The sequence below is a fragment of the Quercus lobata genome, chromosome 5 (assembly GCF_001633185.2).
Source record: "Quercus lobata isolate SW786 chromosome 5, ValleyOak3.0 Primary Assembly, whole genome shotgun sequence".
NCBI classification, from domain to species: domain Eukaryota; kingdom Viridiplantae; phylum Streptophyta; class Magnoliopsida; order Fagales; family Fagaceae; genus Quercus; species Quercus lobata.
This window is the reverse complement of record NC_044908.1, coordinates 68,847,932-68,920,020: the sequence shown is the minus strand read 5'-3', so window position 1 is coordinate 68,920,020 and position 72,089 is coordinate 68,847,932. Positions and strand designations below refer to the sequence as shown.

The window sequence follows — 72,089 nt, the reverse complement described above, 5'->3', positions numbered from 1 at the left end:
TGTGGTCGAGTATCTAGTACTTCTCCCTAAGCGTTTTGAAGTGTAACTCTTTAATGGAAGAAATGAAGTTGTTTACTGTCCACAAGGAAAGTATTATAAACTCCCTAAGTCCATCAGGGCCTATGACAGATTGGGTTGGGGGTTCAACACCAATTAGGCCATAAGCACCCTCTGACCTATCCATGTCCAAATCCTTATCCCTTGTGGAAGGTGAGGTGGCTGACGAGTTCCTTTCTTCACTTGAGGTGTCAGAGTCGTTTTGACCTGACGGGAATACCTCATCGTAGCCCGCCCCCTCACGGACAAACGATTGGTTACTTGACGCACTAGACATCTGTCACCTACACATGACGGATAAACCTTAAGACACTGATGGATCTACATATACGACAGGTGTGCAAAGTCCAAAGAAATGACAATAGAACTCAACAGAAGGTAAAAAATAATAATAAAGAATACTTACTAGTTGAAGATGAGCAACGGGAAAGAGAAAGCAGGTTTATATAGAGGGAATGGCATGGAAGACGAAGGGACGCTTCGTTCCAAGAGATTGGCCACTGAGAGAATGACAAGTACCCCTACAGCATTAATAATCCTAGGCTAGCCTGTCAATTTGCACACATTTCTCAATAAACCGTCACTCCACCGATCCGTCCAAGAGAGGTGACGAACCCATGGAGTGAGGGGGCAATTGAAGAGTATTAAATCAGGAATGACGGATCCATTTAAGTAGACTTAACGGTACTAGACTATGTGGATGGTAAGTCTCCATACATGGATGGAAACAACTTGTGTCTCACGCTTAACCCTAATCAGTAGAATTCTAACAAGAAAGGGATCCCGTAATATATACACATTTATGATGATCTTCCCCGTAAGGAAATACCTTCATACGCAAGAAACGGAGGTCGGTATTACACTACTATAAGAACCCAAGGCCCTCAAGAAAAAGATACGCATAATTTACCCCAACTCTGGCACTCTAGAATTGTGAAAAGATTTCTAACTTAACATTCGGAGGGTTTTTGGCCGATACCACATTGGTACTTTCCTAAGGTTTCATTGTTTTAGTTTCGCAGGTATTATCTCGAGCACATGAGTACTGTATGGCTTACTAACGATTTTCAGCATCATCAAGTTTGTATTACGAAAACTTGAAATTTAAATATTTGATTAATGACATGACTATTGATTTTTAATCTTTTAGAAATTTTTAAAGAATAAAGAATATAAGAAGAAAACGTAATTCAATGGAGAATGTGTCAAAATTCATGTCCAATAAAAAGAGATTGAGTAGACTCCTTATGGTAACAATTAATGTTAAAATCATCTTACACCTTATCCATCACACTACATATTTATATCGCATATATTTTATGGTATTACAACTTGAGTGTATGCCTTGGTTACTTCGAGAGTCACTATATAACATGATTTGGAAATTCAGTGTTACAGTGATCCTTAGCTTATAAGATACATGTTCATGGCCTTTTTAGTTCTTTACTAGTACCTTTCTATGCAAGTTCAACGGTAATTATTCTACTTTATAGTATTGATATAGAGAATTGATTTTGTAATATGTAGGTTCCAACTATATCTGCTAGACTAAGGTTATGAAGCAATGGATGAGAATTACAAATTGCTTTGGCCTCTGTAGCCAGAGAGTTGATTTATGATAGGTAAAAAGAGGGGTATTTTCACATGTGCAATATTAAAGATTCAATTCAAATAACAATCACAAATATTTTCTCCAATAATTGACTTTCTGTGGTCTAAACTATTTAGACCTCGCAGCATTTGCTTACATTGTGAATTGTCCTATATATTTTCTTCTGGTTTCTCTTGTTATCAGAGCCAACTGATGAACTTAACTTTTATGTCATGCTTTTTTTTTCTCTCCTAGATGTATGGCTTCTTGGCACTCCCTCGACTTATCATGCAACAACGGAAAATCCTTCATATGATGAGGAGTGTTCATTCTACTTGACCTGGATTTGTCGTTCCCTCTTCAAGATCACTGCCAGGAGAACCACTGGAACGAGCTTCTTACGAAGCTTCTAAAAGTTCTCACTGTAAGTGGAACGAGCTTCTTACGAAGCTTCTAAAAGTTCTCACTGTAACAAGCTTCGTACGAAGCTTCGCACGGAATTGAATGAACACTAAGGCGAACCGTGTTATGACAAGAAAGAAATCTAGTACCACAAACAACAATAAACTTCAAGCATTTGTTTTTTTGAAACAGTTAAACCTCAATTTTTAATTCTCACAAACAGCTTTCATTTTATATATGATAGATTTTCTACTTGCATTAGTACGAGTATGTCTATCTATCTATTATGCAAAGTTCTTTTCCTTTTATTCCTAATTAATTAACTGTTATTTTGTGTATCTATTAATTAGTTAATTGCTCTTGTTAGTGCAGAAAGTTGTGTTTTGAGAAGCCGAAATTTTAACAAGCTCCGGCCTTGACCTTGAGTCTCAGCAAACTGTGTTGCTAACGCCCAGAAATCCTCCAAGAGAGCGTTGGCGCCGTGCAGTTTTTTTGAGCTTGCATGAGCGAAATCTCATACATAGAGCTGATGACAGAGGTTCTCTTGCTTTCCTCAGATCTCTTTCATCTTGCACTTCCTACTACAGTGCCTTTACCAGCTTCGACGATGATACAAGAGAAGCAGTAAGCTCTTCTTCTATTTTCTCTCCTATGGATATCTATAAGTTGTATAACGAATAGCGAAGAGACATATGGCAGACAGTTTAATTAGGTTCTAACCATGTTTCATAGTTCATACAACGTGTAGTTTAAAACATATAAATATTGGGTAATTGTTAGTGACACACAAATACACAAAATTCTGTTTTTTGAATTGAAATTGTGACTTCAAGATAAGATTTTAATCCAAAATTTGAATTGTGTGTACACTTTGTGTAACAAGATGTGTGTGAGAGAGATATCCCTAAACATATATCAGATCTGATCAAGTGATGTCAACTTGTTGTGCACGGTTATACATCAACTAGTGTGAATGTGCAACGGCTAACTACCCTTCTGTTATTGCTTTTATGTGTGTATAAATACAGTGCACCCACCATGTACATGATCATTCTCTGCAATACTATCATTTTAATTTCCTCTTCCTCTCTTCATGATCTCATTTTTGCCTTGAGTTTAACAAATAGCACTCTTGTCGGTCCAGATGGGATTACTCTGCTTTAGAACTAAAACTGAATTCAAGTTTAATAGAATGGCCAAAATACTAATTTATTTCTATTTGATATAGCAGGATATTGTGGAAATTTTAACTGAATCACCTGAAAGTGTAAATTTGGATGGTGAGAATGACAACTGTATCAGAGATGCAGAAGTACGACTCCAGCAAGCAAACATTGCCAAGATGGTAAAGGAGAAAGATTTGGATTCCATACACAAGTTTGGAGGCATCCAAGGAATTGCAGAGGCTTTGGGTACTGATTTAAAGATGGGAATCAGCCTTGCTAATGTGCAAGATGTGCGCTCTCGAGGCATAACTTGCACACTGTCCACAACACATACTAGTGCATTAGGCTTCCTTCAATTTCTCCCAAAATCATGCAATAATTACACCATTTTGCTTCTCTTCGCGTGTGCGGTGCTGTCACGTGGCTTTGGTGTCAAGGAGGAAGGCCTGAGAACTGGTTGGTATGAAGGGGTCATCATAATTCTTGCCATCATCATACTTGTGGTCATTGATTCACTGCGTAATCAGTGTCGACTTAAACATTCCCAAAGGATGTCAGGGAAGCATAAACCGTTTGAATTGCAGAGAATGATGGTTGATGTTTAGAGGGGGACGTTTACACAAAGTAATCATTGGCGATGTTTTGATTGGTGACCTAGTACGCCTAGAGAGGGACCATATCTTCCCTGCCGATGGTTTGTTCACTGGTGAATCCTTAAAACTGGATGATGGTTTAGACTCCACCATTAATGAGGAGAACCCTTTTTTGTTCTATGGTGCAAAGGTGATTGATGGAAAGGGTTGCATGCTAGTTGCATCAGTGGGCATGAACACTAGATTGGGTGATTTGATGAAGCAGGTTACCCCTGTCCCCGAAAAGACCCCATTACCAGCGCAAATTGACAAGGTGAACAAAGGCACACAAATTTTTGGTTTTCAATATCTATCCTCATCCTTGTAGTGTTAGTCCTCCGTTTTATGCTTCTGAAGGAAGATATTAAGTCTAGCCTCCCAGACCTCAAGGAGAAACCAAAGGCAATCAAAGAGATAATGGATGCGATTGATAAAATTGTGATGAAACCAAATGGAAAGATTAGTACCTTAACGACTTCACTTGCTACATTGCTGGTTGGAGTAATGGAAGGGATACCTTTTGTAATCACGCTTGCCATCTCTTATTGGAATAAGAAGATGATGTCTGAAGACTCTGAACAGGCATCTGCTAAAGAACCTTTTGCTTGCCTCACCATGAGTTCAGTCACACAGGTTTGTGTATGCCAACACTAAACTCGGTGCCGGTTGGAAGGGAATAGGAGCTTTGAAAAATGCTGGATTTAACATCACTCTGGTTTCAGAAGATAATGTGTCAGTGTTGGAAACCATAGCTCTCAAGTGTGGACTACTTCCCTGCTCATATGCAATGGTGCTTGAAGGTGAAGAATTTCGGAAATTCAGCAATGAAGAGAGGATGAATAAAGTTGATCAAATCATCTTGATAGGAAGTTCAATCCCATCTGACCAGCTCACTTTAGTGCAATGTTTGAAGAAAAAAGGCCATATAGTAGCAATGGTGGGAGTAAAAACAAATGCGATTCCAGCACTAAAAGAAGCTGATGTGGGGATTACTACGAGGATTTGTAGCACTGAAATGGCTAGAGCAAGTTCCGGCATCATCATTGGTGATGAAAATCTCAGTTTCTTGGTCACCATTTTAAGGTTTGGAAGATGTACTTTCGAGAATATTCAGAAGTACATCCAACTGGAGCTCACCATGAATATAGCAGGGCTGTTGATAACCACTATCACAACAATGTTTTGTGGATATTCTCCAATTACGTCTATCCAATTGCTATGGGCAAACTTTGTTGTGTCACTTCTTGGTGGCATTGGATTATTGACCGAGCCACCAACAGAGGAACTGATGGAAAAGCTGCCATTGAAACAAACTAAACCACTTATCACCAAGGCCATGTGGAGAAACATTGTGTCTCAAGCTCTCTATCAAGTTACCATCTCAGTGGCATTCCAATTCAAAGGGCAAACTATCCCGGGTATTAGCAATAAGGTTAGTAAAACCATTATCTTTAATAGTTTTGTTCTCTGCCAAGTATTTAACCAAGTAAATGCAAGGGAATTGGAGAAGAAGAATGTGTTTAAGAGCATTCATCGGAACCCATTGCCTTGGGTTTCTGTGGGTGTCATTCTCATACTGCAGGTGGCTTTTATTGAGATTGCACATATTATCGTAGGCAATGCAAGATTGAATTGGATGCAGTGGTTTAGTTGTCTTCTTGCTGGGATGGTTTCATGGGCTAGTGATTGGGTTACAAAGAGCACGGCTGAGTTATGGAATTGCTTGACTAGACTACTTGGCTCACATCTAAGAACTATTAATATCCCTCGTAATTCCACTTCTAACCTTCAGCTGCCACTCACCCATCCTTAGCTTATACTAATTTCCATTTTTAGTATAAGCAAAATGAACAACAAAGAATGAGAGCAGAAATTTGTTTCTTAACTTGGTGAAGTGTTTTGTTACATAATTGTCTGTCTGATTAGAGGAAACCATTTCATGTTTTTTAGCATTATCTTCCCTAATTGTACAGATAGTATACTTTTGTCTTTTATAAAATCTTTTGGCAGTTTTACTATGTTTTTTGTTTATTTATTTTGTTAAAGTAGAACATATAGCAATTCCTTTTGGCAGTTTTACCATGAGTTTTTTTTTTTTAAAGCAGTAGAAGATGCAGCAATTCCAATAGTTTGTCTATATGTCATGGCTCACAACACACCTCTCCCCTCCCCCTCCTCCTCCCCCACCCCATATATGTTTCCTATGTTTTGGTTGTTCGACTTGTATAAATTTCTATATGGCTAGTTTTGTTTTTCTATCCTCAAACCAAGAATAATACGCACAAATCTATAATTTAACTTCCCTTTTAAGCACCATAAAAATTGTAAAAATTCATTAAATAATGATTAAAACAGTGAAATAAACCAAGTTATGATTTCACACTGACACTAGTCAATTAAATGACTAGAACTAAAGACCCACTAAAGAAATTAGAGACAATTTTTTTTTTTTTTTGGAGAAGAAATTTTTAGAGACACAAATAAAACCTGCATTTTTGCAACATTATATGTCAAGGGATTTCAATAGACAGCTTACAGTTAAAAGGGTGTCAAGTGTCAACCAAACTTAGTGCATATTTATTCTAATTTAATTATAGACAGAACAAAATAAATTTTTGAGATGCCAATAATAAGAAATAAAGAATAACTTAGAGTCAAGCAATACCAGCAAAAGGCCAATGTGTGGAAAACTTTGTGCCAATTACAAAGCATTGAACTAAAATATCAAACTTGGAGAATCAATTAAATATCTTGAATATAACAGCAAATGCAAAGCTAAAGCTATCAAAATTCAAAATTTACATCCCCAACACACACGCACACGCAAAGTGGAAGTCCCTATTTTAGAAAACAACAAATTTAGGAACATAAAATTCACATCTGAGAAAGCACGTTGTAAGTAATGAAAATAAAATTGGTGTCTTGTGTGCCCATATAAAAGTCATATTAGTCTAATCACAACTTATTATGTCAACAATTACAAGAAAGATGTTCCTAACATTACTAGTCTAGTATAAAGATAATTGTTGTCATCATCTTTCCTAACAGATTTGTTAATTGTTAGGAAAAGCTAGCGGCTGTTAAGACCATGTTTCAAGTTATAAAGTCAATAATGTTCATAATTTCTCAAAAGCGTTTACATACCGGGACCTATTGAACCGACAACTTTTGATGTTATATAGTCGCCTTGAAGAATACTCTGCCTCAACACAATGTCACGAAATATAATTGTAAGGTTGAATTTATTCAACCATCTAATTGGCTTTATTCCGTGCCAAATTTGCTTGTAATTCAGCATTTAGTAACCCTGTATTTAGGTGGGTTTGATGTAAGGGTAGTGAGTGAGATAGAGTGAAGATTGCTCAAGAGTGTGCAAGAAAACAGAGACTCGCGGCTGGGCCTCGCGGGTGACTCGCGGCTACAAGCCGCCAGACGCAGCACACGTGCCAAGCATGCTGGAAGGTGAACAGTCATGCAAGCTGGAGCACTACAGGACAAAACAGGACAACTGGCCATACGGTTATCTCGCGACTGGATCTCGCGATTTAGTCAAGCCACGAGGTCAAGCCGCGAGCCACCCCTGTTTTGTAAAACCTGACATTTCACATTCCTCTCCCACTCCAGTATAAATACCCCTTTTACCCACGATTGTAAGAGAGCTTCCAGAGAGAATTTTGAGAGAGAAACCCTAAAGAAAAACAAGATTGATTCACCCACAATCTATACATTAGAGTCTCTTCAAATTCCTCAACTCTCTTCCTCTCCATTGTCAAATCCTTGAGAGGCATTATATCAAACCTGATTCTCACCATTATCATTATTGTGAGAGAGCTGTTTGGATTTTTGGGAAGCAGTTAGGAAGGAACCAATCTTCATTGGTTGATGCTATAGTCTAATAGCGGAATCCGGGAAGCTAGAAAAGAAAAAGGTTCGGCGCAACCTCGTTGGAGCAAGAAGCTTTGAGGGCTTAGGTGCACTGGGTAGATTAGGCTTGGAGGGTCTATTGCTGTCCATGTATCCCAACTGTATTTTCTAGTGGATTGTTTACCGCTTGGAGGGCGGCGGAGAGGTTTTACGCCGAGGGCTTCGGTTTCCTCTTCTATAACACATCGCGTGTTGTCTTTGTGTTTGCATCTTCCTTCCTCTCTATCTTTGCCTTTTTATTATCTGCTGTGGATTGTGTTTTGTTTTGGCTTAGATAGTTTTTTTAACCAATTCCATATTATAGCTTATGTTAAGTTTCCGCACACTTGTTGTTTGACATATTGCTCGAATTGGTTAAATTGTAATTTGGGGGTCTAAACGTTCAAGTGTGTTTATACACGTTTTTGAACTTTCAATAATTGTAAAGGTATAATTTACATTTGTAAGGTTAATAGATGTAGTCTAATAACTCTTAACATTCAACCTAATTTGAAAGGCCCCTACAGTTATGTAACCTAATTTGAAAGTCCCTAGCATTAAAGTTTGTACTTTTTTATTTTTATAAAAATTATAGTTTGTACTTGATTGCCCATAATAGTGATTTACTTTTAAGAGTTTCAATATATTCTTAAGATCTACGAGCAAAAGCATTGACATTATATATCTGAAAGTACATCAATATAACATAAACAAAGAACATACGATCTTGCCAAGATTGACAAAGGATAATGTTTAAATATTTACTATAATGAAAACAAAATCTATATAATATGCTTTTATCTTGTTGACCTTTAAGAATATCATGCATACTGGTCTAAGTTAATCATATTTTAGCGGATATGATCATATACATATATAATTGAATCATTAACCATGGTATGAGGCCAATAATATCAATTCAAGAGGATTTTAGTCCGATTGCACTCATTGCCTTATCCCATTTTGACAACTGGTCATATCTATACTTTCGAAGTTTTTTTTTTTGGGTAAGTACTTCCATTATAGTGTTATTTGTTGACAATGATTAGGGCTCTAATCTGGCCAAACCAAGCCAAACATTGAGTTATCAAACTTGACTTGACAAGATTAACGAGATATTCAAACTCTGCCTGAGCTTGATGCAAGATTGCTCATATATGTTGAATAAAAACCTTCTAGTGTAGCTTGCTAAAATTTAATCATAAAGCTTGAACCATACTCGGCTTGGCTTGCTCTATCAATCAATTCAAAAACTTAAGCTCAAATCAAGTCAATACCCAAAAAAAAAAATCAAGCTTTGTCCATCTAAGTAACACCATTTCTTGATTCAACGACAAAGGAAGCATACAAATTAAAACAGTTCCAGACCATCACCAACCACCTGGACACTAACTTACAAACTAAAACCCAATTCAAAAGTGCAAATAACCAAATAACAATAACGATAAATCTTTATTAAAGTACAAGCACAAGCCTACATCTCATACCTCCATTAAATCCCCACCATTCCCATATTTCCAACAATTTGGTTCAAAAAAAAAAGGGATAATTACACTTTACCCACCTGTGGTTTGCCTCTAATTCTAAGTGCCTACCCGTGGTTTCAATTTTGACACTTTGTCCACTTGTGATTCTCACCGTTACTGTGCCGTAACCCACCTCTCTACTTTCTGTTACTCTAACACAGAAAATGTAAAAAACAAAACCCCAAACAGATCAAAACACTCTCACTCAAACCTTGAACATGAACATACCCAAAACTCAAAGACAAAGCCAAAGTCATTTTTCTTTCCCTCAGACTTTACTCTTTTCTCTTGTCCCACAACTTCTTTTTCAGATTTCCTTCTCTCTACAACCTGACCCACTCTCTGGTGCTCATCAGTCGAATTGTTAGATACCAAACCAAATTTCAAAGATATACATCCCACCAATCACGACGTGAACAATATATATAACTTTCATCATTTGTTCAATCCAAAATCTGCATGAAATGCGGGGCATACAATAATTGGAATGTGTAAATTACATTTGAAAGGAATTAATGAAAACAGAACTGATAATTAATTTTCTAAAGTTGACTAAGCCTAAAATCAATGGAAAAATCTGAACAGATATGAAAAAACGTGCGGCATTTTCCCTTCAATTTGGTGTGTACCACTGAATCATTGTGACTCAAAGACAAAGCCAAAGTCATTTTTCTTTCCCTCAGACTTTACTCTTTTCTCTTGTCCCATAATTTCTTTCTCAGATTTCCCTTCTCTCTACAACCCGACCCACTCTCTCTCAGGGGTGTTCATCAAATCGTTAGGTACCACTGAATCATTGTGGGACAATTTTCCTTTGACTGGCATCGAGCAAGATCACCTGAGTTCGTTTTTTCGGTATATACGGCGGTGGTTTTCAACTGGGTTTTCAACTGGTTTTCGGCGGTGGTTTTCAACTGGGTTTTCAACTGGTTTTCGGCGGTGGTTTTCAGCTGGGTTTTCAACTGGTTTTCGGCGGTGGTTTTCATCTGGGTTTTCATCTAGTTTTCGGCGGTGGTTTTTTGGTGCTCCGATCAGATACACGAACCAAATCTAGGTTAAAAATCGTTAGATCTGGGTTTGTACTTAAGCCAACTTGAATCAAATCTAGGAAGATCTTGGTGCGAAAGCTTTTAAATCTGGGTTTGAATCAACCGAATCGGCCAGAGTCACTTTTGATATGGATTGATTTGCAGTGGGGGGTGGTTGTGGCTTCTGATGTGGTGATTGGTTTGCTATGATTTTTTTGGATTTGAGTTTTGTTGTAAGATTTGGGTTTTGTTGTGGGTTTGGCTGGGATTTTTTTTTTAAAATTTTTGGATTTAAGTTTTGATGTAAGATTTGAGTTTTGTTGTTGTGGTTTGGGCCTGTGTTGGATATTGTTTTTGGGTTCAACTTCCTGTAATTTTTCAGATTTTTGGGTATGTTCTTCATGTTCAAGATTTGAGAGTGTTTTGATCCGTTTGGTGTTTTGTTTTTTACATTTTCTTTGTCAGAGTAACGGAAAGTAGAGAGGTGGGTTACGGCACAGTAACGGTGAGAATCACAGGTGGGCAAAGTGTCAAAATTGAAACGAAGGGTAGGCACATAGAATTAGAGGCAAACCACAGGTGGGTAAAGTGTAATTATCCCCAAAAAAAAATGATAACAAAAAATAATTACATGCATGAGGGAAAAAGCACTTGTGGCTTAAGAAATGACAGTGACCGAGATCGGTGAGCATACTCCACTGATGTGACCTACCGGCCTGAGTGATAAGGTCAAAGAGCTTGGCTGGGCAAGAGAAACAGTGTGCGTGTGTACTTTGAATTGCTTGATAAGGTCTCTTAAAAGCCAAGGATGAATATGGACCATAATTTGATCACTCAATGAAGCAATAGGGGCCTCACGTTTAGATATTTTGGTGGTTTTCCATGAGGTCCATATCAATTATCAAAGCAATGCCAACCTCTAGTTAGCTTACATCAAGCTAGTTCTTGGATTGTTTAAAATTTTCAACTCTATATTCATCATCTGCAAGGAAAATAAAATAATTTGATTGAGCTCTACTTATATTATTCTTTTAAAAACTCAAATTAAAGCTTGAACTCAACACATTCTTTTAAGTGAATGAATATATGGCTCTTTTATGGTATCTCTTATATTTTTGGGGCATCGTAGACACCCATGCGTGGGGCAAGAGAGAGGGGAGAGGGGAGTGGGGGAATTGTGTCCCTTGACTTTTCAAAAAATCACAAGTATTATTAGTATATGTAATCAATATAATAAGATCCCTTCCAATTGAATCTTACAATTTTTTCTTATATATTTTTAATTGGATGTCAGATGTACAACACGTTACATAAATAAATGTCACATGTTACATATCCAAGTAAATATGAAATGGAGTTAAAGGATTAATAGACAATAATGTTAGATTAGTTCCCTCCTAAAAAGCTATGGGGGTTAAAATAACTAGTCACAGACCCGCGCATTGTGCGTGATTATTTTTTATGGTGATCTCATTATTATTATTATTATTTTGTAATTTGAACTAATTTAATGAAAAGTAATGCATTTCATAATCATATTTATCACAAAATAATTTTTTATTATTGTAGAATTGTTTTATTTAAAATTTGAAACCTTAATTCTACCATAGTTGGTTGACTAACTTTTACATCTCTAAGTCAATTAAACGCGTTTTGCATGCTATATGTAAACCTTCTCTTCCATAAGGGTTGAAATAATGTGCGTAATAGTTTTTTTTCTATGGAAGTTAAAAAGAATAAAATTCACCTTGTCTTGATGTTTTCTAAAAATTAAATTTGGAGATTCTCTTTCAATAATTGTGAAAATTCCAAGCAATAATTCAAAAGGTAATACATGTTACATGTTCATGCTTTGATTGTGTAATTGTATGATTGATTTGGGTTGTAATTTATAAGTTGAATATGGTGGTGTATATCCAAAAGGGCCTAACTATATTGTTTAGGATATTGAATATAGTGTTGTGTGTGATTTATAGAGTAGCACAGTTGTAGTAATTAAAAGTTGGTTTTTCATTGTCTTTTAAGTTAATAAAAACCTTACATCTACTTCTTTTTTTTTTCAAAAAACCTTTACATATTTTTTTAACGTGAATCTTTACATATACCTTAATAAGTAAATCCTATACATTTCATTTTCTTATATGCATAAAAAAAAAGACATCTATTCCATAATAATAGTGGCTAATTAGTTTTTTCATGTTCTCATTTATAACGTTTCTTACTATTATCATATTTTACTGGCTATTGATTTTCATAATAGAGGCATTAAATGAGAGTTAAATTCTTCAAACCTTTCATTAGATTTTAAAAGTCATGGTGTGTGAAGAATATAAGCATTTAAGGACTTTTTTATATATTTTATTATTTATAAATAATGTTAAATGAAATGTAAAAAAAAAAACAGATTTTGAAAATTTTCATCTTTATTTCTTATATATTTCTATTATTACTGAAGAACATTTTCCTTTTAGTTTTGATAATAAATATGATTTTCTAGATTAGAGTTTGATTAGTTTCCAGTTTAAATTTTGTATGATTTTATTTAATTGTTGATTATATGATTTAATTAAGTGAATTTAACGATTTATTTATTTGCATTGTAAAGTTTATAATAACATACGTAGGGTCATCTTTAATTAATTTTTTACTCCTTTAGCCGTCGGTCTCTTTGTTTTCCAATTAACGGTTACTAATTAATTTATTTAATTAATTGACGTTTGATTTCTTTTACTAATCTCTTTCTCTCCCTCTTTGTTAACATCCTATTGTTTTCCCAAATTTGATGATAATTCTAATGTACTAAATATGCATATTGTAATGTTTATTTTATTTTTTTTTTTTTACTTCATTTTACTGCCATGAAATTAGTACATCCATAACTATTTTTTATGATATGTTTGGTTTGATATTATTATTATTATTATTATTATTATTATTATTATTATTATTATTATTATTATTATTATTATAAATTTAGTGTTTCTAAAATAGCATGTATAGTTGCACGATTTTCCTGGCCCAAATTCGATTGATCAGGCCCTGGCCCAAAGCGCAACCCACAATAAATATTTGTAGAGGATGGGTCAAAGAACTTGGCCTCAGCGAGTCTATTCAGTCTGATGCATGGGCAATATGGTTGCAGAAAATAAAGACACAAAATTGGATCTCTCACGTATAAGTTTATTTCTTCAGTTCTCATACAGAATTTTCGTCCTCCTCTCTAAGGGACTTCACTACATTATATAGTTCCCTTCTCTCATCTCAACCCTACACTTGTTGACTATCTAAGCACCTACTTGAGTGGCTGTCCCATCAGACGCCTTCATCTCTCCCCATGTGAGTTGCAAAGGCCAAGGCGGTACTGTTCAGGGGTCATTTCCTCATTAATGCGGCCAAGAGGGTGGTTGGGGCGCAATTAATGTGGTGGTAGCTCTCCATGGGATATTTTGGATTTTATTCATTTTATATGTTGAGAGGGTGAACTGAAGTGGCTGGGGAGAGTTCTTCGTCTGAGCTTCGTGATGTCCGAGGAGGAGTTTCTCCTCGGACAGGTTTCCTTGGCGTTTATTGGGATTGAGTAATGCTTCGTACGTGGTTTCTCTTCGGACAGGACGCTCCTCGGACGGGCCTGAATTTGGAATAGCCCATTATTTCTGGGCCGGGCCCCACAATAGCCCCTCAAAACTCCGGTTTCTATCTCTGTCCGAGGATAAAAACGGGGTTTTGACGTTTGGGAGAGGGTGGAAATAAGGAGAGCGTGTGGCGCGCGTGCGGACCGTTACTTTTGACGCGCTGCAATTTACGAGGTGCGGCCATTAACTTCTGGAGGCGTTATGTTCCCTCATCCAACGGTGTGGCGTAGATCGAACGGCTATCGTTTTTTCTCGTATTTTCAGGTAGGAGTGATCTTTTCTCTCTCCTCTTGGCTATATAAGACGTCATAGGGGTTCAGTTTCTTCTTTTATCTGCATTTCATAAACTTTAGAGGCTTCCAGAGAACTCCATCGAACCCCAGAGATATACGAACACTTGCGTCCGTTACGCCATCGTAGTCGTTTTTGTGAAGCGTTTCGTCCACGAGAGATTCCCAGGCATCTCATTGAACGTTTTGTTCAGGTACCAATACATTTTGTTCATCTTGCTGTTTCAATTTCCTCCTCGGACTCTACTTTTTTTTTCTGAGTCTTTACTTTTGTTCCCCGGTTAAGTCCAGATGGGTAGATTTGAGAAGTTAGTAAACACTCCAGCCGCTATGGAGGCCTTTAGGGCTAAATATCACATTCCCCCAGGGGTTGGGCTACGGTACTGTCCTCTTGAAGGAATATTGACAGATAGGCGTGAGGGAGAAGTCGTTATCCCCATGATTGCTTTCATAGAGGGAGGGATGACACTTCCCATGCGTAGGATCACAAGAGAATACTTGTTCAACCATAGGTTGACGCCGTATCAATGTGCCCCGAATATGTTCAAGATACTAGGCTATGTAGATGTCTTAGACGAGCGGATGAATCTAGGCCTTACTTGGCATGATGTGGCCTATCTGTACGAATGTCACCGCCTCGGGGATGAGGGGTATTATCTTAAATCCCGGAACGAGGATGTTAGGTTGATCTCTTGTCTCCCAATATCCAATAAGACCGTGAAGAATGACTTCCTGATTGCCTCTGGGGAGTGGTTCGACGGTATTCATTGTCCAACTCGGGCAGGAAACCCAGGTGCGGCGTTTTTAGGATCGATCCTTTTTTGGGAAAGGATTTAGTATTGAGGGTTTATTTTTCTTACTTTCTTTGTAATCGGAAAACTCTATGAACTAACCCCGCTTTCCTTGATTGCTTGCAGATAAAGTTCATGTCACTCCTCGGCTAAACTTTGTGAACGTGCCAGCGTTGAACTATCTTCTTAGATCGGAGATTTACGTTTCCAAGGACGGACAGTTGCGTGCGGCCCATCTGGTTCTGGGCTATCAACCTCTGAGCAGCTCTTTCCAGGCTATCGGTCACGCTATAAGGGCGGGCAGTCCGAGGTTGGCTAGGATCAACGTGTCCAGGGACGGGTTCCTAGCTGAACACGATCTGCCACCAGTTGTGCTGCCCGGTGTTAGGAATCCTTACTTAGCAGAGCAGTTACCTCCGCCAAACGAGCCTGGTGCTGCTGCTCAGGCCGAAGAGGGAGCTGAATCATCTCGTCTTTCCCTTGAGGCAGAGATAGACGAGTTTTATTTTGAGGAGGAAGTTCAACAGACCCCCCTGGTGGAATTTTCTGATCCCGAAGGAGAGCGGGACCGACATTCTGCAGTTGGTGTTCCTTCTATCGTTATCTGCTCGGACGATACTTCGGACGAGGAGATAGAGCCCATGGCAGAAAAAGGAAAAACTCTAAAGGAGCTGATGGCCTCCCGAGGGAAAGGCCGGTTGTCGAAAGGACAGTCCTCGAAGGCGCCAACTCCACCACATGGCAAGACCCTCCCTCCTGTGGCTCCTACGGACACCTCAGACCTTGGCCTTAAGGTCAATCCAGACTTAAAGAAGAAAAGGCCGGCCGACACTCCTGAGGAGGGCGAGGTGGTTGCCCAGCCGACCAAGCAGCAAAAAACCACTCGCGCGCCAAGGAACAGAAGGGGCAACTCCTCGGAGAGTCGGGATGAGGAGACTCTGGCGGATGTACGTGCTATCCCGCGTGTATGGGGCCCCAGATTGGAGCTGGATGGGGTGGCCATTCCCTACAATGCTTCGATCCGAGAGTACAATCGGGGCCGGGCGGGCTACGTGGCCGAGGCCTTAGAGCAGCCCCTACTCCTTCCTCGGGATATGGAGGCTTATAGGCGGTTCTCTCAGCCCGAGATCTTCCTATCCCTTAAAAGGGATCTCGCGATGGTAAGTAATCCTTTTACTATTTCATTAATTTATTTGACCTTAGATTACAGCAATCTTGTTTCGTTTGTAGATTACCCAGCAGGTATTCGTGGCTGAGGAATTTTGCCGTGGTAACAGTAGTCGGGCTGAGGTCGAGAACCAGGCGCGAGCGGAGGTGGAGAAAACCTTGGGGTCCCTCCAGCACGATTACACTGAACTCATGGACAAGTTCAAGGAGTCGGAGAACCGGCGCAAGTCTGTAGAGGCTGGTTTGAAGAGTGCTGAGGTCCAGGCGGAGGACCAGCGCAAGGAACTGTTCTCGACCCAGATTAACCTTGCCACCGAGAAACAGGCAGTGCAGGATCTCAAGACCGCTCTGCAAAGGGTCGAGGATGAGCTGCGACGGGCCAAAGAGGAGGCCCAACTGATCCGAGAGGCCACAGAGGCTGAGAAGAGTGCCGCACGCCAGCTCGGGGCCGAAGAGACGGAGGCCAGGCTATCCGAGGAGATCCCCGAGGTATGCCGGGAGTATTGCGATATCTCATGGTCTCGTGCCCTCGACGCTGCAGGAGTTCCTGCTGACACGGCGCTGAGACTGCCCGAGAGCATTTTCTATCCTAAAGAGATCCGAGCGCATCCTGATGGTGTCCAAGCTGCCTCTGAGCAGGATCTGGCGACGCCTGATGCTGTACTTGTACCCGATATGGCGAATGATCCCGTCGTAGACTCTACCATCGAGGTTCCGCCTCCTCAGCCCGAGCAGAAAGGAGATCCTCCTGCTGAGGCTTAGCCTTCTAGGCTTTTGATCTTTGTACTCTTTCCTTTTTTGACCGAGAGTCGTCCTATTTTCCCGCTCTTTTGTAAGGACCTCTCCTTCTAATGTACTCGGAATATTAATATAAAATTTCGTTTTGCTTACTATGGATGCACGTCAGTAGCGTTCTTCTTTGAACATTTGCAACTGTGTAGATACAGATAAACGGTCAAGTTAAAATGGGTTTTTGGGCTGCGCATCTGAGGGTTGCGATGGTGCCAGACTGCGCGCACGTATTAAAATGGTTTCCTTTAAGTAATGATCTCCCAATTTACCATAAGCAATAATTTCCCCCAAGTCTGTGACCCGAGGAGCCATGCAGGACTTAGGTTCTGTTTAAAGCCATGAATAGTTGTCTTAAGTATTAATTTCCCCTTAGTCTGTGGTCCGTGGAGCCATGTAGGACTAGGTTCTGTTTAAAACTTATGTGAGTAATAATTTCCCCCAAGTCTGTGGTCCGAGGAGCCATGCAGGACTTGGGTTCTGTTTAAAACTACGAATAGTTGCCTTAAGTATTAATTTCCCCTTAGCCTGTGGTCCGTGGAGCCATGCAGGACTAGGTTCTATTTAAAACTTATGTGAGTAATAATTTCCCCCAAGTCTGTGGTCCGAAGAGCCATGCAGGACTTGGGTTCTGTTTAAAACTACGAATAGTTGCCTTAAGTATTAATTTCCCCTTAGCCTGTGGTCCGTGGAGCCATGCAGGACTAGGTTCTGTTTAAAACTTATATGAGTAATAATTTCCCCCAAGTCTGTGGTCCGAGGAGCCATGCAGGACTTGGGTTCTGTTTAAAACTACGAATAGTTGCCTTAAGTATTAATTTCCCCTTAGCCTGTGGTCCGTGGAGCCATGCAGGACTAGGTTCTGTTTAAAACTTATGTGAGTAATAATTTCCCCCAAGTCTGTGGTCCGAGGAGCCATGCAGGACTTGGGTTCTGTTTAAAACTACGAATAGTTGCCTTAAGTATTAATTTCCCCTTAGCCTGTGGTCCGTGGAGCCATGCAGGACTAGGTTCTGTTTAAAACTTATGTGAGTAATAATTTCCCCCAAGTCTGTGGTCCGAGGAGCCATGCAGGACTTGGGTTCTGTTTAAAACTACGAATAGTTGCCTTAAGTATTAATTTCCCCTTAGTCTGTGGTCCGTGGAGCCATGCAGGACTAGGTTCTGTTTAAAACTTATGTGAGTAATAATTTCCCCCAAGTCTGTGGTCCGAGGAGCCATGCAGGACTTGGGTTCTGTTTAAAACTACGAATAGTTGCCTTAAGTATTAATTTCCCCTTAGTCTGTGGTCCGTGGAGCCATGCAGGACTAGGTTCTGTTTAAAACTTATGTGAGTAATAATTTCCCCCAAGTCTGTGGTCCGAGGAGCCATGCAGGACTTGGGTTCTATTTAAAACTGTGAATAGTTGTCAGTAGCCCAGCAAGCAGCGGATAATCATGAAAGAAAAACGTGTGCTAAGCCATTCTCATTAATAATAATATCTTCTGAGGTTATTTACATTCCATGGTCGAGGTACAGCTTTTTCATCTAAATCTTCTAGGTAGTAGGCGCCTATTCCGGCCACGGATGTGACACGGTATGGTCCCTCCCAATTGGGCCCCAACTTACCCCAAGAGGGGTTCTTTGCGCTGCCAAGAATCTTCCTCATTACGAGATCACCTGGCCCCAGAGGCCGTGGTTTGACGTTAGCATCATACCCTTGTCTCAGCTTCTGGTGATAATAGGCCACGTGAATCATCGCTTTTTCCCTTCTTTCTTCGGCTAGGTCCAGACTCCGTTCCAATAACTCGTCGTTATCGCTTGGGGTAAACAATCTAGACCTCAGTGTGGGAAAGTTGTTCTCAATCGGGAGCACGGCCTCAACCCCGTAAGTCATCGAGAAGGGGGTTTCACCGGTCGATCGTCGCGGCGTCGTCCGATAAGTCCATAAGACATGGGGGAGTTCTTCTACCCATCTCCCCTTTGCCTCGTCCAACCTCTTCTTCAGTCCGTTCACTATGACCTTGTTCACGGCTTCGACCTGTCCATTTTCCTGAGGGTAGGCGGGGGTGGAATATCGGTTGATGATTCCAAACTCGCGGCAATACTCCCTAAAGTTCTTACTGTCGAACTGCAGACCATTGTCGGAAATGAGTGTACGCGGGGTCCCGAAGCGGGTGATGATGTTCTTCCAGATGAATTTTTGGGCGTCCACGTCCCTAATGTTGGCCAATGGTTCAGCCTCCACCCATTTAGTGAAGTAGTCCGTTCCGACTATTATGTATCGCTTGTTCCCTGCGGCCTTGGGGAAGGGTCCAACTAGATCAAGGCCCCATTGTGCGAACGGCCATGGACTCGAGAGGGGGTTGAGAACTCCTCCGGGTTGGTGGATATTCGGGGCGAATCTTTGGCACTGATCGCATTTCTTAGCGTATTCTTGGGCCTCTCTCTGCATGTTCGGCCACCAGTACCCCTGGGTAAGTGCCCTGTGCGCCAACGATCTCCCTCCGGTATGACTTCCACAAATCGCCTCGTGTAACTCCTCAAGCAGAGATTCGGATTCTTCTGGATGTACGCAGAGTAGGTACGGTTCAGAATAGGAGCGCCGATATAGTTTGTGGTCCTCTGACAGCCAAAACCGAGGAGCATTCCTTCGTATCTTTTCGGCTTCCAACTTTTCTTCCGGCAAGACGTTGTTTTGCAGGAAGTTCTTTATGGGATCCATCCAGCTGTGACTCAATCTGATCTGGTGGACTCTGGCAGGGCCTCTACTGATGGGACTTGCCTGGGCTAGATCTACAACCAGGATCACTCGCGGCAGATTATGTGCCGAGGACGTGGCGAGAGTGGCCAGTGAGTCCGCATGGGTGTTGCCACTCCTGGAAATGTGTGTCAGATTGAAGGATTCAAAATTCGTCTGCAGCCGCTTGACTTGTCCCAGATACTCTTGCATCCTAGTATCTCGGGCTTCCAGCTCACCCATCACCTGTCCGACTACCAGTCTGGAGTCCGAGAACGCTTCTATTATTCTTCCGCCCAACCTCTGAACCATCGTCATCCCTTGAAGTAAGGCTTCGTATTCGGCTTCATTGTTCGTAGCCGAGAATCCGAGCCTTAATGATTTTTCAATGGCAGCACCGTCCGGGGATATTAAAACTATCCCAACTCCTGACCCTCTCTGGTTGGCTGCGCCGTCTACGTAGACCTTCCAATGCGTGTTCCTCCCTGTTGAAATCGCACCAACCGACTTCCCATCCATGTCCCTCTTCTCGGTTATTGTTTCTATGGAGGGCTCAGCAAACTCCGCTACCAAGTCTGCGAGGACCTGCCCTTTGATGGAGGATCTGGGCATATATTTTATATCAAAGGCTCCCAAGAGCACACTCCACATGGCGATCCTTCCTGTATAGTCAGCGCTTCGAAGCACTGCTCGGAGGGGAAGCTGAGTCAGAACGATGACCATGTGCGCCTGAAAGTAATGAGGAAGTTTTCGGGTTGCATGCACTATTGCCAGAATTGCCTTTTCTAAAGGTAGGTATCGCACCTCGGCCTCATGTAGTGATTTGCTCACATAGTACACCGGTCGCTGCACCCCATTATCATCCCATATCAGTACCAGGCTTACAGCGTGGGGAGCTACGGCGATGTAGGCAAACAGCACCTCATCCGCCTCAGGGCTGGACATGATGGGTGGTCGGGACAGGTAGTCTTTAAGTTACTGGAAAGCCTGAACGCAATCCTCCGACCATGCAAACTCTTTCCACTTGTTTATCAGGAGGTAGAAAGGCCGACATCGATCCGCCGATCTCGATATGAACCGGTTCAATGCCGCAATCATACCAGTGAGCTTCTGTACTTCCTTCGGATTCCGAGGAGCCTGTAGGCTGTTAATGGCTTTGATTTGATCAGGACTTACTTCTATTCCCCTGTGGGTGACCATATACCCTAGGAATTTCCCAGACCCGACTCCGAATGAACATTTGGAGGCATTCAGCCGCAACCGGTGCTCCCTTAATATGGTGAAGATTGTTCCGAGGTCCTTCACGTGCTCGGAAGCCCTTCTACTCTTGACGACCATATCATCTATATAAACCTCAATGATTTTGCCCAGTTGTGGTTCAAACATTCGAGTTATCATTCTTTGGTAGGTTGAGCCTGCATTCTTTAGCCCAAACGACATCACCTTGTAATGATAGTTTCCGATGGGCGTCATGAAAGCCGTTTTCTCTTGGTCCTCTAGCGCAAGGGGTATCTGATGATAGCCTTGGAAGGCGTCCAGGAAGCTCATTCGAGGGTGCCCCACGGTTGCATCCACCAATCGATCAATTCGGGGTAGGGGGAATGGGTCCTTTGGGCACGCCTTGTTCAGGTCCGTGAAGTCTACGCAGACCCTCCATTTCCCTGTCTTCTTCTTTACCACCACAGTGTTTGCCAGCCACTCTGGGTAAAAGACCTCTTTGATAGCCCCCGCTCTTTTTAGCTTTGCCACTTCGTCTTTTACGGCACTAGCATGTTCCTTTGAAGGGCATCGGGGTGGCTGCTTCTTCGGAGTGGAAGAGGGGTTGACGTTCAGGTGGTGACAAATAAGGCTAGGATCGACGCCCGAGGCGTCGTAGGCTTCCCATGCGAACACGTCGACATTTTCTCTAAGAAATCCGACCAGCTCCTCCTTTTCTTGAGAGGGCAATTCCGAGCCAACCAGGAAGAACTTCTCCGGGTCGTCGTTAACAGCGATTTTATCTAAACTTTCACACCCTATCTCCTCGGCCAGTCCGTCGTTTTGCTCTGCCGAGGCGGCTGATTGCTATAAACTTTCAGGGGCTGAGGACTCGGCATGGGGCCGTTGTAAGATGGCGGCCACCATACACTGCCTGGATACGGACTGATTTCCTCGGATCTCTTCCACCTGTCCTTTGGATGGGTATTTCACCTTCTGATGAAGTGTGGAGGTTACGGCTTCCAGGGCGTGGATCCATGGCCTGGCGACTATCGCGGTGTAGGGTGAGTAAGCGTCGACGACGATAAAATTCACTTCCACCACCTCCGCCCCAGTCTGTACGGGTAGTCGGATTTGTCCTTTTGGCGTAACCATTCTTCCCTCGAAGCTAAGAAGGGGGGAGTCATAAACTGCCAAATCTTCTGGCTTCAGGTTCAGCCCCTTGTATAGATCAAGGTACATTATCTCTACTGCACTTCCCGAATCCACCAACACCCTTTTCACGTCAAAGCCCCCAATCCTCAGAGTGACCACCAAGGCATCATCGTGAGGTTGAATAGTTCCTCTCTTATCCTCATCCGAGAACCCCAGTATCAAAGAGCTTCCCTTTTTTGACCTTTTGTGTTCCCTCTGCCTGCTCCCGGAGGGGAGCCGATCAACAGCTAACACCCTGGGGATGGGTGGTCCCGTTCTTCCTGGTGTAGCGAAGATGACATGTATCGTTCCGGTGGGTGGTCTTAAGGTCACGTCCTTTCGAGGCTCTTGTGTTGCTTGGCCGGTGTGGCCACTCGACGGGTGCAGCAGGTGACGTAACTTTCCTTCTCGGACCAACTGATCCAGATGATTCCACAGATTCCTGCAGTCCTCAGTAGTGTGCCCATGGTCTTGATGATAGTGGCAGTACAGGTTCTGGTTACGTTTGGAAGGTTCTCCAGCCATCTTTCCCGGCCACCTGAAATAGGGTTCATCTCTTACTTTCTCCAGTACCTGTTGTACGGGCTCTCTGAATATGGCATTCACTGTTTGCGGGTTACTCTGCCCAGCCTGTCGCGAAAAATCTCTCCTCGGCTGACCATGATTGTGCCGTTCCGACCTGAAATCATTTGCTTTGGGGTGGATAACCTTCTCCTTCCCCCTCCCTTGCAGCTGATCTTCCTCCACTCTTTTGTACTTGTCTATCCTATCCCTCAACTGATCAACGTTGGCAACCGGTTTACCAGTGAGGGATTTCCTTAAGCCATGGTCGGTGGGGAGGCCGCTTTTGAATGTGCTGATAGCGACAGCATCGTGGTTATCATCCAGGTCATTATATACTTCCCAGTATCTATCGGAGTATGCTTTCAGAGTCTCTCCCTCGTGCATGGACAAGGACAATAGCGAACCGAGGGGCTTGGGGACTCTGGTGTTGGTGATAAAGCGAGAGCAGAAATCCCGAGTGAGCTGCTTGTAAGAGCTTATGGAATTTGTCTTCAGGCCGTTGAACCACCTCATCGCCATTGATCCCAAGCTGGACGGGAAGATTTTACACATAAGGGCCTCATTTTGCGAGTAGATCGCCATCTTTTGGTTAAATTGACTCACATGCTCTACCGGGTCTGATCGACCGCTGTAGATGGCGAATGCTGGTTGGTTGAACCATCGAGGCAGCTCAGCCCCTTCAATTCTATACGTGAAGGGGGACCTTGAAACCTGATCCAACGCCTTCTTCATGGCGTCGTTTCCCGAACCCTTACTAGATGTGCTCTCATACTTCCGCACAGGGCGTGGTTCCTTTTCGTAGGTAAAGGTTTCACTTGGGGGGGTCCTTGACCTCCGTCGGTAACTCACATCCTCCGCATTAGAGGACTTGTCTGAGTCTGAAGGAGATCGCCTTCGCTGTGCTCGTCGTAGCTTCCTCTTCAGATCATCTATCTCTCGCTGCATGGCCTGGTGACTATTTCGCTTCTGGGACACGTGACTACCTATCTGAGTGTGACTCTGGCTTGTCCGGATAGTATGCACACTTCCCTCACGATTTCCCCTGTGGCCTGGGTTGACGGGGTTATTTTGCCTCTGGGACTCGGCGGGTTGTGTTTGTTGGGAGTCAGCCTGGTGAGGATTCTCCTGGTGCGGACCTAGTTCTGCCATGCTTGACCGTTGTGCTAGCTGATGCTCTAGTTCTTCCCACAGACGGCGCCAATTGTAGTTGCACGATTTTCCTGGCCCAAATTCGATTGATCAGGCCCTGGCCCAAAGCGCAACCCACAATAAATATTTGTAGAGGATGGGTCAAAGAACTTGGCCTCAGCGAGTCTATTCAGTCTGATGCATGGGCAATATGGTTGCAGAAAATAAAGACACAAAATTGGATCTCTCACGTATAAGTTTATTTCTTCAGTTCTCATACAGAATTTTCGTCCTCCTCTCTAAGGGACTTCACTACATTATATAGTTCCCTTTTTTCATCTCAACCCTACACTTGTTGACTATCTAAGCACCTACTTGAGTGGCTGTCCCATCAGACGCCTTCATCTCTCCCCATGTGAGTTGCAGAGGCCAAGGCGGTACTGTTCAGGGGTCATTTCCTCATTAATGCGACCAAGAGGGTGGTTGGGGCGCAATTAATGTGGTGGTAGCTCTCCATGGGATATTTTGGATTTTATTCATTTTATATGTTGAGAGGGTGAACTGAAGTGGCTGGGGAGAGTTCTTCGTCTGGGCTTCGTGATGTCCGAGGAGGAGTTTCTCCTCGGACAGGTTTCCTTGGCGTTTATTGGGATTGAGTAATGCTTCATACGTGGTTTCTCTTCGGACAGGACGCTCCTCAGACGGGCCTGAATTTGGAATAGCCCATTATTTCTGGGCCAGGCCCCACAGCATGTGTTTTGTATTCTCTTTTTCTATTAATGCATTGTAACGTTTTATGGGAATACTTTATAAGAAAATTGTTTATTCTTTTTTTTTATTTTTAAATTGAGTGTTTCTAAATTGATATTTGTTTTGTATTTCATTTTTCCATTGATGCATTGTAACAATTCATGGGAAGACTTTATAAGAACAATTTTTATTTATTGAATAAAATATTATATGTTTAATTTTAAAAAAAAATGAGACAAAATATAAATAATTATGATATGGAGGATGTTGCTAAATTTAAATGTTGAATAAAATAAGATGAGAATAAAATAATAAAAATGAAATGTATAGCAATAAACACCATATTATTTTAGTTATTCTATGTAATAAAATAATATTATATTTTTATATACTATCTTTATAATGCAATAATATAACATTTAACAACCAATGAGAATAAAAAAGATAACAACATAAAATATAAAACTAAATTGTATCAAGTTGGATTACCTGTCAATTCCAATTTTAACAAAATAACTGACTTCTAGTAGTCCAAAACTGATTTCTGCGATGCATTTGGTGGAGCTTTCAATACTGCATCAGTATGTTTTGATGGTCAACCTGTTACGCTAAAATTAAAAATATATATATATATATATATATACCAAAAATTGAAGGAATATATATATATATATATAGAGAGAGAGAGAGAGAGAGAGAGAGAGAGAGAGAGAGAGAGAGAGAGAGAGAGAGGGCTTTTGTGTGTGGAAAAATAGAAATTATGCATGGAATAAGAGGGAGAATGACAATTTTATAGCATGAGGATAGGAATAAGAAGAGTAAAAAATAAAGGAAGATAAAAAGATAGAATAATATTAATTTTGAGAGTAGTGGGGATATGAAAAATTGAAATGGAATGAGAAAGGTTGAAGAAAGTTAAGGTAAAGAGTAGTGGGGATATGAAAAGTTAAAATGGAATTGAAAATTTAATAATAAATAAGAATAATTAAAAATAAGATAAATTAAATATGATATTTTGATTGTAATATAATAGAGTTTTTAATTCACTTTAAATTTTAAAAAATTGTATAAAAAATTAGAAAAAAATTGATAATGACATGGCTGCTGACGTGGCTCAATGGAAGCGTAGCAACATTAAATGCTACGCTTTAGCTTTTAGTAATATATTGATAAGCACAGAGAAATAAAAACAAGATTTTTTTTCCTTGAAACTTATCTCATAATCATTATTGCCATTCACAATAATTGAAATTCAATTTTCCAGTTCATTCAACATTTTATAAATTCAAATCAAATTCATCTTTCTCATAGAATTACTTAAAATAATATTTATGTTTTGGAAAATGCTAAAGTTACAAACTTTTTTTTTTTTTAAGGGAAAACATGTCAAAACAATTATTAAAATAAACCCAAGAAGTTGGTTTGTAATAGAAAAAGAAATTGTGATGGAACATCCTCCATCCAAACTTGGAAATCTGGAATGCTAATTGTATATCTAGCCAGACTATGCGCTAAACCGTTGCCTTCCCTCTTTGTATTAGAGTAACGCATCTCATCAAATTGTTGAGACAAAATCTTTGCATCCTCCAACAATAGTCCGCATGGTACCAATAGACTTTCATCCTCCCTTAAACCTATGATCACTGCCATGGAATCACCTTCTAGCATAGCACGTTTCACCTCCACATCTGATGCGAAGGATAAAGCCCACACCACAACCATGGCTTCGATGTCGAAACTGCCTAGCACTTGATGCATCGTGTAACACTCCATAATTTTGATACCAATTTAATTATTATGCGTAAATTATAAAGGAGGCCTACAATTAAATGGATTAAATTGATTTGGGCCTAAGATATTAAAAATAAGATAAATACTATGGGACATGAAGTTCAAATGAGGTGGCATAAGTAAATATATGGGCCTTGATAACCCTAGCCTTTTACCTTTTAAGTTACACGTGTATGTACATTAGAAGGTCCTTTTTGTTTTCAGCCGTAACATACGAGTGAGTTGTTTCTTTTCTTCTCTATGGCTGTGCACAAGTATTTCAGGTATGGTTTGTCTTACTGTAATTTTAGAAGTTGAAAGATTTAGAGAGTTAGAATTATTCTATGGCTAGAAAATCGTCCCACGTTTTCAGGAAGGAGTTGTTCTTGAAATCACTTTAGTGGCTAATAGGACAATAGGCATGACTTCATAAAATCTAACCTATCAATATATTAAAAGAAAAAGGAAATTCGAAGCATATGTTCTAAGAGCATCCGTAGCAGCTGGTGTATAAATTATGCCATTTTACAACACCAAATGCTTACTTTATTATTTTACCACATCATTTTACAACACCGCATTTATCAGATGTTTTATAATTTAACTCTATACATTAAAATAATATTTCCTATACATTAAAATAATATATTATTCCTCTCCCCATTACCCTCAACAACAGCAACAGCAACATCAACAACCAACAACGGCAACATCAACAACCCACATGGCAGATCAACCGCCACAGCCCACAACCACCGGCCACCCCACACCACCTTATAAAAAAAAAAAAAAAAAAAAAAAAAAAAAAAAAAAAAAAAAAAAACCACAACCAGAAAAATTGTTGCGGCCACAACCACCCACAACCACCAGAAAAACAACAGAACCCACAACCCACCCACCCACAACACCAGAAAAACACCAGAAAAATTGTTGCGGCCACAACCCATTCACCGATTTACTGATTCGCACCACCGATTTCGCCGATTCGGAACCCATTCACCGATTTCGCACCACCGATTCACCGATTCGGAACCCATTCACCGATTTCGCACCACCGATTTCGCATAACAGAACCCACCACCACCGATTCGCCCATCACCAGCCGACCCACCCACCATCTCAACCCACCCACTGCCGAACCGGGTATCAAATCACTGCAAAAAAAAAAAAAAAAAAAAACACAGCAACAGAGATCGGAGTGAAAGAAGAAAAGGGTGAGAAGAAAAAACTAAGGATGATGTCTGAGAGAAAGAGAGAAAAACAAAGAGATTGAGAAGAAAAAATGAGTGAAAGAAGAAAATAATGGAGAGGCGGAGGCGTGAGCGTGAGTCTGAGTCTGAGGAAGAAAAGTGAAGTGAGAGGGGAGAGAAAAAGAATAAAAAAAGAATAAAACTTATACCACACCATTCCGTACCGTTGCAAATTTGCAACGGTACTGTTCACATGTTGTAAAAATAATGGGATTTAGCATATCTGATATTTGGTGTTTTTTGAGTTTGGTGTGGTAAATGTGCCAAATATTTAGCATTTGGCACATTTACCACACCTACTGTGGGTGCTCTAATCTCAACAACCCCCCACTTATCCGTGTTTTGTGGGAAAGGATGTCCTATGGTTATTATTATATTAGACTAGGGTGATAGGTATAGCTACATGACAAGAAAGGATGTGAATTTCAGATTGATGAGATTTCCCTTATTAGGCCATTTTGAAGTTCTTGAATCTATTCCATACATGTGACCCTGCCATTAGATTCGGCCTATATTGAAGTTTATTGAAATATATTAATTTCTTGCTTATAAAATAAAAATAAAAATAAAATAAAATAAAAAAGAATGACCAGATGTGAATAATGGATTGATCAATCAAGATTATATTATGTGTATTCTAAGAATTGTAGTAGTCTATATGATGGCTAGACACGTAATAAAATCCTAGAGTTCCATAGAGTTGTAGTACAAACATGCCAATTAATAGATAATGAGAATATGTGAAATAGAACAAGCTTATCAAAGACTAAAAGTGAATTGGATAGTTAAGTGAATAAATGAAAATTTTTGGATATATCAGTATTGTCTAGGATAAAATTGTTTAAGCGTGAACACATATTTTTAAGTAGGAAATTGTGTATTGATGGACCTATCTTTGGTATTGCTAGGCTGTTATTCTACTGATTTGTTGTGATTCAAGGGAGGTTGATTTCTTTTATTTTTGCAACTAAGAGGTAAGTGGTGTTTACTAATTTTGGTGGTTTTCCCAAAACAGTGTTGATTATTAAACTATTTTATATCAAATAAATATGTTGATATTCTATATAGAAATTGATATTTTATAAATGCTTGATGTGCACATTAACTATTCATTTTATGAAAAACTTGTGGGACAACCTAAATTTATTTAAACTTGAATGTGTGAATATATCTTTATATTTTTGAGAATTATGAATGGATTGTTTTGTGAGCATATTGAATATGTTTTGAAAACCTATGGCAAGTCGTGATTAAAAGCTCAGTATTGTATTTAGTCCTTAGCAAGGGACAATCATACTCAGATAGTTCTTAGCAAGGGACGGTTCCAGAAAAGGGGACAGTGCACAATTAATAGCTCCTTAGCAAGGGAGTATACTATTGAGGATCCAAAAAGGAAGCTCCTTAGCAAGGGAGTGCAATTTTAGGTTCCAAAGGAACCATCCTTAAGAAAGGGGATGAAAAGAAGGTTCCAGTTCCAAAAAGGAGACAGCACAACCCTGTCAATGGGGCGTAAACATTAACCACGAAATTGGCCTAGGAAATTGTTTATATGATGGTATTGATATATATATTATGATGGCTCACAATATAAAGATATTTTCTTTTTATATATGAAATATTTGATAATAAAATATTGATGAGTTACAAATTATGAAATTGTTGTAAGAATTATTTATTTGAAAGGCTTGTTCCCACACCCCATTGTTAGGGCATTCCACTTATTGAGTTATCTCAATGCATGACCCCCCCTCCCCCACTTTATTTCCCCTTATAGATACATTGAGGGATTATTGGAGTAGAGATTCCTGGAAGACAACAGTTACGAATTATTTTGTAGAACTGAGGATTTTATTATGATTTTTATGGCATTAAACATTGTACTAGAGAATTATTTTGAGGATGTTTTGTTTTCAGTGGATTAGAGCTTTAACATTTGATTGATGAGATTTTAGGTTGCTAATTTCTTTTATTTAATATTTTTATGGATTATTCAGATTAAATAGACTTTTATTGTTTATAATTTTGGGGCATTACAATTGTGGTATCAGAGCTTAGGACATGATTCTATAGACACTTGAAAACTAGGTTATGATCTTGATTTTTTTTGTTAAAGCATTTGGTATCTAGGTTATGTTTGATGAGATATTTTAAACAATCTTGTCAATGTTACTTCTTATGTTTAGTAGTAATAATTGTTGCACCACCTATATTTCTTGATTTCCTTGTTAACTAGGTATCATGCCACCCAAAAAGAAGAGAGTAGCTAATTCCAATAGCGAGGAACCTATTGTTAATTTGCAAAGGTCAACCAAAGCAAGGGTTGATACTGAGGTTGAAGTCACTCAAAACGTGAGAGGTAATGAACGTCCTAGGGTGACACGCATTGCTCCTTTGGATGAAGCTGTTGTCCGACTGTTGGACAAGTTAACCCTTGTTGCTAGTAGAGGTGCATGTAGAGTAGAGGCAAGGGCTGGTTGCTCTTTTGAGACTTTTATGAAGCAAAATTCCCCTTCCTTTGATGGGAAGCCAAATCCTATAGAAGCTGAGAACTAGTTCTTGCAAATGGAGAAATTGTTAGAAGCTTTAGATTACACTGACTCTTAAAAGGTGTGGTTTGCAACTTTCAAGTTGATTGGAGAAGCTGAGCGTTGGTGGAGATCCACTAAAGCCATTTTGGAGGGAATGGACACTGAGAGAAACCCCATCACTTGGGAGAAATTTAAAGGGATTTTCTATGATAATTACTTCCTTGAGGTGGTTCAGGAATGAAAAGAGAGGGAATTTGCTAATTTGGTGCAAGGAAGTATGACTATTGAGCAATATGTAGTTAAATTCATCGAGTTATCTTACTTTGGACCCCACTTAATCCTTACTGAGGCGAAGAAAGCAAATAGATTTCAAAAGGGGTTGAATGAGAGACTTCGACACCATCTGATTGCATCAGGGGTTGACAATTATGCAGAGTCATATAAGAGAGCTATGAGATTGGAGGAAGATTTCAAGAACAATGTTAAGAATGAGAATCCACCTAGAAACACTGGACAGACAAGCTTTTAACAAGGCAATGCTCAAGGTTATTGGAACAAGAAATGATCTTTTGGGAGTTCTGGGAGTAATTCATCATCAAATAAGCCAGAAAATAAGAATCCACCCCAGAATGCTCAAGGTAGAAGTTCGAATGCTTGCCCTACATGTGGAAGGTTTCATGGAGATAAGCTGTGTTTCTTTGAAGGAAAGGCTTGTTATAATTGTGGGAAGACAGAACACTTAGCTAGAAGCTGTACATCTCCTCAACAAAACTCAATGGCACAACCCGGAAAGAATGATCAAGGAGGAAAGCACAAGGGAGAGTGTTTGCACTCACACCATAAGACGTTCAAGCTTCAGATACTGTGGTTACAGGTATCCTCCTATTATTCTCATACTTTGCTAAAACTCTATTTGATTTTGGATCTACACACTCTTTTATCTCCTTTTGATATGCTAAGTTATGTGATAAGAAACCTAGACTTATGGATTATGACTTGTCTGTGGCCACACCTATGGGTGATTCTTTGGTGTATAATTCTATGCTTAAGTCTCGTGTCATCCAAATTGAGGATAAGAAAATGTTAGCAAACTTGATTTTGATGGACACGTATTACTATGATGTAATTTTGGGAATGGACTGGTTGGCGGCTTATTATGCTAGTGTAGATTGTTTTAGAAAAGAAGTGGTGTTTTGGCCTCTAGGAGAACCTGAATTTCGGTTTAAGGGCTCTAGGATGTATGCTTTACCTAGGGTGATATCAGCCCTTCGAGCTAAGCATCTGTGAGAGTGCCTTTTTCGTGACACTCAAGCCCAAGGATCCCGGGCCTGAATGAAAAATGGAGGATTTGGTGGACCGGGCCTTGACTCACTGCAGCTAACGAGCTATTTAAGAATCAAGTGAATGCAGAGAATACTCCTGACAATATAAAGAAAAATGACAAACAAGGATATCGAAGAGTGCCAAAAATTAACAACGTAAGTTCAGAAGGAAAGAAAGCAGGATTAGCAAAACGATAAAAAGAAATAATGTTGTGGGGATCCTGGGAATTATGAAGCAGTGTTTCATTAATACATTATCTGTTTGATTACAGAAAGCTCACTAGGACGTGATACAAGGTCCAATCAAGCTCAAAAATTGCAGTCTTGAATGGCTATTTCAGCCTTCAAAACTTGCAAAGTTTGATTCTCGTTGAATCCGAGTATGTGCAATAGTGGCCTTTACAGGATACTGGGAAGCAATATTTGTTTTTCCCTTAGTATTTTTCTTTCTGCACAGATTTTTCTGATAGTTTTTCCTAGAGAATTTCTTCTTTCTTATGTTTCTTTCTTTTTTTCTCGCTGCCTTCTTCACAACCCATCCCCTCCTTTTATAATGGAGTTTTCTCGGCTTCCCGGGGAACCGTTGGTTCCCCTGTTTTGTTCTTTTGCAAACAGAGCATGTCCTATCCCCATCATCTCGGTAAGTCCCTTTTCCGTTTTCTCTCATTCTTTCCTTCTCTTGGTTCTGATTCTTTCGAAAGCTTCTGGTTAGCCATCCTCTTCGGGACGTGCTGAGGTATGCCCTTCTCGGCATCCCCATTTCTGGCGTCTTCCTCTTTTCCCTTTCTTTCCTCTTTGGGCGGAATCCTATTCTGCCATTTTTTGAAAGTCGTTTGTTATCATTCTTCTTCCCTGTCCTGGTTCCCTGAGGCCTTTTCTGTCTGTGCCATGAGAGGTCGCTCGCGTTTTTTGCTTTTATTTCTTGTTTTCTTCTTCTGTCTTCTTTCCATCGATCTGTCCCAGTCTTCCTTTTTCTTTGTGCCTGAAGGGATCCATGCCTATTGATTGTTCCTAAGGATCCTTGCTTCTTTATACTTTGCCGTGGTCTCTTTTTTGGATGCTTCTTTCTTTTCTGGGCTTCAGGATCCTCTGGGCCTTTCTTTTATTTCCCCATGGGTCTTCCGTATCTATTGCTTTGGGCTTAGCCTGAATTTTTCCTTTTGGGCTTGACTTGTTCTTCTATTTTGGGCTTATTTTATTATGACCTTTTTTTTAGACCTCAACAGCATCTATTACGGAAAGGATGCCAAGGGTACCTAGCTTATGTGGTGGACACTAGGAAAGAGGTATTGAAATTGGATGATATCCTTGTTGTGAGGGAGTTTCCTAATGTCTTTCCTGAAGACCTACCAGGGATACCTATAGATAGGGAGATTGAATTCTCCATTGATTTGCTCCCTGGAACTTCTCCTATATCGAAAGCACCATATCGGATGGCACCAACTAAACTTAAGGAACTCAAGGAATAGTTACAAGAACTCCTTGACAAAGGGTTCGTCAGACCAAGTGCATCTCCTTGGGGTGCACCAATTTTATTTGTGAAAAAGAAGGATGGGACTATGAGGTTGTGTATTGACTACCGTGAGTTAAACCAGGTTACTGTGAAAAACAAATACCCTCTCCTTCATATTGATGACCTATTTGATCAATTGCAAGGGGCACAAATCTTCTCTAAGATTGACCTTCTTTCTAGGTATCATCAGTTGAAAATCAAGGGTGAAGACATACCTAAGATAGCTTTCAAGACTAGGTATGGGCACTATTAATTCTTGGTAATGCCTTTTGGATTGACTAATGCTCCTGCTGCATTTATAGACCTAATGAATAGGGTGTTTCATGAGTACTTAGACCGCTTTGTTATTGTCTTTATTGATGACATTCTAATCTTCTCCAAAAGCATGGAAGAACATGAAGAGCACTTGAGAATTGTTTTTCAAATTTTTGAGGGAGAAGAAGCTCTATGCAAAGTTTAAGAAGTGTGAATTTTAACTTGATCAAGTGGTGTTCCTAGGGCATGTGATATCTGGGGCAGGGATTTCTATAGACCCTAATAAGGTTGAAGCTGTGGTTGATTGGGCAAGACCAACAAATGTGAGTGAGATTAGAAACTTTTTGGGCCTTGCTGGCTATTATAGGAGGTTTGTGGAGGGATTTTCCCATATTGCAACCCTAATGACTCAACTAACTCGTAAGAATGCCAAGTTTGTGTGAACAGAAGAATGTGTAAAGAGTTTTCAAGAACTTAAGCAAAAGTTGGTCACTACACCAGTACTAACCATCCCTAGCAACTTGGGAGGTTTTGTTATTTATAGTGATGCTTCAAGAAAAGGGCTTGGTTGTGTGTTGATGCAGCATAGTAAAGTCATAGCTTATGCTTCCTGCCAATTAAAGAGTTATGAAAAAAATTATCCCACTCATGATTTGGAGTTGGCTGCAGTGGTGTTTGCAGTGAAGATTTTGGAGACATTATTTGTATGGTGAAAGGTGTGAGATTTATACAGATCATAAGAGTTTGAAGTACTTCTTTACTCAGAAAGAATTAAATATGAGACAACGAAGGTGGCTTGAGTTGATTAAAGATTATGATTGCTCAATCAATTACCATCTAGGCAAGACTAATGTAGTGGCTGATGCACTTAGTCTGAAGTCTTCTAGTTTTTCAGCTGCCTTGTTAACTACTCAAAAGGAGATTATTAATGACTTGGAAAGGATGGGAATTGAAATTTTCATGGGTGATTCCTAAGTCTTTATGGCCAATTTGACAATACAACCCACTTTGATTGAGAAGATTAAGAGTTCATAGGTTGATGATGCACAAATTGTAAAGATCATAGGAGAAGTACAAGAAGGGAAGACACTAGAATTTAATGTGTCTAATGATGGTGTTTTGAGGTTTGTAAATAGACTTTGTGTGCCAAATGATTTTGCATTAAAGAAAGAGATTATGGAAGAAACCCATCGTACTCCATACTTAGTGCACCCTTGTAGCACTAAAATGTATCATGACATTTGAGAAACTTATTGGTGGAATAACATGAAGAAGCTCAATTTGTGGAGCAATGCTTGACTTGTCAACAAATTAAGGCAGTACACTAGAAACCTTCAGGATTACTGCAACCACTTCCTATTCTTAAGTGGAAATGGGAGCGTATATGTATGGATTTTGTGACTAGTTTGTCAAGATCTCCTAAGAGACATGAGGCTATTTAGGTAATTGTGGATAGGATGACGAAAACAGCACATTTTATTTCGGTTAAGATGAATTACTCACTTGATCAGCTAGCATAGATATATATTGATGCGATTGTAAGTCCTCATGGAGTTCCAACATCAATTGTGTCTGATCGAGACCCAAGATTCACCTCAAAGTTTTGGGAAAGCCTACATAAAGCTTTGGGTACTAATCTTAGCTTTAGTACAGCCTTCCACCCATAAACAGATGGACTATCAGAAAGGACTATTTGTACTTTGGAGGATATGTTAAGATCTTGTGTATTGGATTTCAAAGGAAGTTGGGAAAAATACTTGTCTTTAGTGGAATTTGCCTATAATAATAGCTACCACTCTAGTATTGAGATGGCTGCCTATGAGGCTTTATATGGAAGAAAATGCAGGTCCCCATTGTGTTGGGAAAAGGTTGGTGAGAGAAAATTGTTAGGACCAGAAATCATTTAGATGACATCTAAGAAGATTAATCTGATTTGTAAGAGATTGCAAACAGCACAAAGTCGACAGAAGAGTTATTATGATAACTTGAGAAGGAAGGTTGAATTTGAAGTAGGAGATATGGTATTCTTGAAAGTCGTCCCAATGAAGGGTGTGATGAGATTTGAGAAGAAGGGGAAGTTGAGTCCCAGATTTGTTAGTCCATTTGAGATTCTAAAATGCATTGGTAAAGTTGCCTACAAGTTGGTCTTACCGCCTACACTTACACTAGTGCATAATGTGTTTCATGCTTCCATGTTGAGGAAGTACATTCCGGATCCTTCACATGTTTTGAACTATGAGCCACTCAAGATTAAAGAAAACTTGACTTATGAGGAAGTTCCAATCCAAATTCTTGACCGCAAGGATAAGTGCTACGCACCAAGACCATATCATTGGTTAAGGTCCTTTGGAAGAATCAAACAGTGTAGGAGGCATCTTGGGAGCAAGAAGATGAGATGAAATCAAAGTATCCAGAGTTGTTCGTTAACAAAGGTATGTACAATTTCGAGGATGAAATTTTTTTTTAAGGGAGGAAGGATGTAACACCCCATAATTTTGATACCAATTCAATTATTATGCTTAAATTATAAATGAGGCCTACAATTAAATGGATTAAATTGATTTGGGTCTAAGATATTAAAAATAAGATAAATACTATGGGATATGAAACCCAAGTGAGGTGGCATAAGTAAATATATGGGCTTTGATAACCCTAGTCTTTTACCTTTTAAGTTACACATGTATGTACATTAGAAGTTCCTTTTTGTTTTCAGCCGCAACATACAAGTGAGTTGTTTCTTTTCTTCTCTATAGCTGTGCACAAGTATTTCAAGTATGGGCTGTCTTGTTGTAATTTTAGAAGTTGAAAGATTTGGAGAGTTAGAATTATTCTAGGGCTAGAAAATCGTCCCACGTTTTCAGGAAAGAGTTGTTCTTGAAATCACTTTAGTGGCTAATAGAACGATAGGCATCACTTCATAAAATCTAACCTATCAATATATTAAAGGAAAAAGGAAATTCTAAGCATATGTTCTAATCTCAACAATCCCCCACTGATCAAATGTGAATAATGGATTGATCAATCAAGATTATATTATGTGTATTCTAAGAATGGTAGTAATCTCTATGATGGCTAGACACGTAATAAAATCCTAGAGTTCCATAGAGTTGTAGTACAAACATGCCAATTAATAGATAATTAGAATATGTGAAATAGAACAAGCTGATCAAAGACTGAAAATGAATTGGATAGTTAAGTGAATAAATGAAAATTTTTGGATATATCAGTATTGTCTAGGATAAAATTGTTTAAGCATTGAAAACAGGTTTTTAAGTAGGAAATTGTGTATTGATGGACCTATCTTTAGTGTTGCTAGTTTGTAATTCTACTAATTTGTTGTGATTCAAGGGAGGTTGATTTCTTTTATTTTTGCAACTAAGAGGTAAGTGGTGTTTACTAATTTTGGTGGTTTTCTCAAAACAATGTTGATTATTAAACTATTTTATATCAAAAAAAAAATATGTTGATATTCTCTATATAAATTGATATTTTATAAATTCTTGATGTACACATTGACTATTCATTTTATGAAAAACTTGTGGGACAACCTAAATATATTTAAACTTATATGTGTGAATATATCTTTATATTTTTGAGAATTATGAATGGATTATTTTGTGAGCATATTGAATATGTTTTGAAAACCTATGGCAAGTCGTGATTAAAAACTCAATATTATATTTAGTCCTTAGTAAGGGACAATCATACTGCAACTAGTCCTTAGCAAGGGACAATCCTAGAAAAGGGGACAATGCACAATTGATAACTCCTTAGCAAAGGAGTATACTATTGAGGATCCAAAAAGGAAGCTCCTTAGCAAGAGAGTGCACTTTTAGGTTTCAAATGAGCCATCCTTAAAAAAAGGGATGAAAAAGAGGTTCCAGTCCCAAAAAGGGGACAGCATAACCCTATCAACAGGGCGTAAACGTTGGCCATGAGAAAGGTTTAGGAAATTATTTATATGATGGTATTGATATATGTATTATGATGGCTCACAATATAAAGATATTTTATTTTTATATATGAAATATTTGATGATAAAATATTGATGAGTTACAAGTTATGAAATTGTTGTAAGAATTATTTATTTGAAAGGTTTGTTCCCACACTCCAATGTTAGTGAATTCCACTTATTGAGTTATCTCACCCCCCTTTATTTCCCCTTACAGATACATTAGAGGGATTATTGGAGTAAAGATTTTTGGAAGACAATAGTTACGAATTATTTTGTGGAACTGAGGATTTTATTATGATTTTATGGCATTAAACATTGTACTGGAGAATTATTTTGGGGATGTTTTGTCTTTGGTAAATTAGAGCTCTGACATTTGATTGATGAGATTTTAGGTTGCTGGTTTCTTTTATTTAATATTTCTATTGATTATTCAAATTAAATAGACTTTTATTGTTTATGATTTTGGGGCGTTACACACCGCCTTCAAACACAATGCAATTACTAGACACCTGCTATCTCTAATGACCACACCTATGCCTGACTTTTTGTTCCTTTGGCAAACCACACCATCAAAGTTAATTTTAAAGAGACCTGATGGTGGTGGCTTCCATCGATGACTAGTAGGCTAAGTATGGTTCACTTGCACACCGTGACTAACCTGTCTTGCTTGGAATTCCGCTAACCAAGTTTTGGATAGGTGAGCGATCTAATGGATGGCATCTGCTTGTTGGTTTAGACGAACTCAGTTTCACTGATTCCATATGGACCAAATCGTGACTGCGAATAACTCCAGCTGTTGGTTGTTCTTGATCAGCCATGATAGAGTTCTTTGAAGTCGAAGAACTGAACTCCACCTCAGAAACTCCACAGCTCCTGTTCTACCCACACCAAATCAAGCTCAGGACATGTCCAGAACACATGGAGAGAATTTTCTGAAGCAGCTCAGCATCTCACACATAATGCGCCCTCCACAATTTTGTGACGAAACAGTGACTGTTTTGTTGGCATGGCTTCATGACAAGCCCTCCACAACATTGTCTTCACCTTTTGTGGTACCCACATAGCCCAAATTTTCTTCCAAACCTATGTGTCTCCATTCGTGGTTACTAATGCAGTTTCACTTATTTCTTCCTCCATTTTTAAAAACTTATAACCCGACTTGCAACTATATAGTCCATTGCTTGAATAGGGCCAATACAAGATGTCATCTGATGCATTTCGACTTAGTGAGATTTTCTTTATCAACTCTGCTTCTTCCTCATTGAATAACCCGTCCACCAACTCTTTGTTCCACTGTCTACTGTGTGGATCAATTAGAATATCCATGGTAGAGTCTTCATAATCAACTATTGGGCATTCGGATAGAAGGAAAGGGTGCTTTCTAGGCAACCAGTGATCCTGCCAAATTCTGATTTTTTTTTCCCCCATTGCCAACCCTCCATCTGGCACCTCTTTGGATAACATCCCTCCCTATAAATATACTCCTCCATACATAAGAGCCTAATCTTGAATCCTTGGCCTCCATGATCATTGTGTTTGGAAAAATTCGTGCCTTGAAAACCTTGTAGAAGAGAGTATTGTGGTTATGCAAAAGGCGCCAAGCTTGCTTTGCTAATAGTGAGTCATTGAACATGGCAAGATCTCTAAAACCCATACCACCCACTACTTTTGATTTAGTCAAATCTTTCCACTTTATCCAATGGATTTTTCTTTGGTCACCTCTTTGTCCCCACCAAGACTTCTTTATCATAGCTTCAATCTCATTGCATAGACCCAAGAGAATTTTGAAACATTCCATTGTGTATGTTGGAATGGCTTGGATGACTGATTTAATTAATACTTCCCTACCTGCTTGTGAGAGTAACTTCCCTTCCCATCCTTGTAATTTTCGCCACACCCTCTCCTTAATGTAATTGAAGCTTGCTTTTTTTACTTTCCTAGCAAAGGAAGGTAGACCCAAGTATTTCTCATATTGCATAATTTCCAGAACTCCCCAAGCTTCTTTGATATTTTTCTTTATTTCAGCATCAGTGGCTTTGCTAAAGAAGAGTGCAGTTTTATTTTATTTTATTTTTTTTCCTGAGGCCTCCTCATAACCATTCAAGATATCCAACTCCTTCCCACACTCATCCATAGTTGCACTGCAAAAAAGAAGACAGTCATTTGCAAAAAGCAAATGTGTTATTTTTAGGCCTCTCCTACAAAGGGAAAACTCTTGGATATCCCCATCCCTTTCCACCTTTTTTATCATCCCATTCAGCCCCTCCATGCAAGTAAAAATAGGAATGGAGATAATGGGTCTCCTTACCTTATACCCCTTGTTGGGTGGATTAAGCCACTGGGCTCTCCATTCACCAATACTGAATATGTAACTGTTTTAACACACACCATAATAAGCTTAATCCACCCTTTATTAAAACCCATGTTCCTCATAATTCCTTCAAGGAAATGTCATTCCACCCGATCATAAGCCTTACTCATATCAAGTTGTAAGGCCATATAGCCATGGGTACCAAACCTATATCTTTACAAGCAATGTAATGTTTCAAATGCCACCATAATGTTATTAGAAATTAGCCTATCTTTTGTAAATCCGGATTGGTGTTCTGTAATGATGGAGGGTAATATTTTCTTCAAACGGTTGGCTAAAACTTTAGAAAAAATTTTATACAACACATTGCATAGGTTTACAAGGCGGTATTAATGAACATGCTTGGGGGAATTAATCTTTGGGATAAGTGTGATAAAAGTATGGTTGAGGGAAGTAGGTAGAGTACCTAAGTTTAGCCACTTCAAAATGGAGGAAGTGACATCTTGGTTCATCGTGCCCCAAAAGTGTTAGTAAAAAAGGGGGGGCATTCCATCAGGTCCAGGAGCTTTTAAAGGAGCCATTTGTTGCAAAGCCACATTAACTTCACTCACTTCAAAGGCACGGCATAAAAAGGAATTCATCTCATCCATAACCATCGTTGGCACACACTCCAATACCTTTGAAACCCCAATATGTCCCGATGAAGAAAAGAGTGTTTTGTAGTATTCTACAAAAGTTGGTGCTATCTATGGACTCTCCATATCCCCTCACCATCTCTAACTCCCACAATCAGATTTTTCCTATACCTCTCCGTGGCACAACTATGGAAATATTTTGTATTTCTGTCCCCTCAATACTTCAATATCCTTCTTTAGTTGTCTAACCCAAGCATTATCACCACTTAGGACAGCTTCACTTTCGGCCTTAAGGAGTAAATTCCTCAATTTCTCTAGCTACCTTCTTACATTCCCAAAGATATTTCTATTCCACCAACGCAAATCCCTACCACGCTTCTCGACTCTCTGTAAAATTCCTTCATCTGATTTAGTAACACCAAAGCTATGCCACACGGCTTCAACAATCTCACTACAACCAGGATTGGACAACCACATTTCCTCAAACCAAAACACCTTCTTTCTTTTGGGAGGATCCAAACCCGAAAAAATAATGCTGAGAGGGATGTGATCAGAAGAGTTACAATGTAAATGGTAAACCCTTGTGCCAGGAAATTTTAAAAACCAACTATTTGTGGCTAGGCCTCTATCTAATCTCTCCCAAATTGAGTTGCCATTTTCAAAATGCCTAGCCCAAGTGAATTTAGGACCTACATACCCCAAATCCATAAATCCACATTCATCAATTAATTCCCTGAAAAGTTGCATTTGATTATGAGGCCTCAATCCACCACCTACCTTCTCATCTTGTCTAGTGATCTCATTAAAGTCCCCACCGCACAACTACGGAGTATTAGTTTGAGAATTGAGGTACCTGAGTTGTTCCCATGATTCACATTTTCTTGCTATCTCTGGTTAACCATAAAAACTTGTAAATCGCCATTCATTGTCTGAATTCTTATCAATAATTGCATCAATATAATACTTTGAAGACTTTATTACTATCAGATTTATCGAAGACTTCCAAAATAAAACCAATCCACCACCTCAACCTTCCCTTGGGACCACCCATTAATGATCATGCTCAATACTTCTTTGTACAATTTCTAGCCTCACATCATCTGCAAGTGTCTCGACAAAAACACCACAAAGGGATCTTTTGCCTGTGTGATTTCCACAAGCTCTCTACCTATACGCAGGTTCCCAAGCCCACAACAGTTCCATACTAAGCAACTCATTACTTCTAGTAGGGCTAATGATCAACCTCTGCCAATATAAAAGAAACTCCATTATCTTTCTGAGAAGCTTGAACCCACTTGGAAGGAAATTCTGAAAAATCATCTGAAGCCAAAGGTTATCTTTTTCTTCCTATGGTGAATTGAGTGGGTAGGATTTTACTAAGTGTTGCTGGTCTATTTTTGCTAGTCCAAGATGGGAGAACACGCCTCTGCCTGATGTTTTATGAAACCCTATCAGTCACGTGAGATGTTGTTAAATCATTTAGCTGACCTAGACTTGAATCACTAGGATTGTCACGTGGCTTAGAAACCCCTAATGTATCTGGACCCTTTCTTGACCCTTCTGACTTGTGTCGCTGTTCATTCACCGCTTTTAATACCGAATCAATGTCCTTAGGATAGCTTGACATCCCATTAATCGTGGGAGTTAATGGCAGTGAAAAATCCAGACTTGCATGATTAATGGAATTCATTCCATTCTAACCGTTACTCAATGACTACGTGTCCCCTCCCTGCCTGTAACGTTCAGCTTCAATTGGCTTGTGCTCCGACTCGGAAAGATTCTTAGTTTGGTTCTATTGAGTCGGTGGCTCCTCTTCCATTGGCTGAGAAGCATGTATGGCCTTATTGTTCATCTTCCTCGTAGAAAAGTATCCCGACACCATAATTGTTTTCTTTTTCGAAACCACAAATGGAGGTGCACGTAGGCTGGATCCGAATTCCTTCTGATCATTCCTTAGAGTTCCTTCGCTTTCAATCCAAATGTCGCAGTCCCTATCGTCATGAGTAAGACGACCACACCAATAGCAAATGTTTGGCAGTCTTTCGTATTTGAACATGACCCACAATTGCTTATCATTGTTGAGGGAGAGAAGGCGACCTTGGCATAAAGGTAATGTAATGTCTATTGAGACCTTTACACGAATAAAGTTGCCCCCATCGTAAACCTGTGAATCAGATTGTTTAATAACTTTTCCCACTGCATTGCAAATTTTTTCCTCCGCCTCGATGGGCATATACCTCATTGGGAGACTACGAACTTGTACCCAAAATGTAGTCCTATCATACTTGATATCCTGGAGAGGTCTGTCATTATCATAGTGCTTGTCAAAACTCCACAGTTCGCTACCTAGGATTCTGTCTACGTCCTCCTTGTCATCAAAAGAAAAAAGAATCTTATGATCTCCAATATTTTGAATTTTGAAACCTGTCCTTGCCCGCCACAGAGGTGTAAAAGTTCTAACAATCGCTTCAATGTTGAGAGCTCTTTTAGTGAGGAAGTTTGCTGCAATGGAGAAAGATTTGACACTCTCCTCTGTCGTGAGGCAGCAACCTAGCCCTTCTCTTTCAGATAGGGAAAGACGTGTCCAAGATTGTGCAAGGTCCTCCATAGAGATTGTCTGAGAGTCCAATTCACTACCTTGAATTTTGTTTCCCAAACCCTTGAAAAAAAACCCCACAAGCCTAGAAATACACATGGTATTCCAAGGAACCTAACAGCACCTTCAGATGAAGGAAACAATCAATTCTACAGTGCAAGAGAGGTCAGAAGTACACACTAACTCTCGGGCAGTAGAGAAACTTGAAAACTCTTTGGACGATTTAACCATTATGGAGTAGTAGTCTATAATTTTACACATCCAAAAATGTGGAATATATAAAGTTTTCTTCGCTAAAGTTACAAACTTTGTTTCAAATATATTTTACAAACTACTGATATAGTGAGTAATTATTGATAAATAAAAAAGTTATATAAGTAGTAGGCCCAAATGAGAACTAGTAAGAATTTGCTACCTCACTAGTTGGTAAAAGTATTATAAAAAAAGTTTGTTATTGTAGCATTATTCTTATGTTTTATTTTCTCATGACACTAAATCCCTAAGAACATTAGTATCGACTAGTGTAAAAATTCTTGTCTATTTTAGCATAAGAGCCTTTCTTTTTTTCTTTTTTTTTTACATCTTCACTTTTCAAAACACTTCACATCATATTATCTATTTTATATTATATTTTATTAAAATATCAAAAAAATTTAATTTTTTTAACTGTTTTTCTTTCTTCACACACAACAACCACCATCTACTCTCTTCCTTCAGGGATACATAAAAATAAATAAATAAATACAAAATGAATAGAATCAATGTAAATTTACATGATTATTGTAGCAAACATGTAAATTTATTCAATTATACACTCACTAATATTTGTTTTTTTTAAGGCAAAACTTTGTAAATTTTAAATTTTTTTTTTTTTTAAATACACCCATTGATGTGAATACTTTAATACCTATCCCCTACACTAATATTTTTCACTTCAATATCTTCAGCTAGTTTTAAACTTGTATCTTTGCAATTATTAGAGATATATTAGACATATTATCCCATAGTATAGGCCCAAGCTCATCCTACTTACAACCTACTACAAACTGACTAAGAGGCAAATCAACTATATCCTAGGTGTGGTTTTTGTGAAGGGTATCTAGTTCATCAAACATAGAGGGGGTTTGGATACAGCGTTTACTGCGTTGCATTTTCAATGTTACGTTTTCCTTTTTTTTTCTTTTTTCTTTTTTTTGGCACGCGTTTAAGGAGATAGTGCGGCTACTGTTCATACACTGTTCATGAATAGTAGCCGCACTATTTGACTTTTCAACTCTTTTCAGCACATCAATGGGTCCCATGAACAATATACGGGACCCACAAATCTCACTTTTCAGCAACTTTTTCGTTAAAAATGGGTCTCACGGTACTATTCACACATTTAAAAATTATTTTGCTATAGTGTTTTCAGTTTTCAGTTTTCAGTTTCAGCAAAATAAGTTCTATCCAAACAGACCCATAGTTTTCTGCCAAAGGGGATTAGTATGGACCTCATGATAGGTGTGAGTCTCATAGAGAGTGGTAAGAGCAAAAGAGCAGAGATAATCAATGAGATAAGGAGGAGGAACGTTGAACTGAGTAGAGCGAAAAAGGTCAGGACTAATAGAAGGCTTAGGAGATGGTGGTGCCATAGGATCCAAAACAGGCAAGTCATGTGTCAGGGACAAAACTGGAGATGAGTCATCTGGAGAGGTAGCCAATGTTGAAAAATCTTCCACAAGTTCAAAATTTTAAATAATTAGAAAAATAAGGGAATAAAATTGAATTATACATAAAAACAATTAAGGCAATTAATATAAAACTTTTTAGATATATTGCTAATTTGCTATACTTTAAAAGCTTTATATTTATTTAAATGATTACTTTTTTTTAGTAATCAAATTATATGTTTATAATTTATGTACTCAAAATTAATCTATTGAATAATTTTACAATTAATTTTGCTTTCAATCTTGTCTCCTTAAATTGAATTCCTAACTTCGTCATTGTACCCACCATAAATATATTCTTTGATGTGCTAAAAATTTATTGTCATATAATACCTTGTTATTGTTTGTCCAAAATGTCATAAAATTAAGTGTCGTGAAATGGTGAAATCCTACTGCTCATCCAGCTTGGTCTGACTTGACTTTGATAGCTTGTCAAAAGCTATCCGATTTAATGTAAAAATTATTTGGGTTTAATTCCTAGAGATCATCTTTGAAAAATATTCAAAGTGAACACACCTTCACCTAATGCAAGTTTGGATAAAATCTTATAATCAAAGCATTTCTAGCTTTGTGTTAAAATGGACAAAATTGGCTTCTGCCCTTTTCGGGCAAAATAAATAGCATTCTATCCCCTTTCCCAAACTAATTAGGGAAATGCCCCTCTTTTGAAAATTGACTTTCTCAAAATCGAGTTAAGTCCTATAGTGACGTTTTTAAGGACCTATAGTAACGTTTTTAAAGACCTATAGTGGCGTTTTTTAACTCCATGAAATCAAGCTATAGGTAAAAAAATTGCATGTAACTCGACTTCATGGAAATCGAGTTACAAAACACCACTATAGGTCATTAAAACGTCACTATAGGCTCCTTAAAATGCCACTATAGGGCTCCAGAATTTTTTCTTTTTAACTTGATTTTGAAAAAATCGATTTTCAAAAAAATGGCATTTTCCTAATTAGTTTGGAAAAATGGACTAGAATGCTATTTATTTTGCCCAAAAATGGCAGAGGCCAATTTTATCCGTGTTAAAACTGCTTTCCCTCTTCCTTAAGTGTGTGTTTGTTTCTAAAAATTTAAATTAAAAAAAAGCACTTATAACTTTCTAGAACATCCACTTATGTACTTGACTGAATACTCTTTGTGGATTATCCATGTCTCTATGGAAAAATATTTTTTATTTTTCAATTTCAAATAAATTCATTTTATGATTCGAATTAGATATTACAAAACCTTAAGGTTTACGATGTGCGTGGTGTATTGCTGTTACCTTATGTTAAAGATTTACTTATAAACAAAATAAAATATCAATCTTGAAAATGGATTCTCTCCATTCATGGAATAAATAGGATCATGTTCCTAACTCCACACTTTCACATATGTCCATAAGAGAACTCCAAGCTTAATATCTATCTCGATTCTCAACCATATGCACTCAAGAACCATCTTGCCAATGGCCACGGCACCCATATACATATATACACACGCAGACAAGGCTCGCTAGCTAGTCGGCATCACCACTTATCAGTTATCACATGGGCAATTGCATCTCATCAAAGAACTGTCCAACCCTTATTTACTTTGTTGCCTTCTAGAATAGGCTGCAATTAATATTGAACTATACTTAGCAAGTACCACATGTTATACTTAAGTCATTGCTTATAACCGTATGAGTTTACCACAAAGTTTAGAGCAAACTTGGTTATACGGATTGCATTACTCTTTCTTTTATGGGTTGTAAACATTTTGACCCCATTCCGGGATAAAGCACACCAGACAAAACAGTACTAGCATAAATCATGATGGTTATTACTATTTGCCAAGTGGTTCTAAGATTACAAATTATATATTTCACAATTTTTTTTGTCCCACTCTAACATGACAGATTATGAATAATTGTTTATCACTTACATATGAGTCATGACTTTTTTTTTTCTACCACTCACACCTTGCAACATTAAAGTAGTAGTAAAGAAATTGTAAAACATTTGTGGTCCTATTTAGTTTGTGGCAGCTATGGGCTCTGTGATATCTTCCTTCTATTTTGATTTTTTTTTTTTTTTTTTTTGGGGGAAGTGATGCATGCATATCCTCTAGTTTCCAATTCTTTATTTATTTATTTATTTTTATGGGATCTTACTTTTAAATAGTTGTCTTTCATCCTACCGCCCCTTCTTCATTATAAGATCATAGGATGTCATACATTGAACATGCTTGTGTTGAATATAATGTTACGGTTGTAACACATAAATAAAATTGACTTCCTCGTTAAGAGGGGGAAAAAATCCTTCTTATGCTTACATGATGGGCTAAGGATCCTCTCCATTTAAAATTAATCAATTTCATGATTTAGGTAAATATTACTATAAACTAATGTGCACTATTAAATTCATGAAATAAATTCTTATTATTTCCAATGAAATAGAGAGAGTCATATTCCTAAGTAATAATACCTAAATAGTAACACATTCTATTTAAGTATAAGAATTCTCTCAATTTTGATCCTGTTTTGAATGGACCGACCACACCGCTCCGTAAAAATGAAGTATATATACGCCCAATGCAAATGAATATAAAAGAGATTTTTAATTACATGCCTGTCCATTTGAGGACACAATATATGTCTTCTCAAACCGTCTTTCAAACTTTGAAGTTCCAAAGAAATTAAATGAGAGAGAGAGAGAGAGAGAGAGAGAGAGAGAGAGAGAGAGAGAGAGAGAGAGAGAGAGAGAGAAATTAGGGGGGGGGGGGGGGGTGGGCGGCTTGTGTTTCACAAAGAAGCATCTAATTTAGCAACAGTAGTATCTGCAGCTTTCATTTATGCATGCCATTATCAGCCAAAAACTCCAAGACAAAACCTATATTGTGTGAGAGAGAGAATGTTGGTATGTTTGTCTTTGTCATAACATTAATATTCAATCCAAGCATGATGACCTCCAAAGGAAATTCTCTCTTCTAACCCTTGTCTTTTTCCTCTTAGGCCACCCCCACCTATTCTGCTTCAACAAAGAGTAAATTTCAGAAGAGGGAGAATTTGAAAAGGAAACAATAAGTTAGAAAATTTTACATCCCAACAAAAGGCCACAAAAAAAGCCTCCATCACCTCCAAAGCAAATTAAGAGGGCTTTTCGGGACAAACTGACAGAGCATCCTCCAACCTATAATTCCTCCAAATACACCCTTCCATTTGCTATTTTCAACATTCTCTTGGATTTTTCTCCAAACCCTTTTCCTTTCTGCTTTAGCAATGTTGCTTTTGCCTCTCTCCTCACGTACTCTAAACAAACAAACCCCTTAGATTTGGCCACACAACCTCTTCCTTTTGGACTTTGCAGCTTTGTAGCCGATTCTCATTCCCTTTCCAAATCATTTAGAATTTCATCGAACAACTAAATTTGCTTAATTTTAAGAAGAATATAAACAATACCCAATATCCTATATATACTCCTAAAGCTATTTAAGGCTCCCTTAGAGGTAACTCCACCAGCGTAGTTGAGAAGCTAAAGACCAAAAAGAGTAGTGCTTTCTCAAATGAGCAGGGAAGACCAGCATGAATCCACTAGTACTACTGTCGTTCATTCCTCCATTGCTCTATTGCAAGAGAGGTTTAGACAGCTCCAAAGAGTGAAGGAAATGAGGGAGGAGAGAGCACTCAAGAAAATGCTCACCGAACCTAAACATAAACAGCTCGATTCCAATCCCACCATGCATTATGTTCAGCCTTCAAGCAGGTTGTTTTTCGACTCTGAGTTGAGCATTCCACCTAGATCACCACCCCATGTTGCACTCTCTATTTGGCCACAATCCCAAACCAATCATGCAGATTACACTAGCAGCTACAGCCAGACCCAACTCTTCGAGAACTCTTGCCCCACAGATCATAGACCCTCTGCTCTCACTTCTTTCAATAAATCCAATGACTCTGATTCTCACCCTGATGTTGATACTTCTCTCCATCTGTAAACGACCATATATATAGAGAGAGAGAGTGAGCGCTATTTCCGGTAATGTAATATTGGATGAGTCATCGCCATAATATTAGTGCTAGCTATGAGATTTGTGCTTTTCATGTTTTTTCATGAAGCTATGTATCCAAGAGTTTCAGTCTATTACTGTTTGTATCATTATAAAGGCCAAAAGACCAAACCTGATCAAATGGCTTAAATATTGGTAGCTCTGTTGAAAAATCATGGTGATTATTATAAACTTTTAGCTTTTTACAATTTTTCACTACTTTTGCAGTATGATTTTTGTTTGCTGTGAACAGCCCAGATCAAAACGAAGAGAGGCACGTTTTTTAACGTGTCTCTGAGACTAGTGACCCTGCAGTTTATACATAGTTCATAATAGATACTCTCTGTCACTGTCAACGACAAGAGGAAGAGGTCGTTCAACTTTTCCCGCGGGAGGGGTGGTGGGCTGGGCCACGGTCCAATCACTTTACCAGTGTCTAATGTCATAGGCTCACATTACTGAGCTGGCCAACAAACTTTCAAAATGGGTCTGAAAATCAAATCGTACATCTTTTTCATTTCAAACATTCGAAGTGTGTGGTTGCCTGGTTGGATAGCAAACGTGTCTAGCGTTTGCGTTCAAATTTGGGTCCTGTGTATAGTTTATGGGATTTATAAATTTTTTTTCAACAAAATTTTCATTAAAAATGGATCTCACAGCACTATTCATATATTTAAAAATTATTTTGCTACAGTATTTTCAGTTTTCAGCAATAAACGGCATTTAAATAGACCTAAGATGACTTTTTCACGTGATAGACTGCAAAATTTGTTGAATAATACCATTTTATAAAAAAAAAAAAAAAATTAGTGAATAGTACACAGCTGAAGTTAATTAGTTAAATAAATTAATTTTAAAATTCGAGTTCCAAAAAAGTATGCACCAATATTGATTGGAACTTAAGTTCCAGCCCAAACTCGAGTTTGTCAAACTCAAGTTCCAAAAACAATCTACTTAACTAATTAATTTCGTCCATACGTGTGCTACTTTCCTAAATTTTTTCTAAAAACATGCTATTTGGCAAATTTTGCCCCGTGATAAACTGGTGAAGAAAAAAGTAACAAGTTCATATAAAAATAACAAGAAGCTAATTAAAGTTTTTCATGTAAATAGTAAAGTAGTTGTGGTGTTTTATGTAATCCTAGAATTAGTCTTTTTCATTTTTCTAAAATCAAAATGTACATCCTTGATGAATAAACCGTGTGTCCTTGCTATATATGTATGAAATCGTAGATTTAGTTACTAGATTGTCAATCCAATATGATACATTGGATGTTTTAATAATTTAAAAAATAAAAAGTCAGCCGGAAAAAAAAAATTATCTTAATAATTAATTAGTATACTTTGGGGGAAAAAATCGTATTAGTATAATGTACCATGTGATTAATTCTGATTCTCAAAAAAAAAATGTTATTAATTCTTTTTTATTTTTTTGAGGGAGTGACTAAATTTTATTGAAAGGAAAATGTTAAATGGCAAACCAAAAACAAAGCAAAATGTCACACACAGACAAACCACTCATGTCGAAGAAGAAGAACCTGAATGTCCCTTCGGAACTGTTCTTTGACATCATGTCCCGAATACCTGCAAAGAGTGTGGTACGTTTCAAAAGCTTATCAAAACAATGGTGTTCAACAATATTGGAGGATCCATATATTCTTCATCAACCTCCACTGCAAACGGTCCGAACACAGACCAATCTCGGCATCATCCTTGGAAACCACATAGGAGAGAGCTCCATTGAGTGGACATGGATTCAGTGAATCAGTTTCCTTCCACAAATCTGTCAAACTAAGAAACCCTTTGAAATCAGAAGCCAAAAACTTCTGGGGAAGTAGTACTCAAGCACAAGACCTTGCCGTTCTCTTCCATTGAATTTCCGTGGCTATGGTTATGGGAAATGCGAGGGCCCTCGCATTTGGGCATGACTTGGATAGTGATAATTACAAGGTCGCACGTGATTGATGATGAATTGAGGATTGTGCTGTGCAAGTATAGAGGCAATGAAGGTTTGGTTCTTTTCTTTTCTTTTTTGATAATCAAAAGTGGGGCGGAGGCGGCCATGTGTGACTCACCCTCTTAGACGTGACCATAGGGGCACCCCCCACTAGGACTGGGGTGTCACAAACCTCACCCTAGCACTCAAGAGAGCTAATAATAAGGCGCAACGCATGAGTGCTCCCACCTCTCACCCCCAATACTCGCTAAGGTTCGAACGAGGGATCATTGTGCATGTGCACGAGATCCTTACTATTAGGCCACCCCTCCTGGGGCAATGAAGGTTTGGTTTTGTTTCTAAGTGAGGCAATAGTTTATACTTAATAGTATGAGAAGCAATAAGTGGAGAAGGTTAAATGGTTCACATTATTTCATTCAAGGTTTCTCAAAGATGGGAGTTCAAGCATGGGAAACTTATTCAATACTCCCAAAGCGATGCTCTCCCCTCTCACTTAAGGGGTGGGCCTCATGTGTGGAACCCACTCCTCATGTGAGAGGAGGGAGCATTGCCCTAGAAATACTCAATAACTAGTATGAGGGGCTTTTCATTGGATGGCATTTGATTATGACTAGGACCAGCTCTAGTCTAAAATCAACAAAAGCAATTGCCTAAAGCCCCAAATTTGAATCAATAAGAATATTTTCTTCTCTATAAGAGTATTAATTAAGGCCAAAAAAATAAATCAATGCATCAAAAATATTTTTCTATCAAAGAAAAAACATAAATAAAAACTTTTCGTGAGCACGTAGAATTGATTATCTCTCTTATTTTGTTAGGTTCTAAATATCGTGGGCACGTAGAATTGATTATCTCTCATACTACATAGACAAAAAAATCTCTCTCTCTCTCTCTCTCTCTCTCTCTCTCTCTCTCTCTCTCTCTCTCTCTCTCTCTCTCTCTCTCTCTCTCTCTCTCTCTCTCAACAAAGCGAAACTAGAGACTAAAATCAAAAGGCCCAAACAAATCAAACTCAAACCTTAGATTTTTATACTCATTGCTAGAAACTTTGTCATTCTCTCCATTTAAACTCTCTGTAGCAGCTTGAAATTTGTTGGGTTTCAGATCTTTCTCCCTTTTAGTTTGGCTTTAAGCTCTCACTCTATTTCTTTTTTCTCTTTAAGGTATTTTTTTTTTTTTTTAATATATATCATGGTAGTGGAAAGAGACATAGAAGTGATAGAACTTAACACTGTTACCCACTCACCCTTTATTATTATTATTATTATTATTATTATTATTATTATTATTATTATCAATATATATATAAAACCGAAGCTTTTGAAGCACCCACAAATTTCCACGTCAACACAATATTAAAATAAATTTTCTTTTTCTAAAACTAAAAATAAAACATAAATGCAAAATAAAACTTTTCTAAAACCCGAACCCGATAAACGCCTTGCCTTCTCTTTCTCTAAAATGCAGACCTTAAGCTCCTTCTGCCAGCTCCCCCAACACTCCTCCTTTACCAGCTCCCCCAACGCTCAAACCCATGGCAAACCAATGGAGATCTCCTTCCTCGGACCCACAGCAAAGCATCCAAAGACACCATACCCACCATACCCATAGATTCCTCAATCAAAACCCACCACACCCACCATACACACCATACAGCCATACCCACAAACCAATAGAGATCTCCTTCCTCAGACCCACGGCAAAGACCACTTCTCCTTCCTCCAAAATGCAGACCCACCAACAAACCACCACATGCAACCTCAACTATGTCGGTCGGCGATACACCATCACACCCAACCCAGCCCGTCGAAACTAGCCCAAAGATAACTAATATACAAATTTAATTAGGACTCTATAACTATTTTCTTTTTCTTTTTTTCATGGCTGTTCAATTTATAGGTTTCATTCTTAATTTTTGTTCTTCCATTCACTTTTATTTAGATCTAATATTCCTATTTAATTTATGCTTTTTTATTGCCTCTATTCCTGTTATGATTTGTAATGCATTCATTCATCTTATGCATTTAATTGTAGGAAAAAGAAACTAGGTAGCTGATTATTTCAAGAACAAAGGATGCTTGAAGGTTGTTTGGGCATGCTCTCTTCTAAACACACAGCAAATATATGGTTTCTATTTTAAATAAATATTCTGTTTTTTATTGTTTGATTGAAGGAACATGAGAGAGTTTGAATGTTAATGTTGATTATAATTTCTCTGTAGATTTTATAATTTTGAATTTGGTTGGAAATTTTTATAATTATCTGTCAATTTGAAATTTAAAGTAGTTGAGTATGAGGTTTGACCTATAAAACTTCATTGCTGCCCATTATGTGTTTGCCAAATATTTCCTATCAAGCCTTTGGTTCCTTCAACTAAGTGTCTTTGCACTTTGTGCTTGACTAGGTTAAATCTAGATGTTGCCATTAGAAGGCATTAGATGTTTATTTATGCAATCTGCTTATGATTCGTTCACCAATTTGACATTAGCGTCGCTTTATAATTCTGAATTTTTATTGCTCTCTTTATAATTCTGATTTTCTATTCAGTTTATTTTGGATTTAATTTTGTGAATTCTTATCTAGGTTCATGTATGGCTGCCAATCTCTGAATTCTTATTGTAATTTATGCATGATTGGGTGTTGCTTACTTGAGCTTTTAAGTTTATTTTAGGTTTCTAATTGTGCTGGGAATGCCCTATTTTAAACATATTGGCTGAATTATTATGTAAGCATCCAATTAAGAAGTTGTATAACTGGCTGGAAACTCAGATTTAGTTTGTTATGTTCTATTTGATTATTGAATGCCCTGTAGATTTTTTATTTGGGGTAGGGTTGGAGTAGACTATGTGTATCTGTGGTAGTCTTTTTTATATCATTATTGGTTTATTTAAGTTTAATCTAAACTATATATGCAATACCATGGCTCTATTTGGATTTTGAAGTATTATACTAGAAGTATTTGCTATATAAAATCCAAAAACTGCATGTACTGCTCAAACTTATGCTTTAAATTTAATTTTTACTCTTCACCTTGCTTTACTTTTGTAAATTAAAGGGTTTAGGGGTTTATCTAACAAGCTAAGTCTTGAATCATAAATGATTTTCATAGCAAGTAGGTCTTCATTTCTAATTGTAGCTCCTGTTGGATTCATATGTTATTTGTACTGCTCATTTTGCATCTATGTTCATCAAATTTTGCACTTGCTTTGAAATTCTCCAATCCCAAAACAAAGAGAGAAGGAATGAAAATTCCACTGACATGAGCACCAACCCAAGCACTATCTTTAACAATTACAACTCCAGCGTCCAATTCAATGGCCTTTACAGCCAATGTGGTACTTCTCTACCTTCCAAAGGTGGACCATATCACAAGAAGATTGGCCAAAAAGCTTCACCTACTTTTCCGTACATATCATAATTTTTACTAATTATTTCTTCTTCTTTTTGTTTTTTTCCTAAAAACTCAAAAAGTAAATCTGTATGAAGTGCTTGATCCCCAATTTAAAATTTTCTGATAATGTATCCAACAAGTAGTCAACGTACTGTGGGTATTAGACAAACAGTGGGTATGCACACTACGTAATAGATGATGATTATGAGGCAATGTGCCACTTCCATTATAGATTGATATTACAGCTTCCTTCAAATTTATTGCTCATGTAAAAATGAAAGGTTCCCCTGTTACTTTGGAAGATATAACACTTTATTTGATTTGATGATTTTAAAAAATGTTAGTTTAGTGTGGAAGTCAATGAAGCAGGGACTTATGAGACATATGAGTAGGCCATCCACAAAATAGCATTTCTGAGTAATAATTTACCTTTTTATGATGCGTTTTGCTTGGTTTTGTATTTTGTATTATGCATAATTGGTTGTTGTACATTTGGTTGGAGTCAGTGATATGCTTTTGTTATGATGAATATTTGTGCATAGTACTTTCAAATGATCATATCAGCAAGTATTCAGCATTCCAAAAAATATAAATTAATGAAACTTTGATTCCACATTTTGTCAATTAAATTATCTTTCATTTTTTCTTATTTTGGGTTGATGATTTTTTCTTTTGACCAAGATGACGGCTTATAAGTTTTCCTAGCACGGTCATACGAACTCATACAGTCAAACTGGGTATTCTGGATGTTCTGACTAACATTCCCATTGCAGCATATTCCTTCGCCTTCCTTCATCAATATATAGCATCGACTTTTCTTTGTGTTGCAGCTAGGACTGGAATTCCGAACATATGGACGTTGGAAACCATAAGGAAGGCTTTTTCCATCGAACGAAGGTTTGTCACAATTCACTAGCACTAATATAAATGCCAATAATGTAAATGGTACAATCCATTTATACTCCATATTTTGCATCTAACAATTGACAAGGTTATTGGAGACTGGAGAGAGTTGTGTAATGTGTTCCTTCACTTGGAAGAAAAGGAGTGGATGTTAATGTGATTACAAAGAATCAGGAATATTTAGGGATTAGGTTTGCACAACATAATTAGGGGAATGATCGATTCAATTTTACTTTGAATTAAATTACATATTTTCCTTCATTTTTAAGTCATTATACCATCAATCAAAATAAATATATGTAATTTTTTTGGTTCTTTGCTTTCTTTCTTTTTTTTTTTCTTTTTTTTTATATATCTTTCATCCAAATATGTCAATAAGTTTTTAATTTCTATATTACATTATTCTTTTTTTTTTTTTTAAGTTCCTCTATTTCAGCACCTGTACATCAATCAAGTTCTATTTCTTCGCTATATCTGTTAGGTATTTGACAAAAGGCCTACAAGAGAACTGTTGTACATGTATTGGAATAATAGAATAAATGAACTGGCATGAACTATTTGATGATGGCCCATGGTCACTAAGCTACATCTTGCTGTTCAATGTGTCATTAAGTCATGTATTTCTGTTTTATAACTTATATTCATGGGTGTATATTTTTGCTATATGAAAAATAGGGTGTGATGATGGGGTGAACTAACTTGATTGTATTTTTGAAGACTAGGTTTGATTACTGATGTGTGGATTTCTGTTACCTGATTGTTTGATTCTCTGTTGGTAGATGGGTGCTTTAATAAAAATATGATGGATTGCTTTAATTGGAAATACATACCTATGCAAATATTTATGTGTGCTATTTCAAGTCCACCTTTTATTATTTATAAGGCTTAACCCTGACAAACTTTAGTAGTTTTGGAAATCCTTTCACATTTTCGGCAGTTATAAATAAACAGTTAAGTTCTTTCTCAATCTAACATTTTAATCTATTTAGATTTTTATCATTTTGGGTGTGTTATTGATGGTTGATATACGGGATGATTTGTTTGGTCTGTTATCCGCTCATCCGGTAACTCCCTTCATATCCCTGCTCCAGGAGGTATAAAACAATGCAAGAAAGCTTGGCAAGCTAAAACTTTTAGAGTTACTTCCTTTCCAATCGAGTCTAAAATCTTAACAATTTATGCTAGGTTTGTTAATTCGGCTTCCAACAATCTCCCTCTATGTTCTTGATATTTGGTTTTTCATTTTGTGAATTTTAATTATTTTTATTTTGCTTCGTTCTTCTCTCTTCAAATATTACGATTATTTACTAGTGATATTTCTGCATTATGGTGTTTTTAATACAAGGCTACTTTTGAATCAATCTGTATCTATGCTAATGGTGTATATATTGAGAGTTTTAATAATAATGGCATGGAAGATTTTGATAAAATCATGAATCTTAACTTTTGTTGAGGGCTGCAAAAGTAGGAAATGAAAATTCTAGAATTCTGCTTTTGTCTGCATAGTTTTGCAAGGCAGGTTGCTTATGATGGGGGAGTTTTAGTTGTAGAGCAGAGAGAAGAATGAAGCAATCCAAGAGAGACTCTTTGTGATACAATGTAGAGTCAACAACAATATGTCTTCACCTGTTTTCTCATATTTAATATGACAACTTAAACAAGTCTTATGAAGAAGGTTATTTTTATTTATAAAATATAGTTAGTGAAGCTGCCCCCAACAATTTAATAAGATTTTGTTGTTGATTTACAAAACTCTTTGAATATTTTGATCATTTGTTATTAGTGCATGTCATATATTTTACTTTCTGTTAGTGTTTCTTTTAAATGTGATATGTAATCTTTTGATTTGAAATTTTTCCCTTTATGTTGTGAAGGCAATAACCAATGATAGAACATCATATTATTTTTCATCTACCCAAATTGTAAATCACAACAACAAAAAGTATGTAAGCTTCTGCCTAGAATGAACATTGTGAATTGCTTCAAATGAGCAATAATTTGTTTTGTTGGCAAATTAAGAAATACGTGACAAGGTCACTATATACACACACACACACACACCTATCTTGGTTGACTAGCTCAAATCCTAATGAAATTTGTATATTCCTTTTTGTGTGAATTATTCCTTAAAATCCAAAGCGAAAAGGTCCATTTATATATACGCACACACACCTACCTTGGTTGACCAACTCAAATCCTAATGAAATTTGTATATTCCTTTTTGTGTGAGTTATTCCTTAAAATCCAAAGTGAAAATGTCCATTTAAGTTAAATTTCTTTCAACCCAACAAAAAATGCATTTAATTTGATTAAAAAAAATATTTAGCATTTCTAAGAACTTTCCCATACATCGCACGGGTTAGCGACTAGTTATTATTATTATTATTCTCTTTCTAAACATATCACATGGCTACTGAGAGAGTGAGGCACGTGATGTGCAAATCTTTTGCTTTATAACTTATCAATCATAACACAAATTGATAATTTGATATATATCATATCAACCAATTTATATTGGTGATATTAATTTCTTAAACCACGTAATAAATTAATTTTTATTCATGGAGGTTTAGATTATAAAGTGGTCACAACATTAGTTAAGTTGCAACATTGGTATCGGGGGGCGGGGGGGCCTGAACTTCCAAATATTTCTCTAATAAGAGTATAATATTACTATATTGTACAAAAATGTCTTATTTGCCCCCCTACACCACAAAAGGACAAATAACTTTTCTCTTATTTTTTTCAATTCCCATGGCAACTTCTCTTAAAGCATCATTGGTGGTGCCAAAATTTTAACAATAAACTGTTTTATCTATTTTACTACCTCATTTTACAAAACACTCAACAGCAGTGATTTTATTTTAACATTCAACACAATAAAATAATATCTACTACAATAAATGACAACTACCACCACCAACACAATAAAATAATATAACTTCTAATAAATTTTTTTTTTTTTACCATCTTTGATACGGTGCACAGACATCTTTGGCTATGCACTGTAGCTCAACAGCCAAATTTTTTGGCTTTTCCTCCACCATTGCAGCTTTAGTATTGATGGTGCTAAAAATAGCAAAATGGCTTTTTAGCACCACCAATGCTAATGCTCTCACATAAATAGACCTACACTCCAACAACTTTTATATTAAAATAATAGTAGAAATGAAAAAGGATGTTTTATATCCATTGTTTTACATGTTAGTGACATCAGCATTGATCTTACAAGTTGCAACAGCTACTATTGAAAGAATGTTTTCAACAATGAACATAATTAAAAATTGATTACACAATTGAATAGGAGATCAATGGATAAATAATTGCTTAGTCACATATATTGATAAAAATATATATTTAAGATTATTAAGTGTGAAGAAATCATGCAGCGGTTTCAAAATATGAAAAATCATCGAGAGCAATTGAATAAATTAAAATAGGTGTGAAAAAATAAATTAAAGTTTATATTTTATGTTAGATTGTGTATGAGAATTTCATTAGCATATAGTTGGTTATTTACTTTGTTATTAATATTGATTAATATTTTTCAAATAAATTTTTTACTTTCAATTCTGTCTTTTATCTTGCCCCCTCGACCCAAATTTCTGGCTTTGCCTCTGAGATTGTTGTGTTGCGTTAGAAATTACGTGTATGGGCACTTGAGGCCCATCAATTTGTTCAAATAGTAGTGGTCAAATTCTGTTCCTGCAGGAGGCCAGGATGGGAAAACCCTTTTGGTATGATATGGAGGAGAATGAAATGGACGAGGTGGAGATTCATGGTTTGCAGCAACTCTTGGAGGGCATAAATTTGTCTTTGAAACCTTCTTCAACTCAATTCTAATTGAGATTATTACGATGAATAAACAATACTCTTACGATAAATTGTATATTAATTATATCCAATTCATACATTCTTTTCATTAAATTACTTTATCTCAAATTTGTAATGTGTTTTGGATTGTCTTGTTTTAAGTTGTTCCTTTAGCTATGGCTTCTTTGGTTATACACGTGCAAGATGCACTAACATGGGACAACATTTAGCATTGTTGTGGAATTTTAAAAATGAACGCTTTACTTCTTTATTTTTTTCTTTTGAGTTTCCTTGGTATATGGGCTGTATAACAACTTTAATGTCTTGTGTATGAAGACTTGAAAAGACACTTATCAGAAACGTATAAAACAAGTGATAAAATTGCACATGAAAGTATTCCATACGTATCAGCCAACGCTTAATTCAGTGGGAGGCTAGATCAAGCTAAAGGGATTCTTTGACCATTAGATGATATAACATCTGTTAGATGTGGAGTACAACTTTAAAGTAGCAAGTTGCTTTCAATTCAATGATAAGTTGATAACATGTTTTGTTAAAATAAAAGAAAAATATAAGATTTAGAGAGGGAAGGAGAGAGCAAAAGGAAAGTTTTATATAGTTTAGCTTGACAGTCTACGTACGCAACAAAAAGTCTTTAATGACTACATATTTATAATTATGAATTGTTGTTTTATAGTGAATCTTAAGTGGGATATATATAAAGAAGTAAATTTGACTTAGGAGATTCCTTTGATTGGACTAAAATCAAAAACAATTAATGTTCCTTAATTTTAGTCAAACAAGGATCTCAACATGTGCTAATTGCGATATGCATCATATACTAACATCCTCCCTCAAGCTTAAGGTAGATGTTAAATGATGCCTTAAGTTTGGAATGTAAGTACATGAAGATGCCTTGAAGATGACCATGAATGACCAAATTGGATATAAAATGGGTCAGGCATAATGCCATAATGTGGAATGAACCATGCAAAATGTTGATGATGATAACGGATAATGAATGAATGCCGGAAGAGGACTATTAGGGCATAAGAATAGTTGACCAAAGAGCGGCTACTCTGGCCCAAGGATGGCTACACTAATGGCCTAAGGAATATTGGTAGAGGACAGTGATGATGAATCATGTGAGAGAGTTGGCAAATTTCATATAGATTGATCCCAGAAAGATTGATTGATGGAGCTATTTGCGTGATATGATATGAGTACCTCAAAAAGGAAAATAGACCCCAAAATTATAGTCCAAAACAAGAGTGGCAAAGTGTCATGTCCAATGAAAAACAATGGCCAGAAGTGACTAGAAAACGATGGCTAGTTGTAGTTGAGCGATGATTGATAGTGGGTTGCACAAAAACTATTAAAGGCCATAGAAAAATATATCTAATAGCGTATTAAAATAATAGTAACAGAAAATAAAAGATTTGGCAAGAGAAAGAGAGAGTGGAAGTAAGGATTTACGTGTTTCGGCCTGACGACTAACTACAAGCCTACATCTTTATTATTATAAATTGTTGTTTAACTGTGAACCCTTAATATAATATTTATAGGAACTAAATTTGTCTTTGGAGAATCCCGTAACGGGACTAAAATTAAGGACAATTAATGTTCCTTTTAGTCAATCAAGGATACCAACGGATCCGAAATGGGACATGGGTACACTTTTTTTCAAACACTAAATTAAAGGTGTCCGTTTTTAGCATTTTTGTAAATGATTTTCAGAATCAAAATTTAGAAATGAGGGTATGTTAGGCATTTCAAAGAAAAAAAAGGTCTAAATTTTTTACGTATGATTGAAGGAATGCATATAGAATGGTATCTCAACTTTCGTTAAAGCTGAGAGTTTCTTTGATAGTATCAAAGTTACTTGATATATAGGATTTACTGTTGGTTGTAATGTGAATGTCCAATTCTGGCTATAGATTAAGCTCCTGCAGCAGCTTCTGGAGAACAATGTCATCTGCTTTTTTAAGAACTCTTCTAGCTCTGCTTCTTTTGACACTTACCCTGCAAAAATCTGGTAGAATCATCACTATCCCTTTTTTATTATAATTATTAACATGGTGGATAACGAATATGTAGCACCGTTTGATATGCAAAACAAATTTTATAAGGGTACAAATGCATGGTACATGGATTGATATGAAAAAAATTAAACAAAAACATATTGCTGTCTTCATTTCAAAGCACTCTATTTTGTGCCTTGTGATATGTATACCTTTAAACCTTTCACTTTATGTTAAGAAGCCAATAATTCATGTTTTTGTGTTACTTGTTAGCAGGTTGAACTTTAACAAAGTTCATAGCCCTTCATATATTATACGTGGTTCCTAATCATCAAATGCGGTGTTTAATTATAAAATTTTTTTTGGTGATTAATGTTAGATGGGCAATTTGAGGAATGGTGCATAGCTGATGAGCAGACCCCAGATGATGAGCTGCTTAAGGCCCTTAACTGGGCTTGTGGAAGAGGAGGAGCAGATTGCAGCAAAATACAAGTAAACAAGCCCTGCTACTTACCAAATACAATAAGGGATCATGCCTCTTATGCCTTCAACAACTACTATCAGAAATTCAAGCACATTGGAGCTACTTGCTATTTTAACGCTGCTGCAATGATCACAGATCTTGACCCAAGTAAGATATCTAAGAAATCTCAATCCCACACAACTCTCTTTTCAACTTAGATTAATAACAGGATTGAAATTTAATTTGTTTCTGTATACTTTATAGCTTCTTAATTGGACCTACTACTTAATGGAGGAAAGAAAAAGGAATCACACTATAATTCACTATACTTCAAGTCTATTGAATGATGTGAGATGTTTAGAAATTTTACTCAGGATTTCTGAAATTAGATCTGTGTCAATATAATCTTACTGTTCAATCAAATAAATACAATAACATTGACCTATAGAAGTTGAGAATACAAGTCCATGTGCCTAAATTAAGGTATAATCCATGTGGAAATTACTTGATTTTTGAAGGGTTTGTCATCTATTTTAGAATGGATTTTGAGCAAGAGATCTTTAGGTTATACTAGAAACTAGAAAGCATCCAAGGGTGGATGGGAATCACTAGATTGTACTAAAGGCAATGAGGTGACAATTGAATACATTATCTTAATTGGTTTTACTAGCATGTGTAGTGGAAAATGTCATGATTTTTCTTCTTTGTCTTTGGTGGCAGGTCACAAATCATGCAAGTTTGAGTATCTTCCTTGAATGAAAATATCGAGAATGTCCATTAATTATAGTACTTACACTGCTTTGTAAAGGCAAATGCCATGATTGATGAAAGTTTGAGTGTCTTGACTGAAAATATAAAGGAATTGCATTAGATTCTCTCTCTCTCTCTCTCTCAATTTTTGAAGGTAATGCTTATTTACAAAAGTTTTTTACTTTGGGAATGTCGGTAGAAGGGCTCTTAATTATTTATTTAATGTGCTTTGGCATGATTTATATTTTAAATGGATTCTATTTAGTATTAACACTAACTTTTTTGTTTATTTACGCAACATAGGTAAGATTACATTTAAAAGGTCATATCCAGTGTACGATAATCTTTTTTTATAATTGTTTTTTCACACTCATTGATATACACTTCATACACACACTCATTGATATACACTTCATACACACAACGTCAATAATTTTATACACAATGTCCAGAAATTTTAATAATATTTATATTTAATATGTAAAATAGGTGAAGCGCACATAACATAAAATAATTATTGTACCTAAAAGAATTTGTGCCTTTATTTAGTGAAAGATAGAACAAAACTCTCATTTTGATGAGGATTGGGAGAGATAATAAGTCATAGATAATTAATTGATAGTGCATCAAGTAAAATTGTAAATTCATTTTTTTTTAAAGTAAAATTGTAAATTACACTTGTACCCAAAACCTTCAAAAAAATTATAAAAAACTAATCTTGTAAAAAGCTAAACCAAGTTACCAAACACATTTAAAGCCCGTTTGGTATAGAAACTGAATATGTATTTAGTTTTTAAACAACATTATACGTATTTTCACACTTTTTCATTCACACGTATTTCTAAAAAAACTGAAAACTATTGTTTAAACACACGAACAGGCCCTTAAATTTTCAAATACTCAGCCCAACATGCTTAACTTGTTGTATCTACTAGGCCGTTGAGTTGGGCTCAAGTTTTTTTTTTTTTTTTGGAGAAAGAGTTTGGGCTCAAGTTAACTCAATGACACTTAAAAAAAAAAAAAAAAAACACAAAGTTAGCTCAATGACCTTAGACAATCATACCCGTTGATTGGTTTGGTTGTGACTCGTAGGCTCATAAATCGTAACTACCTCTTCCATTTACACTCATTGATCACTAGCTAATTAAACGGAAGATCAAAACAAAAAATCGAAAAATTGTAAAGCATAAACTTACTGATTTAGCTTTAAACTTTTAAATTTAGGTGGTGGTGTTGTTTACCCTCACAAAAAGCCTATATAAACTTTCAACAATGCTACATATTGTCACAAATTTCAGAATTTTTTTTTATCACAATTAAATGGATTATAAAATTATAAAAGATAATCTGTTTTTGAATTGAATCAATACTTCAAATTAAATGAATCTAAGCAAAGGATGTTAATGTGACAGATTTCATATGAGATCAATATTTACATCATTGTTGTTAATTATGAAAGAAATGGTGAAATTTGTACCATCAAACAAATTGGAAAAGTTTCACAAACCCAAGACTCCGATTACTGTTGAAAAATCCCAATATAATTGTAGTAAGAAAATTGTCATATCAATAGGCACTAGACTACCCATGGTAAAAGATAACTGTGATTTTTTTTTTTTTTTTTTTTGGCTGGGTAAGTGTTTATGCAGGAGATAGAACCCTGAGCTGTTAGGTCACTAGGAGCATGTTATATATATATAATAAGAGATGGGTAGTGTATATTACCACCGTTACTCTTTTTTTTAGATAATTAATATAAACAGAAGATATTGGGGTTTATATATTGTTTCACTTAATGGACAGTTCAAATGGTATCAAAACTTTAACACTGCACATGGTGGTATTTATTGTCATCATGTAAGTCAATGAATTCAAAACCAAATACGTACTTCATTTTTTTAATCTTAAAAATAGATGGGTAAGTATAGTTTCTTGCATTAAAAGATAACCGTGTATATCAAAATTGCATGCTATCGCAAACTGTCCGTTAGTATGGCCGAATGGACAGTGACCCCTCCTGTGTCTCCACTCTCCATCCCTTCGAAACTCTCTGAATCTTCAATGTTTTTTTTGATAAACGTGAATTTCCCATTATGGTGATCAAATCTTTGCTATCTCTATCAGTCCCCAACACGCGTTCCAAGTCTCTCTAGTGAAATTCAAAGGAAAACGAAAGGTACAAGTGCAGAAACATTTATATGAGAGATTTATAAATTATGCAGCTATCATGTAGACATCATAATTGGATAATGTTTGAAATAAATTAACTGATCTATTCGATGATAAGTTTGTTGCCTTCTGTTGAGCAAAAGCTTATCTGAATGCTTTGTAGAACTGTAAGTGATGAGGATAAAATTAGGTAGACAAGAGTGACGGTACAGGCTTGACAAGGTTGACGAGATGTTATTGCCGTCGGCATTCCTTCAAGGCTGACGGGGATATGAAGTGCAGGAACTCCACATAAAGCTGAACATCCTAAAGCTAACGGGATAAACATAAACTGACGGGTTAACAGAAACTGACGGGTTAACAGAAACTGACGGCGTCTGTTTATGGAATCTTGATCTGCACGTTTGCATGTGTAAGTATATAACTTGCTCCCCACGTTTCATGAAACCTAAGCACTCCTATATGGAAAGAATCCCATAAAATACGCCCAAGAAGACTCCTATAAGGAAAAGACTTCTACTCCAAGGAAAAGAGGGGCAGCCTTCACTACTATAAAAACCCAAGCACCCTCACAAACCAAGGTACGCATAATTTACCCTCTCTAGCACTCTAGAGCAGTGAGAATAGTTCTAACTTGACCTTCGGAGGATGTTTGGCCGGTACCACACCGGTACTCTCTGCTAGGTTATTCCTTTTCGTTGTGCAGGTGCCATTTGCAACGTACGAGGAACGTGTGACTCGCTGGTGGTATTATTTTCGGCATCATCAGTTGGTGCCGTCTATGGGAAACGTAGCACATTATCGCTTCCTAGACAAAAGAGTTACATGGTACTCACTCGCTCAATGGCGACCACCAACGACGTTCAAGAAGAAGAAGCCCCTACGACTGCGCTCGAAAGACAAGTGAGGACACTCGCCACTGCCGTGGAGCGCCTCACCAAACAAAACCACGACCTAGAAGAGTAACTGAAACAGAAAAATGCAGCTCCAAACAACCAAGGAGCAGATCAAGAAGGAACCAGCGCCGACAGAAGAAACCAGGAGGGACCCCAGGCCAGCAACGCCCCGAGCAAACCGGAACGACAAAACATAAGCATGCCCTCCCTCGCAGAAACCACTCCGCCGCTTGTTATCGCGGAGATGCAAGCCATGAAGGAACAAATGGAGGTTATGATGAATGCTCTCAAGGGACGAGTATCAAGCGACCTTGACGACCTTGTCAACCGAACTGACTCGCCATTCACCGCCACCGTCAACTCCTACCCTTTACCAAGTAAGTTACACATGCCATAGATAGATAGTTATGACGGGGTCAAGGACCCACTGGACCACCTGGAGACCTTCAAGACCCTAATGCACCTTCAAGGAGTAGCGGACGCCATCATGTGTAGGGCCTTCCCTACAACGCTGAAGGGCGCAGCAAGAATTTGGTTCAGCCGACTGACACCAAACTCCATCGGCACCTTCAAAGAGCTGAGCGCTTAGTTTACCGCACACTTCATTGGAGGCCATCAATACAAGAAGTCTGCGGCTTGCTTGATAAGTATGAAGCAGCGAGAAGATGAAACTTTAAGAGCCTACATCTCCCGCTTCAACAAAGAGACACTCTCGATCGACGAAGCCGACAATAAGATACTTGTTGCGGCATTCACGAATGGCTTGAAGAAGGGTAAGTTTTTGTTCTCCCTATACAAAAACGACCCAAAGACCATGTCGGAAGTACTTTATCGCGCCACAAAGTATATGAACGCTGAAGATGCGCTGTTAGCCCAGGAAGAAAGGCCCAGGAAGAGAGAAAGGCAGGAAGACACTCGGCAGGACCAAGGCCGAAAGAAGGCAAGAACAGGAGACCGAAGGGACGAAAGGCGCCCTAAGCCCCTGGGGGGAAGGTTCACAAACTTCACTCCGCTAACAGCCCCGATAGATCAAGTCCTTATGCAAATCAAGGACTAAGAGGCTCTGACGTTCCCGGAAAAGCTGAAGAGTGACCCCAACAAACGTTCCCGGGATAAGTATTGCCGTTTCCACCGCGACCATGGCCACGACACGGCTGATTGTTATGACCTCAAGCAGCAGATTGAGGCCCTTATCAGACAAGGAAAGCTGCAGAGATTCGTTAGTAAGGAGAAAGCGGATCCCCCCACACAAGACCAACACCCCCGACGGGACAATGAGCTACCGAAGCCCCCGCTCGGGGATATAAGGATGATCGTAGGAGGAACGGCTGCCGCCGGGTCATCCAAGAAAGCCCGCAAGACCTATCTTCGAATGGTACAAAATGTTCAGCTAACAGGAGTCGTGCCGAAGATAGCACGAAGAGAAGGTCCCGTAATCGGATTCTCAGAAGAAGACGCGCGACGCCTTCACCATCCACATGACGATGCACTCGTCATCAGCTTACGTGTAGGAGACTACAATATGCACCGGGTGCTGATCGACAATGGCAGTTCAGCAGATATCTTGTACTACACAGCGTTCCAGCAGATGAGGATCGACAGGGAACGATTGATCCCAACAAATACCCCGCTTGTTGGCTTCTGCGGGAGCCGAGTATTCCCACTGGGTGCGGTCACATTATCCGTAATTGTGGGTGATTACCCTCAACAAATAGACAGGGACGTGACATTCTTGGTAGTCGATTGCTCGTCAGCCTACAACGCTATTCTTGGGCGACCCACGCTCAACTCATGGAAGGCGGTAACTTCCACCTACCACCTGATGATAAAGTTCCCAACTGACTACGGAGTAGGAGAGCTGCGTGGGAGTCAGATGGCCGCGCACGAATGCTATATAGCCATGATGGAAATGGAGGATCAGGTTCAAGCTCTAAGCATAGAAGAACACCGAACGGTAACGGAGCCGGTTGAGAAGTTAGAAGAGATACCACTTGACAGTTCCGATCCTGGCCGAACAACCAAAATTGGAACGCTCGCTAACGCCACAGTCCGTCAGGAGCTCATAACCTTCCTCAGATGCAATCGAGACGTGTTCGCGTGGGGTCAAGAAGATATGCCGGGAATAGATCCTTCAGTCATGGTGCACAGGTTGAATGTATCGCCCGCCTTTCCACCTATCAAACAAAAGAAGAGGTGTTTGCCCCCGAACGAGATCGAGCCGTAGTAGAGGAAGTCAGAAAGCTACAAGAAGCGAGCTTCATTAGGAAAGTATATTATCCCGACTGGTTAGCAAACGTAGTGATGGTCAAAAAGCGAGCGGGAAATGGCGGATGTGTGTGGATTTCACCGACCTTAACAAGGGCTGCCCCAAGGATAGCTACCTCCTCTCGAGGGTTGATGTCCTAGTAGACTCTATGGCCCGACACCAGTTGCTGAGTTTCATGGACGCTTTCTCAGGGTACAACCAAATTCGAATGCACAAAGCCGATCAGGAAAAAACGTCGTTCGTGACCAGTCAAGGCCTCTTCTGTTACAAGGTCATGCCCTTCGGCCTGAAGAACGCAGGCGCAACGTACCAAAGGCTCATGAATAAAATGTTCGCACGACAGATTGGGAGGAATGTCCAGGTCTACGTGGACGACATGCTAGTAAAAAGCCGAAGGGAGGAAGATCATCTAGGAGATCTCAAAGAAACATTCGACACACTTCGCTCCTACAACATGAAGCTCAATCCAGAGAAGTGTGCCTTTGGAGTAACGGCAGGAAAATTCTTAGGATTCATGGTGTCTCAGAGGGAAATCGAGGCGAACCCGGACAAGATTCGGGCTATTATGGACATGGTACCACCAAGAAATGTGAAGGAGGTGCAAAGCCTCAATGGAAAGAGAGCGGCACTGAACAGGTTCGTGTCAAAGGCAACGGACAGGTGCTTGCCCTTCTTCCGAACATTGAAGAAATCCTTTGAATGGACTAACGAATGCCAGCAAGCATTTGAAGAATTGAAGGAATACCTCTCCTCCCCACCATTGCTGAGCCCGTTGCAGCCAGGAGAAGAGCTTTTTCTCTATCTAGCCATCTCCCCCGTAGCCGTTAGCGCAGCCTTGGTCAGAGAAGAAGAGAGAGTGCAAAAGCCCGTATACTACGCAAGCCGAGCGCTTCACGGTGCCGAAGAAAGATACCCACCTATGGAAAAACTTGCCTTTGCACTAGTTACGGCACCCCGCAAGCTCAAACCATACTTCCAAGCTCATACGGTGAACGTCCTGACTGACAAACCCTTACGGCGGGCAATGAGCAGCCCCGAGGCCGCGGGACGGTTGGCATTGTGGGCTATAGACCTGAGCGAATTTGATATTCAGTACCTCCCGCGGACCACCATCAAGGGACAGATCATCGCTGACTTTATAGTTGAATTCACTCATGACGAAGACAAGAAGGCAACAGAGTCCCCTCAATGGAGCATATATACGGACGGATCGTCCACCAGACAAGCCGCAGGGGCCAGCATTGTGCTACAATCGCCCGAAGGAGACACCATTGAATGTATGGTCCGTCTCGACTTCCCTGCCACCAACAATGAATCAGAGTATGAGGCTCTGATAGCAAGGCTCGACCTTGCCAAAGCAGCCGGAGCCGCGAGGGTAGTCATCTACTGCGATTCACAGGTCATCACTAACCAAATAAATGGAGACTACGAGTGCAAAAGCGAAAAGATGAAGAAGTACCTTGATGAAGTAAGGGCAAGAGTGGATGACCTAGAAGCCAAAGTCGTCCAAATTCCCAGAGAAGAAAACGAGCGAGCCGACCGCCTCGCGAAGGCCGCTTCAGCAGAACAAATGGTCATCCCTGGTAATGTACTCTCTTTCATGCAGCTTTCTCCGCTAATAGATCTCAGCAACATGCAGGAAATACGCTCCGGCAGTAGCTGGACAACGTCGTTAGTTTCATACCTAAAAGCTGGGATCTTACCAGACGAAAAGAAAGCCGCAAGGAAGCTTAAGGTCCAGGCGGCGAGGTTCGTCTTGATAAAAGACGTCCTTTACAAAAGAGGTTTCTCCCGACCATATTTGAGATGCTTGGGTACGAAAGAGGCAGATTATGTCATGAGAGAGGTGCATGAACGAGTCTGCGGAAACCACTCAGGGTCCAGATCGTTGGTACACAAGCTTGTGCGAGTTGGGTACTATTGGCCCACCATGCAGAAGGACGCCGAAGCCTATGTCAGGGCCTGCGACAAGTGCCAAAGGTTCAGCAATATTATTAGACAATCAACCGAAGAGCTGACCCCGATGACGGTCCCATGGCCGTTCGCACAATAGGGATTAGACATTATGGGACCATTCCCTACGGCCGTACGACAGCTGAAATTTCTAGTAATGGGCATCGACTATTTCACGAAATGGGTGGAAGCTGAAACTCTGGCCACGATTACAGAGAAGAACGTGCGGAGCTTTGTCTGGAGATGCATCATATGCAGGTTCGGCATTCCTAGAGTCTTTGTCTCGGACAACGGGAGACAATTCGACAACGACCCCTTCCGGGATTTTTGCTCACAGTTAGGAATAAAGAACCACTACTCCTCCCCCGCCCACCCTCAAGCTAATGGCCAGGTCGAAGTCACGAACCGATCCTTGTTCAAGATTATCAAGACTCGGCTCGAGGGGGCAAAGGGTATATGGCTCGAAGAATTGCCGAGCATACTATGGGCATACAGGACGATGGCAAGAACACCCACAGGAGAGACACCGTTCCGCCTGACGTATGGAGGCGAAGTAGTCATCCCGGGCGAAGTTGGACTTACAAGTTACAGGGTACACAACCATGATGAGAACAAAAACGACGAGGCTATGCGACTACAGCTCGACCTAGTGGACGAGATCAGAGCAGCAGCAGAACAAAGGCTCGCTAGGTACCAGGACCGCATGGCCAAACACTACAACTCTCAGGTCTGACACAGAGACTTCCAAGTTGGAGACCTTGTTCTTAGAAAGGTCATGGGCGCCGCTAGGGACCCTACCCGAGGGAAACTCGGCCCCAATTAGGAAGGTCCTTACCGAGTTTCGTCGTGGCAGAGAAAAGGTACTTACCACCTAGAAACGTTGGAAGGACAGAAACTACCACACCCATGGAACACCAAGCACCTACGAAAGTATTACCAATAGGAGCGGCAGCATAAAGACCAATCTCTTTTCTATTTCAGCAAATTTTAGTCTTACTCCTCAGATTTATCATTTTAGTTTTTTTTTGCAACAATACTTTTCAGCCCAAGGGGCAGGATTTGGTTTTAATTATTTTTATTTAAATGCATGGCAATAAGAGGAGTTTTATTCAGAAATTGCTGAAGTGTATTTTTTCTACAGTCCACTAAGTTCACGGCCAAAACGGCTAGGTCCTAAAAAACTGACGGGCCAAAAAAGATGTCAAAAGACATCAAGGCCTAAAACAAAACCAACGGACCAAAAAAGATGTCAAGGACATCGAGGCTAAGGCCAAGAAAATGACGGTCCGGAAAAGCTAAAAAGCTGACGGCCTAGTAGGTGAAGCAATCATCACTTGGACAAGGTCCTAAAAAACAGACGGGCCAAAAAAGATGTCAAAAGACATCAAGGCCTAAAACAAAACCGGCGGGCCAAAAAAGATGTCAAAAGACATCAAGGCCTAAAACAAAACCGACGGGCCAAAAAGGATGTCAAGGACATCAAGGCTAAGGCCGAGAAAATGACGGTCCGGAAAAGCTAAAAAGCTGACAGCCCAGTAGATGAAGCAATCATCACTTGGACAAGGTCCTAAAAAACAGACAGGCCAAAAAAGATGTCAAGGACATCAAGGCTAAAGCCGAGAAAATGACGGTCCAGAAAAGCTAAAAAGCTGACGGCCCAATAGATAAAGCAATCATCACATGGACAAGGTCCTAAAAAACAGACTGGCCAAAAAAGATGTCAAGGATGTCAAGGCTAAGGCCGAGAAAATGACGGTCCGGAAAGGCCAGAAAGCTGACGGTCCTGTAGATGAAGCTATCATCATACGGACAGCCCTCAAGCAAAAGGGCCTACAAAGACGACAGTCATCTGGGCCAAAGCTAAAAAACTGACGGTCTAAAGTGGTGAGGCAATCACCATACGAAAAAATTCAAAAAACAAATGGAAAACTCTACCAGAATTTCGGGTTATCATATAGATAAAAGCAACGGAAGTAAAAGCATACCACTATATATAAACAAAAGGCCCAGAAAACCAAAAGGGCACTTTAGCATTGTTTGCCAACTATTCCAAACTACAACTGTTTTCCAAATAATTAAAATACAACCATTGTCCATAAAGTAAATACATGGCTAAAATGTGAAATAAAAACTAAGAGGCAGGAACGTCAGCATCTTTGCCATCAGCTTGATGGTCTTCAACACCCACAATCAGGGCAGGAGAATCAGAAGCAGCAGGGTTGGCAGCAGGCTGAGCTAGGACCACACTACCGTCATGATCAGGAGTAGGCTGAGGAAGGCCGTCATCTCCATCATCCATGGTGATCCCAAACAAATCCAACTCCGGGTAAACCGACGCGACCTGCTGAAGGCAGTCTTCAAACCCAGTGCCATAATATCGACCACATGAGTCAATGAAAGACTGCAACACTTTAAAATCTCTAATCGCGTCAGCCCCCGCCATCTGCAGCTTTTCGCCTAGACCCATCACCTCTTCCTGGAGCTTATCATTCTGACGGCTAACCTCCGTCAGCTTCTCCTTAACTTCCTGCAGCTCCTTGTTTAGGATACGGACGGCTTCCTTGTACTAAGCTTGCTGATTCAACAGGTTCGTGTTGTGCTTGCGAACTCGAGTGACGACCCCTTCCTTCGCCGCACAATGGTCTTGAAGGGCCTTGACGCACACCAAGGCCTAAGAAAACATATCCGTCAGTCAAAAAATATACCAAAGCAAAACAGAGCTTCCCCAAACATAATCATAGTAAACATATCCTGGTGAGGTCGAAGAGGGTTGACGCCCCTAAGTCCTCCGTCCCCACCTGGTCACAAGGTTCTATATCTGTCAGTTTTATCAAGGACTCAACCTCCCCGATGGCATAGTCCTTGTGGGTCAGGAGACGGTTGGGACCCTCGCTGACGGGACTAGTAGAGGTCATCACCCCCTTGCCCGTGCCATGGCTAGACTTAGGAGAGGATTTCTCCTTCAGCGTTTCGTCCCCGGGGGTGACGGCAGCCTTTTTTGCGGGCCGGCTATCGCTCCCGTCAGGCTTCCTCTTCGTCACCTTAGCGATGGCCTTTGGGGTTGACGAAGCCTCCCCTCCTGCCTCCTTATTTTTTCTCTCCTCTTTCTGACGAGCTGCGGCAGC

General features: G+C 38.8%; 4 protein-coding genes and 2 pseudogenes across 4 annotated transcripts; 5 read left to right on the top strand and 1 right to left on the bottom strand.

Annotated features, from left to right (window-relative positions):
• The first annotated feature begins 751 nt into the window (after window positions 1-751).
• On the top strand, window positions 752-6,319 carry LOC115991013 (annotated as a pseudogene).
• A 24,740-nt stretch (window positions 6,320-31,059) lies between these two features.
• Window positions 31,060-35,564, top strand: LOC115991011 (annotated as a pseudogene).
• A 6,294-nt stretch (window positions 35,565-41,858) lies between these two features.
• LOC115991010 lies at window positions 41,859-42,761 on the bottom strand. Its single transcript, XM_031114768.1, has one exon. The coding sequence runs from the start codon at window positions 42,759-42,761 to the stop codon at window positions 41,859-41,861; it is 903 nt and encodes a 300-aa protein (XP_030970628.1).
• Window positions 42,762-47,899: 5,138 nt separating this feature from the next.
• LOC115991009 lies at window positions 47,900-48,331 on the top strand. The gene has a single exon (XM_031114767.1). The coding sequence runs from the start codon at window positions 47,900-47,902 to the stop codon at window positions 48,329-48,331; it is 432 nt and encodes a 143-aa protein (XP_030970627.1).
• Window positions 48,332-60,351: 12,020 nt separating this feature from the next.
• LOC115989259 (glucan endo-1,3-beta-glucosidase 4-like) lies at window positions 60,352-61,790 on the top strand. Its single transcript, XM_031112930.1, has 3 exons — window positions 60,352-60,481; window positions 60,847-61,098; window positions 61,651-61,790. Exons 1-3 carry the CDS (start codon window positions 60,364-60,366, stop codon window positions 61,683-61,685), a joined length of 405 nt encoding a protein of 134 aa, XP_030968790.1. The 5' UTR covers window positions 60,352-60,363; the 3' UTR covers window positions 61,686-61,790.
• A 5,735-nt stretch (window positions 61,791-67,525) lies between these two features.
• Window positions 67,526-69,697, top strand: LOC115991008. Its single transcript, XM_031114766.1, has 3 exons — window positions 67,526-68,288; window positions 68,436-68,760; window positions 69,460-69,697. The coding sequence occupies exons 1-3, from the start codon at window positions 67,526-67,528 to the stop codon at window positions 69,695-69,697; spliced, it is 1,326 nt and encodes a 441-aa protein (XP_030970626.1).
• The last annotated feature ends 2,392 nt before the right edge of the window (window positions 69,698-72,089 follow it).

What these genes read in the sequence shown, in the direction of transcription:
- LOC115989259 (XM_031112930.1), top strand. Translation starts at nt 60,364, where the DNA reads ATGTCCAATTCTGGCTATAGATTAAGCTCCTGCAGCAGCTTCTGGAGA. An exon ending in ACTTACCCTGCAAAAATCTG is followed by an intron (nt 60,482 to 60,846) that starts GTAGAATCATCA and finishes GATTAATGTTAG; the next exon opens with ATGGGCAATTTGAGGAATGG. An exon ending in GATCACAGATCTTGACCCAA is followed by an intron (nt 61,099 to 61,650) that starts GTAAGATATCTA and finishes CTTTGGTGGCAG; the next exon opens with GTCACAAATCATGCAAGTTT.
- LOC115991009 (XM_031114767.1), top strand. Translation starts at nt 47,900, where the DNA reads ATGAGCAGGGAAGACCAGCATGAATCCACTAGTACTACTGTCGTTCAT.
- LOC115991008 (XM_031114766.1), top strand. Translation starts at nt 67,526, where the DNA reads ATGGTGTCTCAGAGGGAAATCGAGGCGAACCCGGACAAGATTCGGGCT. An exon ending in CGAAGGAGACACCATTGAAT is followed by an intron (nt 68,289 to 68,435) that starts GTATGGTCCGTC and finishes AAATAAATGGAG; the next exon opens with ACTACGAGTGCAAAAGCGAA. An exon ending in CTTAAGGTCCAGGCGGCGAG is followed by an intron (nt 68,761 to 69,459) that starts GTTCGTCTTGAT and finishes ATGGGCATACAG; the next exon opens with GACGATGGCAAGAACACCCA.
- LOC115991010 (XM_031114768.1), bottom strand. Translation starts at nt 42,761, where the DNA reads ATGTGTATTTCTAGGCTTGTGGGGTTTTTTTTCAAGGGTTTGGGAAAC.